Source organism: Martes martes (assembly GCF_963455335.1).
Source record: "Martes martes genome assembly, chromosome: 7".
NCBI classification, from domain to species: Eukaryota; Metazoa; Chordata; class Mammalia; order Carnivora; family Mustelidae; genus Martes; species Martes martes.
In genome coordinates this window covers 31,210,667-31,275,403 of record NC_137894.1, presented here as the reverse complement: position 1 = coordinate 31,275,403, position 64,737 = coordinate 31,210,667, and the positions used below count along the sequence as shown (strand labels likewise).

Here is a 64,737-nt window from a genome sequence, read left to right as displayed (position 1 = left end):
AGTGTTTTTCGAGTTATACATCCAGACTGAGATTGTCTACTCAGTCGTTCTTTGAAGTACTGAGAGACAAGTGAATGCGTCTATGTCTCCTTTCAGTTCTATCAGTTGTAATTATCCCTGGGGGGCCTGTTCTCCCCCAGGAGGTTGGTTTTCCTCTTGATGAACTTGACTCTGTCCCCAAGTCTCCTTCGTGTTATGTTAGTCTAGGCACTTGATCTTTCTTTGGATTGGTGTTTGCGTGGCGTGTCTCTTTTTCATTCTTTTAGTTTTAACCTACCGAGGTCTTTATACTTAAAGTGGGTTTCTTGGGGTGCCTGGGTGGCTCTGTGGGTTGAAGCTTCTGCCTTCGGCTGGGGTCATGATCTCAGGGTCCAGGGATCGAGGCCCGCATCAGGCTCTCTGCTCAGCAGGGAGCCTGTTTCCCTTCCCCTCTCTCTGCCTCTCTGCCTACTTGTGATCTCTGTCAAATAAATAAAATATTTTTTTTTAAAAAAGTGGGTTTCTTGTAGGCGGCCTGGGGTTCAGGGCAGGGGGTGGGACTGGGAGGGAGGTCCCGCTGTTGCTGTTCCAGCCTCAGCCTTCAGAGGTCCCTGTCTGCCTCCGGGACCGAGTCGTCCCTCTGTGTGCTCTTGCTCTCCCCCTAGTGGTTTGCTGCTGTTACTGTTTCTCCGTTCCCCGGGGCCCAGCCTCGCAGAACTTGTGCACCTGCGACTCAGAGGGTGGGCCCTGGCAGTGCTCCTGACCTTTGCCTTGTGTCTTTTAGTGGGTTTTTGACAAAACCCTACCTTGGTGGTAGATCTGCACCTCCCACAAGGGCAAGCGGCGGCGTTTGACGTTTATTCTTCCCCCAAAGCAGAGCATCTTAGTTTCTGCCCCTTCTCCAGCAGTCGTGGGACCAGAGCTGGCTGCGCCCCACCCTCCCCCGCCCCACCGGAAGGGGTTGAGAGAACATCCTTGAGAAACAGGTGAGGCCGCGGGGACTGCCCTCCAGCAGCAGCTAATGACCTCCTGCTCATGTATATGTGTGTGGGGAGGGGTCTCCCCTCTCCTGCTCCTCCCGCTCTGCCTCCAGTCTTCCTCCTGGGAAAAGGGGACAACTCCCTCTGGCCCCCCCGACGTGAGCTCCCAAAGCAAACTGCCCTGTCTTTCCTAAGAGGCACTTGGCACTCTCGGGAATTCAGTTCTCTTGGTTGCTCACAACAACCTCAGCCTGGTGAGTTTTAAAACTTGCAGTTTGTAGATTATCTGGCTTTTTCTTTTTAGAATGGGAGTGACATTCTCTTGCGCCTTTCTGCATCGCGAGAGAAAGCGGAATTCCCCTCTTTCACTTTTTTTTTTTTAAAGATTTTATTTATTTGCCAAAGAGAGAGAGAGAGAGAACACACAAGCAGGCAGAGAGGCAGGCAGAGAGGCAGGCAGAGGCAGTGAGAGAAGCAGGCTCCCTGCCGAGCAAGGAGCCCGATGTGGGACTGGAGCCCGATGCGGGACTCGATCCCAGGATGCTGGCATCACGACCTGAGCCGGAAGGCAGCGGCTTAACCAACTTAGCCACCCAGGCGTCCCCCTCTTTCACTTTTGATACAAGCAGATAATCAAAGGGCTTTCCACCTACCAGCTGCCCTCTGACGGACTCCCTGGTGCCCATGGCATGCGGTGTCTCATGAGTTTTCTCATTTCCCCAGACGTCATGCTGTTGTTTGCTGTCAATTGCGTAGCTGCTGTCTAGCCCACGTGAGCCAACACTATGTCCCAGCACTGCTCTAAGTGTATCTGTTCCTTCTAAACCTTCCCCAACTCCTGTCTTTTCTCTCACACCCACATCTAATCTATTGGGTGGCCTTGTGGTTCTGTCTTCAAAATAAAACCACTTCCTTTCCAAATTAAAAATGAACTTACCAAGGGCCCAGCAACTGCATTTAGCCCAGAGGAATAAAGACTTATTTTCATGGAGGGACTTGTCTGCAAGGAACTTGTTCCTAAGTAGCTTTGTTTGTAATAACCCCAGCCTGGAACCCACCCAGATGTCCCTCAAAAGGTGAGTGGCTCAACGTAGGACAGCACATCTGTACTGTGGAACGCGACTCAGCAACAAAGGGGAATGAGCCAGTGATGCAGGCGATGACTTGGATGAATCTTCAGGCAATGATGCGGCGTGGAAGAGCCAGTCTCAGAACCCATATGGCACGGTCCCATGTATGTAACCGTTGTGGGGACCTTAATCACAGAGCTACAGATTGGTGGCTGCTGGAGGTTAGGAACAGGAGGGGAGGGATGTGGCCAAAAAGGGGTGACACAAGGGGTCTCGTGGCCATGGTACAGTCAAGCATCTTGATTGTTGTGGTGGTGACTCCAGGCTCACATGTGACAAAAATTGAGTAGAGCTACACACATCCATATAACCAGTGACATCTGAGTAAACTAGAGGATGCCAACGCCAATTCCTTGGTGTTGCTGCTGGGTTAGGGTTTTGGGAGATGAGGAGGGGAGCTGGGGGAGAGATGCACGGGACTTCTTCGTGCGTTCCTTTGCACCATCCTGTGAATCTAGAATTATTTCAAAATAAAAAAATTTTAAATGCATATACCCAGAATCCAATTCCCCCTTCCAGTCACCTGCCCTGTTATGACGTAGGTCCAAACCGACGTAGGTCATCTCTTACATGGATTATCGCAACAGTCTATTCTCAAAAAAAGAGCAGCTTCTAAAATGGAAGGAGAAATAAATGAAGACCAGCCAGGTGAGAAAAGCAAAAGTTAATTATTGGATGCTTATTTTGGAAGAGAGTCAGCCCCCGTCACTTGTGTTTTGGAAGAGACTCAGAGGCAGGCAGAGGTGTGGGAAGGCTTTATGGGCCAAAATGGGGAGGCATCAGGTGTGCCCCCGAGGGAAGCTGTTGGCACAGGGGTGCCACTAGAGGTGGGATGACTAGAAGTGAGACATCCCATGTGATGGGTTGGCTTTTTCCTGGTTGATTCTAAGTTGGGACGAGGGACCAAAAGTGGGGAACCTGTCGGTTATTGACCCTTTGAGGGGCCAGTTGTTACAGAGACTGTCATTTGGCTTCCTGGATCATCACTAGAGATAGGGGTGTGGCTTCCCACAAACCAGACGCACAGCGGGCTGGCTTCCTGCGCTGATGATTGTAGAAAAGGGGGTGGTTTCCTGTGCAGGTCACTGCAGGTGCGTGTCAGAGTTCTATTTTTATATGCAGTCCGGCCATTGTTGGCTCATATATTCAGTCTCCCATATTCCCCTTCTAGAATTCTCCAGCGGGTCCCCATTGCACGGAGTCCTCACAATGGTCTCTAAGGCCCTACTTGACCTGGCCCCATTTTCCCCTTCTAGCCTCCTTCTCTCCTGTACTCTCCACCCCAGCCCCACATTCCAGAACGTGCCAGGCCCTCTCCCAAGGCACTTATGGTCTTCTCACATCTGTATGACATTCTTATTTTTCATGCTCGTTGTTTATATCCCAGCTAGAGTGGAAATTTCATGAGGATGAAAGTTTGGGTTGGTATCTTAACTTCTATCCCAGCACCTAGAACATTGCCTTGCCCAGCCCAGAGCAAGTGCCCAGTATAATTTAAAACAAAAACAAAAACAAAAACGAGTGAACTCATACGTGAGTATATGTGTGCAGATATATTTAATAATATCTACTACTTTTTACCAGGTGCTTGGAGTTTACTGAGCACTGTGCAAAGTGCATTAATATATTGTCCCACTTTTATTCTTTATAGCTTTCCTATGGAGGTGATGTCATCAGAGTCACTTCCTGTCCAAGTAAGGTAGTCCTGGGAAAGCAATACTGAGTCCCCGAGCTCCTCAGAGACCTACATGAAAGTTTAAAGCCCAAGAAGAGGTCTGGTTCCAAAATGCAAAAACTATACAATAACCCAAATTAATAAATGTTTAATGAAATGTCTACAAAATGTCATCAGTTGTTAATTTATGTCATTAATTCTGCGTCAACTTCTTTAATTATTAAATGTTTGTTCATAAGAATTTCATTACATTTGGAAATAATTTGTGGATTAATTTTTTAAAAGATTTTATGTATTTATTTGACAGACAGAGATTACAAGTAGGCAGAGAGTCAGGCAGAGAGAGAGGAGGGGAAGCAGGCTCCCCGCTGAGCAGAGAGCCTGATGCGGGGCTCGATCCCAGGACCCTGGGACCATGACCTGAGCTGAAGGCAGAGGCTTTAACCCACTGAGCCACCCAGGCACCCCGTGGATTAGATTTTTTTAAAAACTCTGTGAGCACTTCAAGAATGCGAACGAATACCAGAAAGCACTGAGAACCCGCAGATAATTATACTGTGAACAAATTACTCTTAGCCACATAATTTCCAAGGCAGACTTACAAAAATCACTTCATATTATTTTACAGTGATGTGTTATATTTAATGCAGCAATTCTGGGATTTTAATAATTGATTTGGGGAGGAACTTCCAAAAGTAACAGTACTTCATCCTAGGGACGTCTTAAAATGGCCTTTGATACAATTAGCCCCATTTTACGGATTTAACTCTGTGCTCTGCAGTTTCCTAGTCAGGCTAGTCAACCTCCCCAGTTTCTCCTGGCCAAGTCCTCCTGCCTTCCTATTTCCACCCCCCCCCTTTCCCCACTATCACCAACAAGCCCACCCTGGGTCTGAGCACACACAGGGGTGTGTGTGTGTGTGTGTGTGTGTGCGCGCGCGCAGTCAAGCAAGGTACACAGTGCCCAGGCTCTTGTCCCCTCTTGGCTTGCTCACCACTCAGGTTGTTCCATTGTCTCCTAAGGATCCCTGGATGGCTTCTGGAATGGGGGAAGCTGCAATCCCCCACTTCGCCACCAGGTGGTGCCACAAGCTCAAGCCTGAGGTTCTGTGGGCGGCCTTCAAGGAGCCAGAGCTAGGAGGCCCCCCCGGGGCCACTCCCCAGGCTGCTTCTTCTCCGGGGTGATTCTGGCCCCTCCGGGGTGAGCCACATGACCTGTTTTCACCACTGTGGTTTGACTCCTGCTCCCTCTCTGTCCCAGTCTTCCAGCTGTGTTTGTCTCTTGGGGTTCCTGTCTCCCTCTCTCTCTGCCCCTCCCCCACCTTGTGTTTTTTTTTCTCTCTCTCTCTCTCCTTTTCTCAAATAAATAAAATTAAACAAACAAACAAACAACCAGCTGCTGGTGACCATTACATGGCAGACACTTTGCCAGGCTCTAGGAGAATCAGTGAAAGGTCAGTGAAGGCAAGTCAGAGTCCCAGTGTAGGGGCAGAAGCTCCCAGCAGAGAAGGGCTGTGGTAGGTGAGCCCTTTTATCCACTGCCTCCTCCTCCTCCCCTCCCTGCCCCCCTTCCCTCCCTTCCCCTCTCTTCTTTCCAAAAACCACTCACCAGAAAGAGCCAGAAGTGTTCTCCTCTCAGTTCCCATCCCTTCCATATACAAATCTCCCAGAGGCCACCTCCTCATTACTCTCATTTCAAGGTTTTGGGGGCCCCACCAGGGGCTAAGCCAGGGCCTTGAGTGAATGACCCAATGATTCAGCTCTTCCCATCAACCACTTGCTACCCATGTGTTGGGGCCCTGGGTGCGTTGGACTATAGTATGGTTTTTCACCTTCGCCCAGATATTTACTCCATCCTTACTTTCTCTTTCTCTTTCTTTCTCTGGGCTAAGGGATCACTCCATTTGTCCACAGTTAATCCCTCCATCAGGCTCAGGTCCCATTACCTTCTCTCCCCCCCCACCCCTACCTCTTTCTCTCTTCCTACTGGATCTTAACTCTCATGTCCCTCAAGTGCCCACCTCCATGCCAGCCAATGCAATTTGATAAGAGAAAGCATCTTAAAACCTTGATAGGGGGAGATGAAGTTTCACATTTGCAGACAACTGTGTACTGAAGGTGAAATTCTCTGAAGAAAAATACAGTAAGTTAGTGAGGGGCAAAATTCTCACAGAGCTATAAATTGCATCCTCATCGATATTATAATGGAAGGAAAGACCTTATTTATAGTAGTGTCAGAAAAGATAAAGTACTCGGAATAAATAAGAAATGTTCAAAACCAATGGAAAACATTATAAAACTTCTGAAGAACACAAAAGACTTAAAAACAGGCCACGGTCATGGATCCATAGACTCAATATCACGATTGTGATTTTCCATGCATTTCTTCACACACTAATGGGATGCCAATAAAGATACTGACAAAAGACACGTGCCCAGTCAGCATATAAAGAGGCTCGGACACCATCAATCATACCCATTACAATGGCTGACATGAAAAAGACTGACTGGGGCTCAGTGGGTTAAGCCTCTGCCTTCGGCTCAGGTCATGATCTCAGGGTCCTGGGATCAAGCCTTGCATGGGGTTCTCTGCTCAGAGGGAGGCCTGCTTCTCCTTCTCCCACTCCCCCTGCTTGTGTTCCCTCTCTTGCTGTCTCTCTCTCTCTCTGTCAAATAAGTAAATAAAATCTTTTAAAAAAAATAATACTAATCCACAGCAATGGAAGAGCTGATTGTTGGTGGCCTGGGGCTCGGGGAGGGGGCAGGGGCTGGGGAAGGAACTGGAGGGAACTTTTTTAGTATATGTGCTGCCGAAGCGAGCACAAGAACTGGAGGGAACTTTGTGAGTTGATGGGAATGTTCTACATCTTGGTTGTATTGGCTGATGTTTACATGGTGTTCACATTTGTCAAAACATATCAAGCACTACATTTAGAACGGGTGCATCTCATTGTAGTATACCTAAAAAAAAAGTAAACGCTGGAGGAAGATAGCAAAAACCCTGTGCTTTTGAAAATCCAAGTTAAAGAGTGATGAACAACTGGACAATAATAATAAAAACCCTCCACTGAGATGCAGTTTTTCACTTGTGAGATTGTCAAAAAATCAAAAAGTTTAATAACACCCTGTGCCGGCATGGCTGTGAGGAAAAGCACACTGAATCACTAATCACAGGAGTGTAAATTGGAATAAGCCCTTAAAGAGGGCATTTGGACAATACTTGTTTAATTACAGATGCTTGAACCTAGCTATTTCCCTTCTGGAATTTTATCCTACATTAAAGGTCATTACTGCAGTGTTGTTTAAAATAGCAAAATCCCCAAAATAACCTAAATGTCCATCAATGCAGACAGGTTAAATTATGATGCATCCAAACAATGGAATCCTATGTAACCACAAAATGCAGTGGGGAAAGTCTGTGTGTGCTATTATGGAAAGATCCTCAAGGTTGTAATGTTAAGTGAATAAAGCAACATTATATTTGCCATGTATTTGTATTTTTTAAAAATCCAGAGGACATATATTTGGATTTCCTTGTATAGATACGCGTGAAAAAAAAAAAAAAAAAAACCTTCTGGAAGAATAACCAACAACCTAACATCAGCAGATACCTGTTTGGAGGAAGGTGTGGGAAATATGTGGATGGAGTCAGGAGTATGAGGGACGATTTTCACAGTATGCCTTTTTAATTAAAAAAAATTTGAATGACGTGACTGTACCAGCTATTCAAAATTTACTTATTTTTTAAAATAATATCAAAATAATACATTATACATATGTCAATGTGAGCATTTTACTTATCGTTATCCACAAGGTTACCTTGTGGTAACCACACTAAGCAAGTCTAGTTCAGTGCAGGTATACATATGGTAGAGTGTTACTGTTTCTATCCCCTGCTCCCCAAATCCACGCGCAGCCGTCTCCCACCCCCCCCACCCCCCCCATACTTCAGATTCCAGTTCCTGAAATCAGAGGCGCTCAGCTGCCTCTTCCGGGTGTGTCCCCGCAGGGGCTGTCCCCTCTGTGGCATGCTTTGTCCCATCTCTTTGCTTCTCTCCTCACCCTGCCCTGTGGCTGCAAGGGCATCACCTCCTCTGAGAAGCCTCCTCTGACTGATTCCCTCTCCCTCCCTCCTCACACACTACCTGCCTGAAGTGTCCCTTGCCTTCCCCAGCAGACTGCAAGGCCTGCTCAGTCCTCAAAGCCCAGGGTTCCTTGAACCTGTGGGCTCCCTTTCCTGGAGTGCTGGCCCCACCAAGGAATGAGTGCCCCTCAACACAGGGAAGGAGCGGCAGGCCTTACACCCCTCCTATGTAGACATCTGGGAGATTCGGTTTCCTGTAAATGTTAAGTTGATCCTCCCACACCCACAAAGACAATCTGAGTTTCGGTTTCTCCTAAGCTTTCATGAGGAAGACGTGGGGCTTTCCCATAAACTCCCAGTACACTGGGTGCCGCTGCCGTGGGGGAAGGAATTAATGAGCAGCTCATGCATGAAGCTCACAGTCCAGCAGGGAGGGCAGGCACCGATGCAAGGAATGGTGATACACATAGTGGGGAATGGACGTGACAGCCCCAACATGGAGGGGGGCCCCATTGAGGGCGGAGGACCATGCCCCACTAGGCCTGGAGGGTGGTGTGAGGGTGGCTGGTGGGGGCGGGAAGGACTGCAGGGAAGGCGGTCTCCAGCTGAGGGCAGAGCAGGGGCAGCTGGCTGGCCTCTGGCCCTCCACGGTGAGAGCCTGGGAGCTGAAACCTGAACCCCAAAGCCACCTAGTCCACGCTAAGAGGATTTCCCAGAGGAGGGAAAACGCAGGCACGGGCAGAAACAAAGGGGAAAACTAGACGGTGCCAGGGGAGCTAGAGAGGCCCCGAGGGGAAGAGCCTGGTGCCAGAGGACAAGCCCGGGGCTGTTTCACAAAGGGGAAGTGAGATTCATTTCTTAGGGCTGAAGACGTAAAAGGCCCCTTCCCTGGGGTCCCTGGGGTTTGGGCTGGAGCACAGCAGCAGAGCGCTGGGCCAGACTCCCAGGGCTAAAGACCTGGCCTGGCCTCTAGGCCCACTTCCTTCTGTTTCCTTCCCTTCTGCTGGTGGAGAAACAGGGACCATGGGGGGTTGAGGGGGTTGGGAGAGGCCAGGGAGTTGACAGCAACTCTGACTCCTCTCCTGAACGCGATCAGACGCCCCGCCCCCCCTGCCCCTTGGGAGGGTGTTTGCAGGACCAACCCTGACACACCCATATCCTCTCTTTCCTAGCCAACTTCTACCCCAAAGAGGAACAGAAGAGCCCATACCTGCCCCAGGGGCTCTGAAACCCTTGGCAGGAGGGGAACTGTGGGTGATTCACATGCATATATTAAGGGTGTGTCAGCCTCCCAGCCCTGGTCCTTGCCCAGGTGGCAGTAGGGGCATGGCCTCGGGGACTCCCCAACCCACCCCGTGCCCCCATCTCTCTTCAATACATTGTAAACAGCACATTTATTGGTGGTTTGCCAACCTCTGGTAAAAAGCACAGAACAGCAGGGCTCTCCTACATGCTGCCCTGGGCTCCAGCCCGTCAGGCATGCAAGACGGAGCTGGGGGACGAGTCAAGACATCTTCAGGAGCAGGGCCAGATGCGGAGAAGGCCCCACGCTTTTCCATCCCCACTGCCCACTGGCCTGGGCCTAGAGAGCAACCGGGAAGGCAGGCCCAGCTCGATCCCCAAATCCCCGCCCTGAAGTGACTCTTCTTGGTGGCTGCCCTCCTTCTCCACCACTCAACCTCTCTGATCCCCACCCCGGAGCTGGGACCCGAGCCACCACATGCTTGGCTCCCTCACACCAGCCCGAATCCATGCAGCCAGGCTATGTCTGTGGGCCCCGCCCCTCCAGTCAGGTCGCCAGCACAGCGGGCGGGCTTGGCTCTCGTTATCACACTGTGTACCCGGCTCGGGGCTGGGCATTCAGCCGGGCACCAGGATGGGCAAAGGCTTGTCCAGAGAAGCACTCTAAGTAAGGAGGGCAAGGCGGCCTGACACAGTCTCTCCCAGCTCTGGTGTCGGCCCAGCCTCCATTCCTTGGCTCCTGGCTGAGGAGGGCCTCAATAATCCAAGGTATGGCACCAGTGCCGTCTTCTCCTCTAAGATGACTCCCTGGCTTGATGCCAGACTCGGAGCTGGGCTACAGACAGTCAGCCAAAGCTGCTACTTCAGGGCCCTGAGGACAGCCTCCAGCTTCATGGCCACGGCCAGGTCACCCTTCACCTTTAGCCGCCCACTCATGTAGGCCCCCAGGGGCCGCAGCTCCCTGCACAGAAGGGCCTGCAGGTCCGCCTCGGTCATCTCCACCACCACATCAGGGATGCCGTCAGGCACTCCATGTCCTACCCTCCCGTGCCCTGTGGAGGGAAAGAAAAATTGAGCATTGGTAGGGGGGACAGCTATGCAGCAGGGGGAGGGTCTGGTTAGCATGGCCCACTGGGAGGAGTAGAAAGTAATAGCCAGGTGTTCAGGTTCTAATTCCCTGAGTTCAAGTCTTATTGGCTGTAGGAGCACTCAGGGCCTCAGTTTCCAAATTGGTGAAACGGGGAGGACGATCATCCCCGAACAGAGGCTCGAGGTGAGTAGTAGGGAGATCATGCATTGCACGTGCTCAGCATAGAGGCTGGCACGCAGTCGGCCTGTACTGTGTGCGGGTCTCGGGCTGCAACCATCAAAGTTGTCCTTCTCACAGAGACGGGCAGGGAGACAAACCCCCAGATCTTGCTGTCTGAGCCCCGGACTGCTATGGGGTCCCTCTAAACTATGGCGGGAACAGAAGGATTTTAAATTTAAATTTAAAAAAGGACCATGGGGAAAGGGCAGCTACAAGCAACCTGGCTGGGAAGGCGAGTGAGGGCAGGGAAGGCAGTGGCACCTGTAGTGAGGTCAAGGAAGTAGATGTTCTGGGAACCACTGGGCAGGACGACATTGAACTGGTAGCAGGCACCGACTTGGCTGACCAGCGCCTCCGACAGGAAGGGCTGCAGGGCAGTCAGCAGTCCCTCCGCCACAGGCTGCTTTGGGCCAGGCCCAGCACCAACGGGAGGGGCAGGCTGCTCGACTTCACTCACCATCTCCAAGGTGTCTGCTAGGGGTGGCCAACAGGGTTGGGGAAGGAAGCAGAGAGAAGAAAGTCAGTGTGTTCCCAAGGTCAGGCTCACTGTGGCCTCTGCACTTCTCATAGCAGCTCCCTCTCATAGGCCCTTCAAGCCCGAGTTTGACTTCCTCCTCGGCTGAGAAGCAACTAATCAGCTTTCACCCCTGGGTGCTGTCCCCTCCTCCCACAGAGGCTCACGAAGGCCTCCACCCACTAAGACAGCTCTGTTCGCCACCTTAGCTCCCATCGGCTCAAGCAGTAGGGACAGCCTGAGCAGCTGGGCAGGTGTGCACTGCACGAACGTGCTCAGCTCAGCTAAGGGAATGGGCCCTGAGCCTGTGCAGGACACTGAACTGAGTGCCCCAGAAGCACCTCCCCTTCTTTCTGGAGCTCCTCACCTGGCCCTGGGGCTGACAAGCCTCCCGCCACGGAGGACAGGCCTCCTCCCAGGAAGTGGAGGGCTAGCTGCTGGAGAGTGCTGTCCAAGTTGGGCCCCGCTGGGCTGTCCTGGGGTGGCTGGAGCACAGCCTCCACTGCCAGCTCTACCCGGTCCACCTCCAGCCCCCAGGCCCTGGTCACATCATTGATTTCCAGCTGGAAAAGAGTGTAGGCGGAGAAATGGAATTAAGCCGACAAGCCATTCTGGGAGCACCTTCTTCAGGCTGGAGGCACCACGCCTCCTGTCCCGGGCCAGGCTCCCTCCTGAGGAACACAGGCAGAGGGCAAGTACATACAACCCAGGAGCTGGCAACTGGTGTGAGTAACTAGGACCAGGCCTGACCCCCTGGAGGCCCAGGGAATGGGCAGTGATGCCGGGTGGAGCGGGGTCACCCCAGCCAAGGAGTACAGCAGGAAGGAAGATTGTGATGTGACCTAAAAGAAATATGTGTTTCCATTTGACCATTCAACTGATTAAAATACACTTCTATGTATTTGTCTTTGTTCCTGACTCAGCTCCTACGACCCTTGGAATTGCCTGTGAGAAGAGTGATAAAGGGGTCTTCTATGAAGGTAAGAAAGGTGACTTTTGGACGCACTCAAGGGCAGGGGCTGGCTGCCAGGAGGACCAACTATGTGATTGGAGAGTTGGAACCTTCAGTCCCACCCTGAGCGATGACCAACGACTTGGTCCTCAGTATGGAAAGAAGCCTTTACAGAATTCCCAGAAAGACTGGGTTCCAGAGCTTCCAGGCTGGTGAACGCCAGAGAGTGGGGTGCCTGGGGAGGGCAGGAATGCTCCATACCCCTTCCCCAGACCTCATCCTGTGTCTCTCTTTGTTTGGTTGTTGATTCATAGCTTTTATCACATTCTTTTTTTTTTAAAGATTTTATTTATTTATTTGACAGACAGAAATCACACATAGGCAGAGAGGCAGGCAGAGAGAGAGGAAGGGAAGCAGGCTCCCTGCTGAGCAGAGAGGCCGATGTGGGGCTCGATCCCAGGACCCTGGGATCATGACCCGAGCTGAAGGCAGTGGCTTTAACTCACTGAGCCACCCAGGCGCCCCAGCTTTTATCACATTCTTTAATAAACTGGTAAACGTGCTTCCTGGAGTTCTGAGAGCCGCTCTAGCAAAAGGACCCAGGGAGGTGGCTGGAACCCCCAACTGGAGCCAGTCAGTGAAAAGCACAGGTAACAGCCTGGGGCTTGTGACTGACATCTTTAGTAAGGGATGGGGGGGCAGTCTTGTGGGACTGAGCCTTTAACCCACAGGATCTGATGCGTGAGTTGAATTCTAGGGATACCCTACCAGTGTCTGAAAATTGCTTGATGCTGTGTGTGTGGAAACCCCCTTCCCCACACTGGAATTGGGTCCGGGAACCCCACAAGAAGGACTCCTTCAGGCAATGGGAACAACATGTATAAAAGCCCAGACAGAAGAACCTGGAACATCTGGGGAAGTGTGAGTAACCACCGTTCCATTTAGCTAGACCCTCAAGTGTGGCTTGGGAGACTGGAGCAAGTGGAGGGCTCTGAGGTGGGCGGCCCCGCTCGCTTGGCTTTATTCTGACACACGAGGAGCCTCGAGAAGAGTTCGGCAGGGGGGTGACCACAGACCTGCTCGTTGGAAGCTCCTCCTGGCTGCTCCGTGGACACTGGATTGAAGGGGGCTGAGGGTGGGGACGTGGAGACCATGTGGGCCACTGTTTCAAAGTGCAGGCAGAAATGAGGCAGTTCTGGTGTTAGACAGAGAGGTGGCCGTGAAGCCGAGACACGCAGAGGACAGAGCACAACTCTGTCAACTAGATGCAGCTACAGCAAGACACCTGGGAAACAAGCAGGAAGCATGGTGGCCACCTGCCTGTGAGTGCCGGAGGGCAGAGAGGGGCCGGCTCTCTGGCGTGGGCTCCTGCACGATCGTGAGCATGGTGCTCACCTGGAGCAAGCACACAGGCAGACACATGCTCAGCGATGGCTAGGGGAGGGAGGAGGACTATTTTTTTTTTTTTTTAACATATTCAGCTTGAAGTGTCTATGCAACAGCAACTGTCCACCAGGCGGTTGGATAAACGGGGTCCAGGGCACAGGAGGGGAGCTGGAGCAGAGGGTTGTACATAATCAGTGTCCAGAAGCAGCACGAAGCCCGGCTGGATGAACCCTCCCAGGAGGTCCTAGGCAAGAAGAAGAGGCCATTGGCAGAACCTTGGAAATTGAAGGGCAGGAGAGCAAGTAGTAAGCAGGAGTGAGCTGGAAGGAGGAAAAGCAGAAGTGGAATAATGGAAGCCAAGGGAGCAGAGGATCCGAGAGAGAGAGAGAGAGAGAGAGAGAGAGAGGGAGGAGGGTGCACAGAGTCAGAGGCTCCCCCCACGTGAAGCAAGCGTGGGACTGAGAAGTGCCGGGAGCTAGCAGGAAGGAGGTCACGCTGCTGTCTTAGGAGTCTAGAGGAAGCCTAGACTGAGGATGGGGCGAGCAGGGGAGACAGGTGGGGGAGGTAGAGGAGAGTTGTCAGGGGCTGGGGTGCGGAGAGAGTCCGTGCCCACGCCCACGCAGAAAGGAGCGGAGGGAGGACTAACAGAAGCAGAAGCTGAGCCCTGAGCCCAGAGCACTGCCCACGCAGGGAGAAGCCTCGGAGGAAGAAGCACTGCTTGGCTTGCGGTGAGCAGAGGGACAGCACAGACCCGGAGATTGAAGGGCTGATGCCGGAGGAGCGAAAGGGTTCCTGTCCCGGGGGTCTGCCCCCGCGAGGAGGAAGAGGCCAGGTTGCAGCAGGGGAATGTAGTGTGTGGCCGCAGTGAATGGAAGCAAGCAACCGGCCTGGGGGAGGAGTGAGCAGCTCACCAGGGTCCAGCAAGGGAGACTGGAGAGTGTGAGTCCCTCCAGGGAGGAGGCAGAAAGGGGAGTGAGAATGAGAAATGTCTGCCTGACCCAGGGCTTCCGGGAGGCAAGCTAGTGTTCCTGAGACTTCGTTGTAACCACAGGCACTGACCCCACTCTACCAGGCGCCAACCCGATCTGGGCAACAGGCCCTAAATGACTAACATCCTGGTGCGGGACCGACTTCCCCCAAACTGCCTCTCTCGGCTTTGTTGCACAACACGCCTGGTGTTCTGGTTTCGTTCCCCACCCGCCCCTGACAGCAATAAGGCCGAGATCAGCTTTCTCCTCTGAAAAATACGCTAAAATGGAATGTGGCTTCATAAATAAAAGCTGTTATCAATTTGTTATCAACTGTAGAAGATGGAGCACTGGATTGAGGATGGGGGGCGGGACAGCCAGTGATCTAGCTCTGGGCCAGCTCTGCCCTTGACCATGGTTCTTGGGGGGCAACCAATAACTTCTGAGCCCTGTTTCCTCCTGCCAAAATCAAACCATAATATCAGCCCTCTGGTGGCAGAATGTGAAGTGGATACACGCGGGCAGCGAAAGGACTCATAGACCCTAAGACAATGTCCACGTGAGAGCCGGCGTCCCCAGCACAGCAGCATCTCCTTGGGAGCTTCCCTCACGGGGCTGGTTCACTTCCGGAAGGGACTGGGATCTCCAGGACTGGCATTACTGCCCCCCGACTCCAGTCCTCAAACCCCAGGCCCCCAGGGGAAAACACAGCCAAGGGGACTAAGGGGAAACCTCACTCAGGGTCCACTAGGACACAGGAGAAAGCCCAAGGTGAGCCTGGGGAGCAGGGGACATGCTACCATGTGTGACACATGTCACATTTCTACCCCGTCCTGTCACAGAAGGGATGAGAGGGGAACTCTGGTGTAGATAATGACTCACACGTGGAGAGACAAGAAAAAGGTCCAAAGGCCCTTGTGTCTCTTTGTTCTGTTCTGAACAAGGAACACAAAGCCCCCAAGCGCACATGCTGCCCTGTGGGGCCCGGAATTCCCCAGGTGACTGTGCTGGGAGGGCCCCCACTCCTTTCAACCCCACTGCCCGCCTCCGAGGCCCAGTGTTGTCATGGCAACACCTGCAGAGTGGTGAAGGGTAGAACCCCAGCAGTTAGGGAAGGCCCCAGAATCTGGATTAGGCCATGCCCCTCTCAGGGCCCCGGAGCCTCTCCAAGACAAGCTTGCCCAAGACCACTATGCTCTGCACCTGTCTTCTGTTCCTCAGTTCCACCCAGACCGCTGGCTCTTCCAAGGTTGGAATATATGGTAAACTGAGGCCCAGAGCAATTTGGTGCTTTGCTCAAAGTGCCCTGGCAGGTAAAGCCAGGCCCAGGAGCTCACCACTGACCTCTACCGTGTAAGCAGCTGCCTACCAGGAGCTGGTCGCTGATCTTGAGCTTCTCCATCTGGATCTCCCGCAGAGGCCTCTTGAGCAGGGCCTTGGTCATAGCGTTCTGGGCCGTCATGCGCGTGGCCATGTTCAGGTCCTTCACAGTCATCACAGACAGTACCGGATCCCAGATGCGGAACTGGACATCAGCCCCCACAGAGAGCACAGCCCCATCCTTAGAGGCCAGCTGTTGGGGGAGTTCATGAAAGAGGAGATACTTAAGGGGCTGGTGCTGCAGGGAGGTCTGGCCTACCAAGACCACCCAGCTTGACCTCCCCTCCTGGTACCTAGCTCCTCAAAGGGAAAATCACATCCCCAAGTGCAGGTCAGTAGGTACATTGAGCAAGGATGTCCTCCCAGCCTCCATCCTCAACTTTTCTGGTTTCTTCCACCACCTTGCCCCTGACGGCTACTCATACACCATGGAACTGGCTCCCACAATCATGCTGTACAAGCCCCCACTCCCTCTTTTGGGGGAGCCGAGAAGATCCTCACCTTGCAGGGAGGGACATTGAAAGCACGTGTCCTCAAATCCACCCGCTGGAAGGAGTCAATGAAGGGCAAGAGCAGAACCATGCCGGGCCCCTGAGGGGTGCGGATCCGGCCCAGTCGAAACACGATCACCCGCTCATAGGTGGGCACAATCTGTTCACGAGGGTGAGAGAGAGGGGTGAAAGTCCTGGGCCTAGGCTCACAACGGCGTCTGCCCAGGTACCCCCCTCCCCTCTCTCTCCTTTGCCTTGGTCGGTGTCAGATATCCTTAGATCTTTTTGGAAGAGAAAACCAAGCTCTGAGAGGTTAAATGATTTGCTCAAAAATCACAGAGCCCCCGAGTGAAACAGGCAAGATTTGAATGCAGTTCTGAATGACTCCAACCCCAAACAAAGGGCTTTGTCAACTTTAGAAGTAAATAGGTCCAAATTGAGAAATGAAGGCCCAGAGGGGCAACGTGACTTGCCCAGGGTCACACAGTGTTTGTTTCAGTGGCAACTTTAGGACTAGGATTTAGCACCTTCTAAAGACTTCCTTCCAGACCACACCAAACCTGAAGGCTTTCTAGAAAAGTTGACTGTTTCCTAGGGCCACACAAAGGGCACAGCCTGCCTGGGCTTCCACCTTCACTGCAGCTCTCAGATATGATCTTTAAGTACAGCTCCAGCTTTCCCCTCTGCACCAGCCCTTGTTAAAAACCAGGCCTGAGGGACGCCTGGGTGGCTCAGTTGGTTAAGCGGCTGCCTTCGGCTCAGGTCATGATCCCAGCGTCCTGGGATCGAGTCCCACATCGGGCTCCTTGCTCGGCAGGGAGCCTGCTTCTCCCTCTGCCTCTGCCTACCACTCTGTCTGCCTGTGCTCGCTCTCTCTCTCTCTCTAACAAATAAATAAATTTAAAAAAAAAAGAAAACATTTCTTTAAAAAAAAAAAAAAAAAAAACCAGGCCTGAATTCCTATTACTCATTACCTACTGGGCCAAGTGGAGTAGTTTTCAGTTCAAATTTCAGCCTAACCCAAAGAAAGGAAGATGTGGCAAAGACATCTGTGTGCACCTTAAAGCCAGCGTCCAGACCCCAGAACTTGGGTGTTTGGGAAGGCTTGTTTGCCACTCACTGGCTCCCCAGTATGACTTTGGGCAAGCCTGAGCCTATTTCCTCATCTGAAAGATACAAATGAACAATCCCGGACCAGCCCATTTCACTGGGATGTGATAACGTAATATTCAGGGGAAGGGGACAGAGGACGGAGAGTGGGGCTCAATCCCCCAGAGTCTGACCCAGCCAGCCTTACCTTCAAGGCGAACCAGCCGGAAATGGGGAAAGTGATCAGCAGCAGCAAGAACCCCAGGAAACTGATGAGGCCGTGGCAGAGGTAGGAGGGCCAGCTCTGGGGCGCGTCTGGGGATAAGAGAGCAGAGGCAGTCAGGGAACACCAACCAGTGCTGGCATGACAGCAGCAGGCTGAGTGAAGTTGGTCAAGTGCACCTTTTGCCCACCTCCCCCTTCAGCAGCTAGTCCCTTCTCAGAGCTCTCAGTTGCCTCCTTGCCTCATTTCTGTCTCTAGCCAAATGCTAATGAAGAACATTCCCTCCTCCCACACATCAAAACTAATCTGCCTCGAGTCCCACCTCCACAAGGCCGAGTCTCTGCTAGGCAACAGCCTTTAGATTTGAGAAGCCAATCCATGTGATGCTCTCCTCACCAGCGATCCAGATCAATTCTCTTGTCTGATAGATAGTGCCTCCCATACCTGGCACAGAGCCAGGAGCACCCAGGCATCTATAAACACTGTGCTGGGCTGAACTGAATGCTGGTGGTAGAACACGTTCCTCTTCCACCTTCAGCCCCAGAAGTGTGCTTTCATCCTCTTGGAGATAATGCCTTAGGCTATCCTAATGCTTAGGATAAAGCATTAATGGCTCACAGCTCACACTCTCCTTTAATGCCCTAAGGACTATCAAATACTTGAAGTGGCTTCGGGTAGGAGGTGGGAACTAGGAAGATGAGGCTCATCTGAGATCAGAGGTCCTGGCCCCTTGGAGAACCAAGAGCCCACAATGAAAATGGAGCTGAGAGCCCCAGAAACTAGCATGGTTATCCTCTGGTATCTTTCTTCTCCCAAGCCTGGGCAGGAAGCAGGCAAGAGCTTTTGCTCAGTCCTTCCAGGAACGGTATGCCCTCTGGGCTCTCCAAACCCCAGGATGCTTTCCTGTCTGGCTCTGACCCCTGTGGCCCCTGCAGGAAAGGAAGGCTTGGAGAGGGTCAGCTGTCATTATAGGAGGGTCAGGAGAGACCAAATCCTCCAGGGTTTGCCTGTCAGACTGATTCATGTGGGATCGGGCCCTGGGGCCAAGGGAATCCCTCAAGGCTCTGGAGCAAGAGATGACCAAAGCTGACACAACAGGCAGCTGAGGGCCTGCCCACATGCACCAGGAAACAGGCAGATGCTTAAACTCCAGGCATCTAGAAGTACCCCCTGGAATCAAGATTTTGCCATTTCTCTGCGGCCAAGCACCCTTCGAGCACTGGTGACCTCCCATGCCTAGACTCTGGGGTCTTTCTGGTCAAAATGGGAATTTGAGTGGTCTCCTGCATGGCCCAGTCGGTGAATCTGCCGACTGTAGGTTTCTGCTGAGGTCATGATCTCAGTTCCTGAGATCTGCTCCCATCTGCTTGAGATTCTCTCCCTCTCCCTGTCCCTCTGCCCACCCTCCCGCCCTCTCTTTCTCAAATAAATAAATACATCTTCAAAATGAGAATTTGAAATCCCTTCCCAGGCTTAAAGGGCTGATAAGAGCCGAGAGGATAAACGAAGGGATGAGGCCTGTTAGAAGATGAGAGAGCTCCGGGCCAGCAGCCCAGTAGCCCTAGGGAGGGCGGGTGAGCGCTAGCATCCCAATGCCTGGTCCAGCCCCTTCTCCACGCCGTAGCCACTCTCGGTGCCTCCTCTTAGGGCGCGAGGGCGCCAGACCTGCTGACTCCTGAGGGTACCAGCCGGTCCCCGCCCCGGGTCCGCTGTGCTGGGCGGCCACTCACCGGCCCCCGGCCCCACGCCGCCCCGCTCCGGGGACAAGCAGCCCTTCTGCGAGCCCAGGAAGCCGAAGCTCGACTGCTGGAAACGGTCAAAGTCCCCCAGGGGCAGCGCCCGGTACCCGGACCTGCCGAGCATGGCTCTTGACAGGGGCACGCCCCGCGCCCCCGCGCGGTGCCTGGCCAGAGAAGCCGGCCGCTACCCGGCCCGCCCCTGCCGGCCGCCCTTCCGGTCTCACTGGCCACGGGCGCAGGAGGCGGCGGCTAGCCGGGCCGGCTCCCGCTATCCCACAGCGCCCCCTGCTCCGGGAGGACCGAGCCCGCAGGAGTCGTGCTGCCGCCTGGCCTTGGAAAAGGAGCTGGAAGGCAAGGTGAGCTTTGCGAGTGGGATTTCAGAGCCGAAATTTCCTCCAGAATCAAGGAAATGCTACCAGCCTTCTCAGCATTCCCGCTCCAAAGTAACATACTGGGGTGGGAGTGTGTGGGATGTCTTATCTAGAATCAGGGTTTCTCCTGGGCACAGCCTGCAAATTATTCCTCCTTGCGTCCCCACAGCCCGGCAAGCCTGGCACAGAATGGATCTCAACACTTATTTGTTGAATGAGCCCGTAGCCAGCCTCACTGTGGTCAAGGTGGGGCGGGAGGGCCTGAACTTTGGCACAAAAAGAGAAATTTCATGTGTAGACCTCAGGGAGCACAGCAGAGTGAGGAAGGAGGGGACAGCACAGAGCATCCCAGAGCAGGCCCTCCAGAGTATCACAAAAGTCCAGAAACAGCACACCCCTTGATCCAGAGGTAACCTGACCTAGAGGTAACTTGCCTCTCCATGGCTTGAGAAAATCTAAATGTAAATGGTAAATTTACTCTGAGAAGCAATGATTTTCGACATGGAGTTTAAAATGTTGCTCTCTTTGAAAGTGATTAATAAGAGATTAATAAAGCTTTCCTTGTCTCAGCCACATGTCAGCCCTGCCTCCTCAGACCCAACAGGGACCCAACAGGGACCCTTCCCGGTCCCTTCTGCAGCTGCTGCTCACCATCTTTGGCTTTTCCTAGTTTGATGGCCCGATTCTAAAGCCCTGAGGCTGGAGGGTAGGGTAAGGCCTCTGAGGCCTCACAGGGTCCTGGGAAATTGGCTCTCCCAATTGGCAGGGTTCCATCGCCATTCCTAGTCGGCTGCAAGCTGGAACTGAGCACAGAATTGTATCAGAAGTTAGCACAGTGGTTGGGATGGTTTGATGTTTGAAGCCAGAGCCTTTGGCCCAGTGAAGCTGCCTGAAGGTGTTTTCTCCCCTCACCAGCTGGGAGCTGGCATGCTTCTCCTTTGATCAAGAGCTAACTTGCTCCCTCCTCACTGTCTTCATATCTGCTCACCAGCTCTCCCCCTTCCCTCCCTGCTCCTCTGCCTCAGACTCACCAACCTCTCTAGCTGTCACCCAAGGCACCGTCCGGTTCCCCTCAGCCCCACTCAGTGTCCTCCCAGCGTCTCTGACTCAGATCCCTCCTCTGCATCCCACAACCATTGTCCTAGACCAGGCCACGGTCCTAGGTTGTCAGAGTTACCATTCCAACATGCATGTTGGGTCATGTTTCTGGATTCTAAACTCACTGTCACCCACAGACCTGGTCCAATTTCTTAGCCCTGATCCCCCTCATGGGTCCCCTCTTAAATCTGAAAATAACGAAAACTAGTTTTTAAACAGACTCTCCTGTTTCAAACCTCCAGGCCTTTGCACGTGCTGTTCCAAGCTCTCCCTGCCCCATCCCAAGTTCCTTCAAGTCCCAGCTGAGGATCTCCTTTCCAGCCAGTCCCTCTATTGTGTGAAAACCTTAGGTAACTGTTGCTCTTCCACTAGACCTGGAGTTCCTCCAAAGCAGAGCCACCTGCGGCTCATCTCCGTTACGGGGCCCAAAGCCTAGAGCGGCCGCCGCCTCCATTCTGCTCTGCTCTGCCACGGTCCCCTCTCCCCCAGGTCAGCTGAGCGTCTCCTCTCTTCCCAATCCTCCCTCCGGCTCTGGGCGTGTCCTCCAAGCCCACCGCCGGCCTCTCCGCCCCTAGAACCGCCCCTCGCTCTGTCTCACTTCCTCTCGGGAGGCGGGCCCTGAGCGGGCACCGCCCCTTTCGGACAGGCTAAGGGGACTACCGCGTCTGGCGCCCGCCTCTCGTTCCGCTTCCCCTCCCGCCCCTCAAGCTCAAAACCGAGAATCGAAACTGTGCAGTGATCCATGCAGCAGGAGCCTGCACCCGCCGGATCTCCGGGTCCCCAGCAAGACCCCGCACTGCCCCACACGCCCACCATGCCTCCCCCGGAGTCCGTCCCCGAAGGCCACCAGCCCAGCCCCAGCCCCGCGGAGGTACTACTGGGTTTGGGGAGATGGGGTTTAGGCTTTGTTGATTCGCTACGATGCGGGTAGAGGTGGGAAGGGAGAGGGCAACTTGACCAAGTACCTTAAAGAGTGACACAGAGAGAAAACCAGGTATTGGGTCCTGACCCTCTTGGCCGGGGTAAGGTACGTGAGAGTAGAAAAGGGCAGCAGGATGAGTTAGGGGAGCCTCTCTCGGCTGCGATTCTCCACGAACAGGGGGCAAGACGCTGAGGGTCCCTGACACTTGGGACTGGACTTGTCTGCTCACTCTGGCGACCCGCCCCCTAAGCCTCTGCCTCGGGAGAAGGTGCACGGATTAGGGAGAATGGCGGGAGGAGCCCTACTGCGCAGGCCTGGAGCCGGGGACATGTCCCAGGTGTGGAAAACCAAAACCCAAGTTCCCAGGTCAGAAAGTGGAAAACTGGCCCAGATGAGAGACGTGCCCTGGGTAAGGCCTCGGAGCTCCTGTGGTGGTTTCTCCGCTAGGGTATCTCCAGGATCCTTGTCTTGGAGCACCCTGCATGCCCAGTCCACCCCCGCAAGGGGCTTACAAGGTCCTCCCGGAAACTTGCCTCAGCCTTCTCTCCGACAAACTCCCCAGCTGCCTTCCTCCCCCAGAGGAGCTACTTACATCCCTTGCTCTATGTTCTCCCAGGCCCTTTAGGCTCCCCTTCGTGAAAGCACCAGGTTGCGGTGATTTTTATAATTTGCATTATTAGAACTAGGAGTAGTATTACTTAATTATGAACACACCTCATGGACCAGGTACTGTATCGTAAGCACTTTTTATTTTTGCTATAAAATATCCATAATGTAGAACTTACCATGTTTTTAAAGATTTTATTTTTTGTAAGGAATCTCCACTCCCCATGTGGGGCTCGAACTTGCAACCCTGAGATCAAGTGTTGCCTGCTCTACTGACTGAGCCCACCAGGCACCCCAAGAACTTAACTGTTTTTAAGCGTACATCTCAGTGGCATTACATGTATCTCACAGTGTTGGGTAACCCACCACCATCTGTTTCCAGAAGTTTTTTCATCACCCTCAGCAGAAACTGTACTCCTTAGGTGGTAGCTCATTATTACCCCCTTGTCCCAACTCCTGATAACCTCCAGACTACTTTCTGTTGCTGTGGATTTGCTTAGTCTAGATATTTCATATAAGTGGACTGTGCAATATTTGTCCTTTTGTGTTTGGCTTATTTTGCTTAGCATAATGTCTTCAAGGTTTTCATAGCATGTATGAGAAGTCCCTTCCTTTTTATTTTATTTATTTATCGGTAAAGATTTTATTTTTAAGTAACCTCTACACACCCAAGATGGGGCTTGAACTCACAAGACAGAGATCAGGAGTCACATGCTCACCAGCTGAGCCAGCCAGCACCCCCCACCTTCCCTTTTTAAAGCTGAATGATAGTCCATTGCACGTGTAGACCCCTTGTGTTTATCCAGTCATCCCTTGATGAACACTTGGGTTGTTTCTACCTTTTGGCTCTTGTGCCTAACGGTGCTATGAACATGGATGTGCAAGTATCTGTTTGGGTACTTGTTTTCAGCTATTTGGGGAAATATATCTAGGAATGAAATTGCTGGGTTATATGGTAGTCCTGTGTTTAACTCTCTAAGGAGCCACCAAACCACGGCACGCACTTTATATGATGCTATATGAGATACACTTAATGGATCTCCTTTCTACATGGAGTCCCAGGAAGGCAGGGATTTATCCCTCCGTGGATCTCAGGACCAGTACTGTGTCTTATGGGAAGTAGATGCTCAGTCCATTGGGGAGTGAGAGCAGAAAGAACTGAGTAAGTGGGGGAGTGTGGTCCTGGGAAGCCTGGGTTTTGTATCATCGAATGACTGCCCGGAATGGAATATGGAGTCCCACTCCCAGCCTCCAGCCTCAGGAGCTGGTCTGGTGGGTGGGGACTCCTGGATTTCAGGCTCACCCCAACCTCTCTGGTCCCCCAGCAAGCCTTGGAAGAGGAATTCCAATTCCTGCGCTGCCAGGCATGCCATGTAGAAGCCAAGTGCCCCAAGCTGCTGCCTTGTCTGCACACGCTGTGCTCAGGATGCCTGGAGGCGCCAGGCTTGCAGTGCCCGATCTGCCAGCTGCCGGGGCCCTTAGGCACTGACTCGCTGGTGCTGGATAATGTCTTCTTCGAGAGTCTACAGCGGCGCCTGTCGGTGTACAGGCAGATCGTGGATGTGCAGGCCGTTTGCAACCGCTGCAAAGAATCCGCGGACTTCTGGTGTTTCGAGTGTGAGAAGCTCCTCTGTGCCAAGTGCTTCGAGGCGCACGAGTGGTTCGTCAAGCACGAGGTCCGGCCCCTGGCGGAGCTCCGCAGCCAGTCAGTGCGGGAGTTCCTGGATGGCATGCGCAAGTCCAACAACATCTTCTGCTCCAACCCCATCCACTGCCCCCCTATGTTGACGAGGTGAGCCCGCTGGCCCAGGGTGGGGTGGCACCTCCCAGAGCAGGGTAGATGGTGCGGGGAGCAGAGATCTTAAGGGTCACACGGCTGGAAATGTGAGATAAGGAACTCCCAGGGTTTTGCAACTCAAGAGTGTGGTCCGCAGACCGACAGCATCTGGGGCCATGCCCACGGTTTATGTTATCCCATGCAAATGGATAGTAACCGTTAACCGTTTCCCCTGTAATAAGTAATGCCGCAGAATCATCTTTACTAACACTTATCCCGTCATTTCTGCAGGGTAAATTTTGGAAATGCTATTGCAGTGCAGGGGTATGAAAATTTTACACTTTGATACATGTTACCAAACTGCCCTTTAGAAAGTCTTACAGTGGAATTTTCCATGTCACCGCCAGGGAGTGTGGGTATATGGTTAGATTCTCAATGAGATGCAGGTAGTTTAGTTTCTGTCTGAAAAGTCAAAACCATAACACCCTGCCATCTTGGAATGTCTATATGGAAAAAAACAAACAAACTATTGATTCCACTTAAAATTATTTTTATTGAACAGTACAAGATTTTTAATTCAGCATTTTTGAGACTATATTTGTATGGTTTAAAAAATTACACAGTTTATAAAGAGAGGGGCCAGTCTCCATGTCACTCTGTCCTCCCACTTCTCCTCTACCCACAGTTCATCATTGTTACCAGTTTTGAACGTTTCCAGAGTTTCTTTATGAATATATGCACAGGTAGGGGTATATTGTCTTATAAATTCTAATTTCCCCTTTTTAGCCAGAAAGGTAGCATACCTACATGAACTCTTCCTGCTGTAAGGAGATTGCTCCTGTAAGATTCTTAGCAGTGTTCCTTAGGAGATCTGCATAGCTAACGCATTCTTTGCCCACTGGGTACACACTCAGAACTGAATTCCTCCTAAAACTGATAGTGGCTTGCTTCTGGCTCTGCTTGGACTTGTACCACTGGCTCTCCCAGAATGCCTCTCGCGCAGATTCCTCGACAGACACTAGAATTTAGATTTTTCTTGTTTGTTGTTAAGATTTAGTGGCTTTTGGTATGTTTCTTGGCCATTGTTTTTTTCCTTCATTTGTGAATTGCCTATTTAGGTCCTTTGCCTATTTGGTTTTTTCCTTCAAGAAATTAGTCTCTAATTTCAGAGCCACTAACAGTCCAAATGTTTTCCCCTGTTGACCTTGGTCATTTCATTTCCTATGAGGGATTGTGTTTAAATTTTTCATTTTATAGCATCCAATTCCTCCCTGTCTTCCTGCATGGTGTCCTGCTTTTTTTTTTTTTTTTTTAAGATTTTATTTATTTATTTGACAGAGAGAGATCACAAGTAGGCAGAGAGGCAGGCAGAGAGAGAGCGGGGAGGAAGCAGGCTCCCCGCCGAGCAGAGAGCCCGATGTAGGACTCCATCCCAGGACCCTGAGATCATGACCTGAGCCGAAGACAGAGGCTTAACCCACTGAGCCGCCTGGTCACTCCATGGTGTCCTGCTTTGATCGTGCTAGGAAAGATTTTTTTTTTCCCCAGGCCAATGTTAAAAATATTTTCTTATATTCTATTTTAACAATCTCATGGTTTTATGTTTATAATTGAACCTTTAATTCGAATGGAATTTCTTTTTCTTGGTGGTATAAAGTAGGAGTCCTCACTTTGCTTTTCTCTCCAAATGGAAAGCTGGTTCCTCTCAACTTTTATTGGATAATCCACTCTTGCCTTCCTCTCAAGTGCCCATTCCATCCTGTACTAAATGCCCAAGTAATCACTATGTTTGTAAATACCTGTTTTGTGCTGATGATCCAACTATTGCTATGCTAATCATTACTGCCATAGGGAATTGCTTGGGCCAAATTCCCATCTTCTTCAGGAGTGCTTTTGCTTTTCTTATGTTCTTAGAGTTGATGCAGTTTCAGAACTTACATATTCGGGGCACCTGGGTGTCTCAGTGGGTTAAGCCTCTGCCTTTGGCTCAGGTCATGATCCCAGAGTCCTGGGATTGAGCCCCACCTTGGGCTTTCTGTTTAGCAGGGAGCCTGCTTCCCCCTCTCTCTCTGCCTGCCTCTCTGCCTACTTGTGATCTCTCTCTCTCTCTCTGTCAAATAAATAAAGTCTTTAAAAAAAAAAAAAAGAAAACTTACATATTCATTGGGATTTTGACTGAAACTGTATGAAATCTGGGGAGAGTTGTCGTCATCTCTGGTTATATCTTTGGAGTTTTATAGTTTTATGGATATACCTCTTGGACTTTTAAATTATAGTTAAATTTATAATATTTAATGACCCCGTGAATAAAATCTTTTCTATTACTATTTCTTGCTGGTTATCATTAACATCCTCTAAGCCTCCTAATTTTTTATATCAGCCATCTGATTGAGCTCTTTTATTCTTGTAAGTTTCTCCAATTGATTCTTTTGGATTTCCTAGGTAAACAAATCATGTCTTTGGCAAATAATAAAACTTTTTTCTCTCCAGGATTTACACATATTACCTCCTTGTAGCTTTGTTAGCTAGAACCCTCAGAATAACATTGAAGAGCGAGAGGAAGTGGTTAGAAAAGGCAACTTAAAAAAAAAAAAGAAAAGAAAATACTACTTTATCTTATTCCTATCTTTCATGAGAGTTTTTCTTGTATAGTGTGCTCTTTATTGCTGGCTTCCTTAGGTAACTTTACAAAATCACATTCAGAAAGTTGCCTCCCACTTCTAGCTTAACAGTTTTTTTGTGGCTGCTATTTTGTTTTATTTTTAACTCAGGAATGGGTGTTCTTTGGGATTCTATGAAAGTGTCCCTTGACCTTTCAGTGTGATGAATTATATAACAATATTTGTGTTGAGCCATTTTTTTTTAATTCCCTGGAGGAAAAAGCCTATTTGGTCCTGATATACTATTATTTTAATTCATAGCTCAACTCCATTCAATACTGTTTTATTTAGGCTATTGTCTGTATTTATAAGTGTGATCAATTTTTATGAATACATATGCTTTCTTTCAAGGTTTTTGACTTATTTTCTACTAATCTCTTTTAGTGAATTTGTAAGCTTTTTTGAACATGGTATACGCGCGCGCGCACACACACACACACACACACATTGCTTAGCACAGTGCCTGGCACATATTAAGTACTAAGTCAACATTAAGTTCCTATAATTTCTCTGCTCTGTTCTAGAACAACTGAAGAACATATGTAGTTTGGGTTTGTAGAAGTTTCTTAAAAAACTATCTGAAACTCGTGCTTTTTTTGAAGAGTAGATTTTCTCCCTGGTATTGGTCTATTATGGGTCTTGGGTTAGATTTTCTGGAAAATTTTCCAGTTCATCTTGCATTCTTAAAAATCTCCTTTACAACTGTAATGATGTCCCCTTTCTTTTCTTTTCCTTTTTTCCCCCCCTTTCTTATTTCTTATTTCTTAGTGGCTTAGGAGTGGTCCGATGTAGGGGGTAGAGTGGGTTTTTCTCTAGGTACAACGGGCAAGGCTGGTCCAGCCAAGAGGGCAGGATTCCGGTCCCCTGAGCAATGTGGATGGCTTCAAAAACCTGACCATAATGCCTAAAAATCATATACAGAGGGGCTTCTGAGTGGCTCACTTGTTGAACGTCTGACTCTTGGTTTTTGTTCAGGTCATGATCTTGGGGTTGTGGGCTCAAGCCCCACACAGGGCTCTGCACTCAAGGGGGAGTCTGCCTGGCATTCTCTCTCTCCTTTTCCCTCTGCCTGTGCCCCACCCCCTCCCCTGTACACCCTCTCTCTCTTGCTCACTAAGTAAAAAAAATATGTATTTTTTTGAACATCATACAGAGACACTCACAATTCACATTGTTTCACAATTAGCCAGTGGTTACTGGAAACCCTCAACTTCTGTTTTCTGCCTGAAACTTCAGTGCCATAAATAACCCACAGCTTTCTTCAGGTCACAGTGCAGTAATAAGCACTCCATCCCTTGATGCCGAGCTGATTTAGGACTCGGGCTGGGGAGCAGCTCCAGAGGTGACTTTAGACTTAGAACTCAGCCTGAGAGTGTTTGCCCTGGGGCACTAGCATTGATCAGTACATTTTTTCGGCCTACTTCCTCCATGTGTCAGGCCATCCGCTAGGCACTGGGGTATAACTGTGAACAGATAGAGGCCTGGCACTCTGTGAGGTCACAGTCTGGTAGAAGAACCAGATCAGCAACTAACCATCAAGGCTGTCAAGTGCCAACAGGAAAATTTCTCACTCTGGGCTTGCATAATTTCACACTGTCCCATAACTCTGTCCCTGCTCGGCACAGGGCTGACCTTGGTGTCTATGCTCTGTCCGTTGTTGAGGGCAGAAGGGAGGAGGAGCACAGGCACAAAAGCGAGTCATCTTAGAAAAGGCATTGGCTGGGGAAGGCAGCTTCCTTCCAAGAGGCTGTCACATTTAGCCTGATACGTATAAAAGGACAAATGGCATCAGGGGCATGGTGGGGTGGGCCAGGCAGCAGGTACAAAGGCAGAGAGGCACGAGGGAGTCTGCTGCATTTCAGGAATTGTAAGTAAAGGGTATGCCTGAAGGCAGGGGCTGGAAGGGGGAGCTGGAGTCAGACATGGGGGGCTTGGAGTTAGGACTCTGTCCTGTCATTTCTGGGACGTAGAATGTTCTCAGCTCACTCCTTTTTCATCCAGTCCTTGTTTTACCAGTGAATGGCCTCTAGAACATACTTTGAAGGGGACTCTTGGCCGGGGGGGGGGGGGGCTCTGTTGGAAGCCACTGATGGATGTTAAGGCAGAGGGTGGGAGGATCAGATTCTCTGTCTGTACCACGGTTCTGTAAAGTGGGTAAATTTGGGAGACCTGGAGGGCCATATTTGTTTGTTTGGCTACATGTTTTTTTATATATCACCCCATTCCACAAAGAATTTGAGGAGATTGACCAGCAGAGACTGAAGCAAATCTGCACCAGAGAAAAGGGAGCCTCACTAGGAGATGGAGACCATGGTCCAGGTGGGGGTGAGGCCTGCAAGAATGGAGAGATGGAAGGCTGGGGGAAGGGTCCAAATCTCACACTCCCAGGGCCTGCCTGACCTGGAGGTCAAGGTGACTGCCAGCCTTTCCATCTTGTGTATTTGGGAGTGCTAGCGAGTGCCTTCAACCCAAGAGTATGATGGGTCTAGGCCAGCAGAGGGAACTGAGACCCATATCTGGGTTTCAGATCCCAAAGCTTGGCTGGATGGGGTAGGGGAAGGAGTCCAGGGCCATCAAAACTTGTAGCCAGAAAGCATTTGAATTAGTTGAGTGAAAAAAAACAAAAAACCTATTAATCCAGTTTGAAAGGTGTGATGAGATCATAAACTGGGGATAGAGTTCCCAAGACCAGAAGTTGGCGTGATTCACAACAGGTTGGAGAAGCAGGCTGGACAGGCCAAGGGGAAGTTCAGGGCCAAGGCAGACAGCGTGCAGCAGCAGAGCTGATGGCGAGGAAGGGCTGCTAACTGAGAAGGGAATGGAAAAGACATCCTGATGGGCCCACTGAGGGTCAGGGCTCAGGGAGGAAGGCCAGGTGCCGCAGGCATCAACTCTAAGGAGCCCCCTTGACCTCGTGAACCAAGCAAGTGCCTCCTGAAAGTCTGCACTGCAGGTGTCTGGCTGGCCTCCTAGGCCCGGCCTTGCCTGGGGCCTTCCTGGTACCCTCTGTAGAAGTTATCAGTAAATTGCATCTTCTTGGGGAATGATGATCTTACTGGGATCAAGGGCTGGCCCAGGAGCACCACGTGGACAGGAAGAAGGCTGCTGCCAGGAGTTAGGGCACGGTCAAGTACTCCATTTCCAAGTTTTCCTATGAACTCACCCAGGGGATTTGTTTCCATCGCTGAGAGCAACTGCTTTTCATTTCATGGAGGCAGGTAGGATGGGGGGTGGAGCTTGAAAGTAGATTTGGTAGAATGTGTGGCTATAGGGACATGTGAGCTGTACCTCGAGGAGGGTCTTCTGTATGAGTTATAGCTGAAACATATGTAAATCGGTAACAAAGTTTTATCTGGTGGCTTAAGCTGAAATGAATGAATGGCTTCTGTAAGAGGTGAATAAGGTTGTGGCTGCCTTCTGACCTGGCTCGATTAGGTATTCAAATTGTGTCACCAGGACCTATTTTCTCTGTGTTTCTTGGGACGTGGCTTTCCTCCCAGTCAGCTCCATTCACAGAAGGCTTTCTCCCTACTGCTTGCCAGAAGTTCCAGAAGCCCTTGTATGTGCCCTCATCCTTAAATCCACTGGGAAAGAGCAAAAATCTCTTCCCGAATTCTAAGCCTAGTCTGAGTGTGTTTCTGATTGGATCAGCTAGCTGTCTGTGCAGCTGGACAGGTTTGAAGCCAGCCTCAAGGGAAGCTCCCGAACCCCTTGGCACTTGGGCAGTCCCCTTCCAACAGAAAACTTTCCCTTTTCCTCTGTGGGCAGAGAATGGGCTCTTCTGGTTGGAGTTAATACATAAATTGTTAATATAACCGTACTTTCCTGTCTTTTGAGCTGGTTTTCCTGGTTTTCCTTGTCGTCTTCATTCTCATACCTTCTTGAAAGATTACTGAGGAACAGAGAACTGTTCCCATTGTATAAATGAGGCAAGAGGCTGGTGCACTAATGGGAGCTCACCCGAATAGGAGATCTTGTCTGAGCTAAGGCGCAAATAGGTGCAGGGCTTCCTGACTGCAGACTGTGTGTGCCTTTCCTGGCACTGCTGGCCTCTGCATTCAGGCAGTCTGCAACTCATAACCAGGCTGAGGTACAAAAAGGGATTCTGCAAGTTGCTTTTTTTTTTTTTTAAGATTTTACTTACTTATTTGGCAGACAGAGATCACAAGTAGGCAGAGAGGCAGGCAGGGGGAGGGGGAGGAAGCAGGCTCCCTGCTGAGCAGAGAGCCTAATGCGGGGCTCCATCCCAGGACCCTGAGATCATGACCTGAGCTGAAGGCAGAGGCTTAACCCACTGAGCCACCCAGGTGCCCCGGCAAGTTGCTTTTTAAACTCAGAGTGTTTTTTTCCCTCGGAAGTGGATTATTAAAAGGAAGCATGCTGTTTAAGCAATAATAAATTTAAATTCCCTTGACTTTAACACAAGCAAAAGATATTGAAGTAAAATTGGACTTACTAAACTTCAAAGAACTACTTCTTCATCCTAAAATGTTTCCTAAAATATCTAACAGTAAACAAAAACTATATATATGTTGCTAATACATTAAGAGGTTGGAGTCATTGTAGCTTGTTTTTATAATGGAGTCCCTGCTGAGAAAGATCAGGATGGACCACTGCCATCTACCTGTCTTGATTCTGTGTTAAGATGGCTCTCAGGCACGGCCCTGGCCGTTTTACTCTGGCATTCCTTCTTGCAAATTCTTAAAGCATACTTTTTTTTTCTTTTTTTTTTTTTTATTTCTTTTCAGCGTAACAGTATTCATTGTTTTTTTTTTAATTTTTTTATTTTAATAAACATATAATGTATTTTTATCCCCAGGGGTACAGGTCTGTGAATCGTTAGGTTTACACATTTCACAGCACTCATCATAGCCCATACCCTCCCCAATGTCCATTTCCCCACCACCCTCTCCCGTCCCCCCCCCCCAACCCTCAGTCTGTTTCTTGAGATTGAGTCTTTTATGGTTTGTCTCCCTCCCAATCCCATCTTTTCATTTTTTCTTTTCCTACCTCCCCCCCTTCTTGCAAATTCTTTACTTTGATTAAGCTCTTAGTTGGATGGATGTTGTCAGTAAGCAGTCCAAATTCCTAGAAAATGTCTATCAGTTGCTGTTCTGCTTGAGTTATACCTTCGCTGGGTATAATGTAATCTACACGCCGTTGCCTGTAGAATTTTGTAGACTGCTGCATTGTCTTCCAGCATTCCATGTTCATGAGGAGAGGACTGAGGCCAAATTTATTTTCTTTTTCTGTCTTGATACCTAAAGATATGTTTTCTTGAAGTTTATTAATTTAACCAAACTGCCCTAGTGTTGAGCACTTTGTATCAGATTATTCTGGAACCTGGCAGGCTCCTTCAATCTAAAAATTCTATTTATTTCAGAAGGCCTAGGTGGCTCAGTCAGTTAAGCATCTGACTCTTCATTGCAATTCAAGTCATGATATTGGGGTGGAGAGATCACGCCCCACGTCAGGCTCCAAATCAGCATGGAGTCTGCCTGGGGTTCTTTCCCTCTGCTTGTGCATCTTGCTCTCACTCCCTCTTTCTCTCTCTCTCAAATAAATAAATAAACAAAATATTAGAGACTAAAATAATAATAATAATAATTAAAGTCTCTTTATATCAGTGAAATTTTCTTACTCTTTTTTCCTCTTCCTTTTCCTCCTCATTTACCTCTATCACCATTATGGTATTACAATCATTAATTTATTATTTCCAGGTTTTCCCAATTCATAATCTTAACAGTATTACTACAGTTTGGGGGGAACTGATTTATTTCATGATCATTGAATGAGTGATGACGATCAGAACCACAGTATACATTCAGAGTTACATAAAATCATTTTGTACACATTGTGATAAAAGTACTTGAGACTATCAAAATTGTTTCCTACATGTAAGGAGTTACTGTCTGTTTTCTATTTTACCAGATTCTATTAACATTTAATGATTAACTTTGGTCTTTGAATTTTGTAACAAATTCCTGCTTTGGCATCTTTTGCTATTTGGATTTGTTCTGCCAAAGCTGTTAGAGTTGGAGAAGTATTTCAAGATCAGTATGGCTTGGGGCGCCTGGGTGGCTCAGTGGGTTAAAGCCTCTGCTTTCGGCTCAGGTCATGATCCCGGGGTCCTGGGATCGAGCCCCGCATCGGGCTCTCTGCTCCGCAGGGAGCCTGCTTCCTCCTCTCTCTGCCTGCCTCTCTGCCTACTTGTGATCTCTGTCTGTCGAATAAATAAATAAAATCTTTAAAAAAAAAAAAAAAAAAAAGATCGGTATGGCTCTGTAGAAGAGCTGCCTTTTTATACCATATGCCACCTAACTAATAACAGGTGTTAAGTTAGCCTTAACTTAATCATCAAATAATGTTTTTCTCATTCATGGCTTTAATTAATCAATTGTTTTAGCTGTTTCCATCTCTTTTGCCATCTCCTTTACTGAAACTAGATCAGATATAAAGATGTATTTATTTATTTGTGAGAGAGAGAGAGCACTCATGAGAGAGTGTGTGCGTGTGGGGGGAGGGGCAGAGGACGAGTGGGAGAAGCAGACTCCCCGCTGAGCACAGAGCCCAATGGCAGGGATAGACCACACTATCCTGAGACCTTGATCTGAGTGGAAACCAAACATCGGGTGCTCAACTGACTGAGCCACCTAGGCACCCCAAATTAAATCAGATTTAAATAGTTTGATGACCACTGTACTCATCTGTGTGATAAACCTTGTCTTGCTGTCTTGCAACATTTCTGGGCACGTAAATTCCTCTTTCATCAAAGTTCACTAGTATTCAATACTGTATAATTGTAGTGTGTTGTTATAAAACTCAGTGAATTCCCCCAAGTTATCTCACAGTGTTCCAAAAATTGAATCTCCTTTATTAACACATAACTCATAAGATGCTTTAAAAATGCCTTGTGCTTGATACCGTCTTGACTGTACTTCTGAGTGTGTGATGGTCCTCACATTGTAGAAATACCGTGTTGGCGGCACTGGGAAAGGTTGATTGGAGAGACCAGAGGCAGAGAGGCCTTAGGGGACAGCGCCGAAGTAGATAAGTTGCGACTGAGGCAAGAACAAAGGTGGTAGCAATGGAAACTGATGGGACAAATTTAGGAACCAGGATTCTACCTTTATATCCTAGCACCATGCCTGCATACAGTTGGTGCTTAATAATCTTTTTTTTTTTTTTAAGTAAATGAAAGGAATCAATAAGAATTAATGATGAGCTGTTAAAAAGGGGAGGGGGCGGGGACAGTCCCCTTGGTCTTTGGCTTGAGTGGCCTTTCAGTGGCAGTGCCGTTCTCTGGATAAGTAGGGCAGCGATGTGGCCTCTCAGAACGCTGTCCACCATGGACATGCCAGCCCTCTGACTTGGGAGCAGGGATGGCCTAGAAACCAGTGGGGAAGGAAAAGCACAAACTTCCTCTTCGTCATTCTTGGGTGCGGGGTCGGCGTAAGACCATAGTGGAAAACAGACAAGGCTTTCTCCTCTCTCCTTTCCTTGCTCCTTCTTTTCTAGCATCTTCCTCTCTGGGCCCTCAGGTCCTCCCGTCTCTGTCACTACCTTCTCAACCAGTGAAGGGTTGGAGAAGGGGAGGTGACCAGGAATAATGCTTTCACTCTCAGTATCCCAGGTTCCGCAATTACCCAGCTCCTCTCCCGGCTTCAGAAATCTTTCCTCAACTCTGTTCCCCAGCAGAGTGCAGGAAACCCATCTGATTAAATGAGTTCCTAATCCTGTGTAAATAACTGATGGGTCCCTTTACTTGCCCTCCAGCTGGTCATTTGAGTCTGCAAAGGAGTCTACTCCTTTTGCTAACACCACCCACGGGAAAGCTCCCCACCACTCTTGTGGAGGGAGGGTGGTAGAGAGAGTTTTTTGGTTGCCATTCTGCAAAGCCGGGCCCCGCCCTGGAATCCTGCTCTGGGGCCAGCTCTCCTCTACAGCTCCCATTTTCATAGGATTTTTGCCTCCTGCATTTCCGAGCTACCCTGTTTCCTAGAACAGCAGAAGTGGCATGCCACTCTGGTCTCTGGCTGGAGGTGTGGATACACTGGGGTGGCCTGACCACAGTGGGAAGGGGACAGCCCAGAGACCACACTCAGTGCGATGTTTCCTTACTTTTCGGGGTTAAGAGGTTCACACACCCATAGAAGGGCTATGCCTGTCATGTGTACGGGGGTGGTTCATGCCTCCCCTTCTTTCATGGTTCCAGAATATCCAATGTGGGCCTGGCCACTATTCAGGTGACTTCACATACACAAGCCCATCTTTGTCCTTGCAACAGTCCATGAGAGGTGTCCTTATCTATCCCCATTTTATAGATGGGGAAGTTCAGACTCTAGAGAGAGAAAGTCATTTACTCAAGGCCTTGTCACTAGGAATGGAACGGCTCACATTCAGGCCCACGGCTGTCCACTTCCAGAACCCATACCCTTCCTGCTGTCACATGGCCTTTGGCACAGCAGTTTATGGGGAGACTGAGAACCCAGGAAACATGTTGAGGCTTTTAGTGAAATACCAACAACATAGTCAATTCACCAAATGGTCATAAACAGATAAGCGAAACAATCCGTCTCAGGGAGGAAGAGGAAGAACTTTGTAATTCCTAGATGGAATGTGTTTTTGAGGTCTCCATTGCCTCCCATTTAAAGTCGGAACTCCTTCACTTCAAAGTGATTATGGAAATTTTGGGGAGATCTAAATGGATGAAAAGGTGGGGAGGGAGAAAGAGAAAGAAGTAACTAACTCCCACCGATATACACTCTTTCCTCTCCTTCTTGTGATCTCTATAATCATCTAAAACGAAACAAACGGCACGTAGCATTCCGTAACTTGCTTTTCTCATGATAGGAAGCTGTGAATGTCTTTCCAGAAAATATGTAGTTTTGAATTTTCGGTAGTTGCATCTGTTGATTGTGGGATTTCTCCCATTTCTTCAGTGGTTATAAGGTCTTCACCATCATAAGTAAATAGTCAACTATCATATCCCTGGTGTCACGGTTCACACTTAACTCCATGACCCATCAGAAATGTGTTGTAGTGTGATGTGTGAAGCAAGCTCTAACTTGCCTTTTGCCCCCTGGTAGCCAGTTTTCTCCATGCTGGTTGTTGAATGAAATTGTTTAATGTCCATTAGTGTGGATGCTTTCTTTATTCCATAAACTGTCATAGTCTTATCAATGCCAGGTTTTATGTGGTCTGTTCTGCTGATCTTTATCTTTTCTGAGGCTAGCATCACACATACTCTTTTTTTTTTTTTTAAGTTTTAGTATTTATTTGAGAGAGAGAGAGAGAGAGCACGTGCTTTGGGGGGAGGAGCAGAGGGAGAGAGAGAATCTTAAGCAGGCTCCATGCCCAGTACAGAGCCTGCCGTGGGGCTCGATCTCAAGACCCTGAGATCATGACCTGAGCCAAAACCAAGAGTTGGATGTTTAACCGACTGAGCCCCCCAGGTGCTCCACACATTCTCTTTTAAAAACAGTCATTCTGTCCTGTGTGATCTGGCAGAGAAAATTCCCCTTCTTGACGCTGATTTCCCCAAATTTTCATAACTATCCCATCCTATTTTTCGCATCTTGTGAAATTTAGAATCAGTTGGTGAAGTTTCAAATTCTCATCTGTACTTTGATTCAAATTGCCATAAACCTTTATATTAACTTGAGAAGAATTGTTAATCTTAATATTCAGCCTCTCCAACTGGGACCTTGGGTACATCTCTCTGTTTCTGTTGTTGTTGTTGTTTTTAAAGATTTTATTTATTTATTTGACAGAGAGATCACAAGTAGGTGAGGGGGTGAGGGGAAGCAGACTCCCCGCTGAGCAGAGACCCCCCCACCCAGTGCAGAGCTCGAACCCAGGACTCTGAGATCATGACCTGAGCGGAAGGCAGAGGCTTAACCCACTGAGCCACCCAGGCGCCCCACATCTTTCTGTTTTTTAGACTTTTCTCTCTCAGTGGAGTTTTTGTCTTTTTTCCCATATGTATATTTTTTGTTAGATTAGGTCTACATTTTTTTTAAGCATTTGAAAATTGCTGTTTGTGAATGAGAGCATGGAAATTTCTTCCATATTTCTCTTTGTTCGTACTGCTGGGATAGAATTAAGCAATTCTCTACTCTTCATTCTGGTGTATTTCAGCCACCTTCTGGAACAACTTCATGTTAATTCTATGCTATTTTTAGTTCATTCTTTTGAGAGCAAGTAACTGTCATTTTGCTTTAGAGCTGGTCTTCTCTATGTCTGTGGTAAGTTTGGGCTTTTGTCATGGAGTTCCTCTTGGGCACGTGCCAACCTCCCCTTGCCTCCCACATCCAGGCACACTGTTGGTGCTCCGTGAGTGTTCCTTGAGGGAGAGCGAAGGAACCCTAGGCCAAGGAACTTGGTCCTGGTCCCAGGTGGGAGCCCCTTGATGGCTCACTTCTCTTTATGGTCCGCACCTCAGTCTTCTCAGAAGGCTGGGGGCTTTCAGACCCAGGGGCCCTGCTGTAGGCCAACCACCTCACAGGGATGCTTCCAGCCAGTGGGGGAGCCGTGGCCACTTTCCCTAGGGACATCCCATTCAGGGCAGATGGGCTCAGGAATAGGGCCCAGCGGAGACTGTGGTCAACCCGGAAGGTCTCGCTCTCCCGCCAGCCAGGCTACCCTAGGTGTACCCCTCCCAGGCTTGGAACACTCTTTCTAAGGAAGGGAGGCTACCTTCAGACTCACCCCTCCCATGGGTCCAAAGCCAGGAAAGTGACTGCAGATTTTACTTAGTTCTTCTTATATTTCTACACGCTATATAGTTGCCCACGTTGATTAGTATTCTGTTGTTTCATTTAAAAAATAGGTGACACATTCACAAGGTTCTAAAATGAAAGCGATCACAGGATTTCATTAAAACAAAAACATATTTTAGTGTAATCTCTACCCCGCTGTAGGGCTCAAAACTCACAACCCTGAGACCAAGAGTCCCACACTCAACGGACCGAGTCAGCCAGGCGCCCCAAACATGATACCAATTTAAAAAGCTTGCAGTGAAGTGTCTCACTCCACCTCTCCCCTGTCCCATCCATATCACTTTTATTAACTTGCGTGTCCCTCTAAGATGTTTTTATTCAGATACAACCAAATGTGAATGTATTTTTACTTTTCTTCATTCTTACCAGTAGGTGGCATCCTATTTATTTTATTTATTTCTTTTTAAAAGATTACTTATTTATTTATTTCTTAGAAAGAGAGAGAGAGAGAACATGAACAGGGGGAGGGGCAGAGAGAGAGGGAGCTACAGACTCCCCTCTCCCCAATTCAGGGCTCAGTCCTGGGACCCTGAGATTGTAACCTGACCCAAAGGCAGACTTAACAGACTGAGCCACCCAGGCACCCCAATTTTATTTAAAATATACATTATAATAATAATAATAAATATTGAGCACTCATTATATGCTAGTCACTAGTCTAATCTTATATATATATATATATATATATATATATATATATATACTCATTTAATCTTTCTATTGCTCCTGTTATTATCTGCATTTTGCCATGGAGATTTTTCCATATAAAGAGCTTCCTCGATTTCTTACAGCAGCACAGCATTCCACTGTATGGAATACAATCCTAATTTATGAAACTCATTGCCTACCCTTGTTTCTGTTCTTTGCTCTTACATACTGTGTTGCATTGTACAGATGTTACTTTGTAAATTAGAGATAGAGCTACAGAATAGACACGTAGGAGAGGGATTGCTGGGTCAGAGGATAAATATGTTCGTGATTTTGATGGCTGTTGCCAAGCTGCCCTCTGCAATTATTTCTTTTCATAATCGCTCAGTATTTCTTGTTAATAGCATCTTGGTGAGTATTAATAGTTCAGTCAATTACAGTCATCACAGCCTTTGTTGAGAACATTTATGTAGCACCTCTCTCATTTGATCCTCTGTGGCACTCCCCCGTATGAGCTGGGGATTATCCCTGTTTTACAGATAAGAAAACTGAGGTGCAGAGAGGTCAAGTGACTTGCCAAGGGCACAGAGCCCAGGTCAGATCCACGTTTGCCTCGCTCTTTTTCTCTGCTTCAGCTGCCACTTAACCTCAGTCCCTGGCCCTGCCTCGTGGTGATGGGTATCTGTCACTTACATTAGATTTCCCCAGGCTGGCGGATCTGAATGCCCTTGACCTAGATGCAGCCCGCATGCTTCCCTCACACTCGGGGCTCTCCAAGAAACCTCTGCTGGCCTGGAATAAGTGTCTTGTGTTTGATCAAGAGGTTTAGGCTCGAGGCCCTGCCTTCTTCTGATCTGGGGAGGCTGGGAGCTGGCAAAGCTGAGGACTGGTGACTGGTGGCAGTTTTTGGAGTCTGGCTGGCCAACAGGACAAGCTGATCTCAGTAACTAAGGCCAGAGTGGCTCCAGCTAAAATCCTTTCTCCTGGATTCAAGTGGGCTGACTCTCACTGCTAATGAGAATAAATCACAGCATACTTTCTGAGGAAGTGATCAACAATATTTTCCTGGGAGCGTTTGAAGAGGGGGTGTTGTGGTGTGTCAGACCAGGGACTTGAGCCAGACTGCCTGGGGTCTTATGTTAGTTTCCTATTGCTGCTGTAACAAATTAGCACACATATAGGAGCTTAACACATTACAGGTTTGTTACTACATACCTCTGGAGGTCAGAAGTCTGAATGGGTCTCACAGAGATAAAATCGAGGTGACAGTAGGGCTGCATTCCTTCTGGAGGCTCTTGGGGCCAATCTGTTTTCTTGCCTTTTCCAGCTTCTAGGTGCTGCCTGCTTTCCTTGGCTCATGGCCCCCTTGCATATTCAAAGCCAGCAGGTAGCATCAGGAGACCTCTGCTTCCGTGATCACATCTTCCTCCTCATACCTGCCTGCTTCCCCCTCTTTCCTTATAAGGACCCTTGTGATTACATTGGGTCCACCCAGATAATCCAGGATAATCTTCCTATCCTGGATCCTTAACTTAATCACATGGACTAAGTCCTTATCGTTATATAAGGTAACATACTCAGGTTTTGAGAATTAGTACATTATTCTGCCTACCACACTTTGCCTCGGGACACTATCACTGATGAATTGTGTGACCTTGGACAAGTTATTGTACCTCTTGTTCAGTGTCCTCATCCTTAAAATGAGTATATAATAATTCCTACTCTGTAGGAGCATTAGGAGGATTAAAAGGATTGATATTTCTCAAATGCTTATAATAGTGTCTGACACATAGTAAATGCTATGGAAGTGTCTGTTAGCTAAACTCTATTAAATAAATAAAAATATGCACAGTCTTTGATTTAGCATTCCTATTATTTGTAACCTATTTCATAGAAACAGAAGCATCCATGAGTTAGGCCACATAAAACATTGTCCGTATTGGCAAAAAGAAACAAAAAATGTGCAAATAGGAGATCATTGGGGTGCCTGGGTGGTGCAGTCAGTTAAGTGTCTGCCTTGGCCTCAGGTCACGAGCCCAGAGTTGGAGAATTGAGCCTGCATTGGCCTCCCTGCTCAGTGGAGACTCTGCTTCTCCCTCTGCCCCTCACCCCGCTCATGCTCACTCTTTCTCAAATAAATAAATAAAATCTTCAAAAATAAAAAATAAAATAAAAAACAAGTAGGAAATCCCTGGAATATCCATTAACAGGAGAATGACTGATCAGTTGTGATACATACGGAATTTAAAGGTGCTACTAAAGAGAATACATAGGGGTGCCTGGGTGGCTCAGTTGGTTAAGCATCTGCCTTCGGCTCAGGTGGTGATCCCAGGGTCCTGGGATTGAGCCCCACATCGGGCTCTTCCCTCAGGAAGGGGCTTGCTCCCCCCTCCCCGCACCTCTGCTAGCCTCTCTGCCTACTTGTGATCTCTCTCTCTCTCTCTCTGTGTCAAGTAAATACATAAAATCTATTTAAAAAGAGAATATATGTAAGAATACAGTAAGATCTATATGTATTACACCTCCAGGAATGTCCTGAAAAAAGTTAAATTGGAGGAGGAAATTGCAAAGTCATTACTCGTGATCTCATTCACAGCATGATCTGGTTTTTGTTTTGAAGAACAAGCATCAACCCACCAAAATTGTTGTAGATACTTGAGCCAATTTTTTAACCTCTGAATGTCTAGATTTCTTCATCTGTGAAATGAGGATAAGGATAATTTTCCCCTGGAAACTCTACCGAGCCTTACATGGGATGAAATGTATCGAGTCCTTAAAGTCCTGCAAGCAGCTGCATTGTCTGGCTATTTGCATAAAGTGGTTTGTGAAGAGTTGTGGAAGGATGCACCCAGATGCTCATCTGGTTGCCTCAGAAGAAGGGAAAAGAAATTCAGAAGTGGTGTGAGAAAATGATTAACTTTTTGTGTATCTGTGCCTTGTTTCACAGATGAAAGCTAGCTGTTGTTGCTTTAATAACTTTTTTATGTTCTAATGTTTTATTGGTAATTTGGAGGCTAGCACCATAACCACAAACTGAGGGGCGCCTAGGTGGTTCAGTCAGTTAAGGCTGCTTTCAGCTCAGGTCATAGTCCCAGAGTCCTGAGATGAAACCCCCATGGGGCTCCCCGCCCAGCGAGGAGCCTTGCTTCTCCCTCTCCCTCCCTGCTTGTGCTCTCTCTCGCTCTCAAATCAATAAATAAAATCTTAAAAACCACACCCACACACACACACCCACACACATACACACTGAATTGGGAAGACCACGAACCTAGAAACATACTGTGATTCAAAGTTTTCTAATTTTTGAAGAGGTGTTTAATTACGGAAGTTTGGGGGGGGGCGTGGAGGGAGAACAGGAGAGCCCAAAACTAAGCCGGCCTTGTGTATCCGCAGCATCTACTGCCGGGGCTGCTCCAAGCCACTGTGCTGCTCGTGCGCGCTCCTGGATAACATCCACAGCGAGCTCAAGTGCGACATCAGCACCGAGATCCAGCAGCGGCAGAAGGAGCTGGACGCCATGGCGCAGGCGCTGCAGGAGCAGGACCGCGCTTTCGGGGCGGCGCAGGCGCGCATGCGCTTGGCTGTCAGCCAGCTGGACCGCGCGCGCGCAGACACCGAGGAGCTGATCCACACACGCGTGCGCCAACTGGTGACCCAGGTGCTGGCCCAGGAGCAAGCGCTGTTGGAGGGGGTGAGCGCGCAGTACCAGCGCAGCTACGAGGAGATCGCGGGCCAGCTGGGCCGCCTGGAAGCTGTGCTGCAGCGCATCCATTTGGGAGGTTCGCTGGTGCAGAGGATGAAACGTTACGCCTCCGACCAGGAGGTGCTGGACCTTCATGGCTTCCTGCGGGAAGCGCTCGGCCGCCTGCGCCAGGAGGAGCCCCAGAACCTGCAGACCTCTGTGCGCACCGACAGCTTCGATGAATTCAAAGTGCGCCTGCAGGAACTCGTCTCCTGCATCACTCAGGGGACAGGTAAGCACCCGAGCCACCGTGTGACCAGCCCCTTTACCACTTAAGAGCTTCTGCTTTGCTCTTCCTCCCTGGGGGAGAGAGGCAGGAAAAGTTCATTTACATGTGACAGGAAAGGAAACTGGTTTTTTTGGTTGTTGCTTTATTAAGTCTAGGGTTTGCTCACATCGTAGATTCTAGAGTGCAGGATAAGGAGGAAAGTAGGCCCTGACGTGGAGTCTGCAGCCTCCCAGAGGGGGCGTATTTTACTAATTTGCGAGACCGTTTGGATTTGCTGTGATCTTGTGACCCTGGGAGAAGTTAAGAAAATACAAAGCAGAGAACCAGACCCGCTAGCATTTTAGCCCCAGAGGGTAACCACTCTAGGAATTTTGCTTAAGCCCTCTGTCTGGCAACAGAGAAGTCAACTGGAACGTGAGGTTAGAGCAGAAGGGGGCTGAGGAAACCCCCTGGGGTGGTCGGATGTTTACCTAAAACCATGCTTTGGCTCAGTGGAGGAGATACTTTGCCTCCAGCATGGCCAGTCATCTGGACCAGCTGCCCACCTTTGTGGGCCCTGCCTGGTATTGGGCACTTGGGAAGTAGACAGCAGACCAGTTCCTGGCCTCGAGAGCTGTCCAGCCCAACCAGGGCACAGATGGGAGAACATCACACAGCTGGAGAACAAGGTGGTGCTCGGCTCTGTGGTCCAAATGCTAGAGTTGTAGCAGCTCTGAGCTGGTAACGTCAGGGGGGGCTTTCAAGAGACACTAGGGAGAGGGGTGCCCAAAAGGGCCTCCAGGGTGAAGAAGCTTTAAAAGCTCTTTGACAGAACCCTTCAACTGAACTCTGAGCTCTAGATAGACAGACTGGTGTGAGGATGCCCTTTCCGGGAAAGGGGTGGGTAGCAACAGAATCTGAAGGCGTCTGGGCAAGGGCCAGTGATCAGGGATCCCTCACTCACTGCTACCCTCAGAGCTGAGGGAATTGGTCTTGTAAAAGTATAATCCTAGAATGCACATGGACTTGTGCCTTCTCCACCTATGCAGTGACTGTTACTCTGGACACAGGAAATGACACCAACAGATTTAAACAGCTTGTCTTCCGTATTGTAACTAGGCAGTGGAGGGGCAAGGAGCTCTTTTCTGAAGTGTGAAAAATTTAGATTAGATGTAATAGAAATCAGGCTGTAGATCACAAGAGTATCGTGAAGCCCTCACTGTATCCAGGGAAGTCAGTGAGCAATGATAACCTTAGGATTGTTCACACTTTGCCTTGGTGGTGGTCAGGAGATGGACAGAGGATGCCCCTGGGGTTTGTACTCTACTGCCCCCCTCTCTCCCCTCTGGCTGGGTTCATGCTCCTTGCAGTCAGGGAACTGTCCTTCCAAATGACAGCCCCTCCGTGGAGCTCCCCCAGTGCTATGAGAGGCCCTGAAGCATGAGTTTCTAGGAAAACAAGAAGGGATGTTTCCTCGGTCACTGTCCCATCCAAGATGCCTCTCACCAGGGATGTCCCTGACCTGCCTGTAACCTTTTCTGTGTTCTCCAGATGGAAGTCTACCCCGGCGAGCCAGCCCAGAGGCTTCCAACACTCCCAGGGACTCTCTTGACGTTGACCTGGTGAGATGGGTTGAGGTGTGAAGGGGAGGCGGTAGGGTCTAGCAGGGCAGTCAGGTTCCCCTCTGGCAGGAGGGAAACTGAGTCTTGTTGTCCCTATGTCTGCAGGCAGTAGAAGAGGGAGAGTGCCCAAGAGGAATAGTGAGTGGCTGGTCTGGAGCTTTTGGTGGGAGGGAATATAGGAAGGGACGACGAACTGACTGGTTCTGGGCTCCTAAACGCACTTGATGGGTTTGGGAAGGGGTGGACAGGAGGTGAAAAAGGTGGTCACTGGTGGGTGGCTCTGACAGATGTGGTAAATGACCTCTCCCTTACTCTGTACCCCGTCCCAGACATGTGAGCCTTTTCCTGGAATCACCATAGGGGCCTTCCCCTCCTCTTCCCCCACACGTGGTTCTTGGAGAGGAGAACAGGGCCAGGAGTCAGACCTCAGTTCCAGCACCTGGGGTTTCACTGGTGTGATTTCAGGACCAGCATAGATGCAAGACCATAATTTCTCAGATTGGGTGGTGTCCATGCCCCCTCTAATGATGGCATTCCCTCTGCAGCACCCTTGACCTGTGGCTGTCCACACACACACCTCCACGAACAGGAAGCTCACTAGTTCTTTTTTTTTTTTTAAAGATTTTATTTATTTATTTGACAGACAGAGATCACAAGTAGGCAGAGAGGCAGGCAGAGAGAGAAGGGGAAGCAGGCTCCCTGCTGAGCAGAGAGCCTGACGCGGGGCTAGATCCCAGGACCCTGGGACCACGACCCAAGCCGAAGGCAGAGGCTTTAACCCACTGAGACACCCAGGTGCCCCGAGCTCACTAGTTCTTGAGGCAGCCACTCCCATCTCTGGACTGCTCTTAGATTGCTTGCCAGGGTGAAAATGCAGTGGCACTCCTCTGGCTTGCCCTCTTGGGTGCTTGTCTTCTTCGGGCTAAGCTTCCAGAGTTCCTCATTAGACCAAGCAGTGTGGTCGTCCAGGTTTGTATGTGCCTGCCTGTCAAGGATGTGGGCCCTGGACTGATCAGCCCTCCATGGAAAGCAGATCTTCTGATGGTAGCAGTCAGGCGGTGAGCCTTCCTGGCTTGGCCATACATGGCCTTTAGGGGAGAGGACTGCAGGAGACAGAGGCAATCTGGACAGGTTTCCTGGAAGAGGCAGGATTTAGGCTCTGAGAGTTCTAGAGCTAGGAGGGAGCTCTTTTGTACAGGTTGAAGTTAAGGCCCAAAGAGAGGGTGCCTTAACTCAGAGCCACGTGACACGGCAAGCTAGGGGTAGGACTAGAAGCCCACTCCTAACTGCTTTGGGTACTGCATCCCCATATATATAGCTTGACAAGTAAAGAAGGACATTGTATTTTGTTTTTTGGATAAGTCATACAATCACATGGTCAGAAGGAAAAACAGAAAGTGATAAGGAAGTCAACTGTACTCCAGTTTTTAAAATGTCATTGATGTGTACGCTTACAGTTTCTGCATTTCACTGTACATAAATTGGACCTAAAATATTTTTTTGATCCCCAGGCGACAATAATTTGTGGCTCAGTTGAGAACCACTGTTTTGAGGTGGGCAGGATACTCACCTGCCATCTCTCCTTACCCCATCCCTCATTTGAGCTCTCCCTTTAGTCAGCATTGCAACAATTTAGGCAATGGGAATAAGACTGTAATTGTGCATAACCTGTATTTCCACATATTACACTACATGTGGCTCCTTGCTGCCTCGAACCTGCACATACATGATCTGGGTTTAGAAAAAGAAAGAAAGAGATACATGAAGTCTCACTCCCACCTCATCCCTATTTTCCCACTTCTTATGCCCACATACCTATCTTTATTTCTTACATATCCTTCCAGAATTTCTTTATGTCATTACAAGCAAATATGATTACAGGTCATCGGTTTTTTCCATTCTTTTTTGGGACAAAGGTAGCATAATACCCTATATTCAGAGTGTTGTGCCCAGGCTTTTTCACCCAAGGAAGTATTCTGGAATCTTCTGGAATTCTTACACTATGGTTAGGTAGGGAGATTCCTGCTTCCTTTTTGCACGTGCACCGTGGCCTGTTGAATGGATGTAGCATCTTCACTTAGCCAGTTTCCTGCCGACGCATATTTAGGTTGTTCGGTATTACAATGCTGGGATGAATGTCCCCGTGAAAATCCTCTGAATAATTGTGTGAAGCGTACCGGGTCCACGGAGCTCGGCTGTCTTTCCAGGTGCCAGTCGCTGGTTATTTAACAGCTTTTTGCCAGGTCTTTGTCTTTACGTTACCTTTCATCATCCTATCCACTACTACGCAGTTTGAACTTGGAGCATCAGAAGAATGCTCTTTTTTTGCAAAGCATCTTGCTTTCGCTTTAGTAGCCGGCTGGAGGAGGGGACACTCGGGCCAGTGGAGCTGGGGGAGAGGAATAGGTTTTACACTGTGAGCCCAAGGGACTAGTGGAGCAGCTCCAGCAAGGCTAGGAGGCAGGCGTGGTTAGGCAGTCTCAGGAGAAAGGTCCATCAGCTGTGCCCGGAGAAAGGCCACTCTTGGGCCAAAGCCCCTGCCTTACAAGGCAGGAGCTGGGCTTTCGGCATCAGCACTTGATCCCTCTTGAAATGGTTTACTTTCATTGGGGTCATGCGCCCACACAGAGGCGATGAGAACAGCAGCAGTAGGCTGCTAGTCCTAGTCGGACTAGTAGCCTAGTCGGACTGGCTCTTTCTATAATGATGTTAAAATACTTTCATGAAAAAAAAATAAAACATTTTAAAGCTGTAAAACAACTGGAAGTCAGTCATTATGATTTTTTGTCTTTAGTGAGCCCTCCTGTGTGTCCCCTGCTTCATGAACCTGGGACTGGGGGTGTCGTGGGTGGGACAGAGGCAGAGAGAGGAACCCAGGCCCACCTGTGGGGAGTCCATAGCCCACGTGGAGAGAGAGTCTTTGACCTACCAGGGACTTGTAATGTAAATCCAGACACAAAAGGACCTTTTCAACTTAAAAAAAAAATTTCTTCATGGTGATAAAATACATATAACATAAAATTTATCTAGCAGTCGAATTGCCGGATCATATGGTAATTCTATTTTTAATGTTTTGAGGAGTCACTATGCAATTTCCCACAGTTGGCTACGCCATGCTGTGGTCCCACTGACAGTGGTCTCCATTTTCTCTACATCTCACCCCCAGTTTTCAATAATAGCCGTCCAAATTGGGTGTGAGGTGGTTTCGATTTTTGACCGCTACCCATTGTAAAGAAATATATTTTGAATCTAGTCTACAGGATATGCACATGCATAACTGTAGCTGAAATGGAAGTTTTGCAGGATAAATTACACCTGTTACATGAGTCGTGCTTGAATTGCTTTCATGATCCGCTAATGGGTCACAGGTTGTAGTTTTGAAAACCACTGGCGTGGAGCACTCGGCAGAGATTGTATACTTTCCTAGAGGCCCAGGAGCTCCACTGTTCTCCCCCCTCCCTCCCAGCTCCACTCCGCTCAGAGCCAGAGAGACAACCCTCCTTCCTTTCTGCACAGATGTGGAGGAAAAGAAACCCAGGAGGGAAGGAGGGGAAAAGGAAGTCAGTCTGTTATAACAAATGATGTGGAAGCCCAAATCCCACATCAAAGTGCTCAATACCGAGAGGAGCCCCTCCTAGGGGGTTCCCGTCCCAGTACAGGGGGGCTCCATTGTGCTGGCCTTCCCCTGCCTGCCCCAGCACAGGTTCCCCTGTGCGGGTGGGCCTGACCCCTCTTCTACCACGCCGGAGGGACAGAGCTTGTCCCTGTGAGGAAAGATACCCCTGGCCTCCTCATCCCACAGCCTGCTTTCTCCAGTGCACCTGGGCTCGGGGAAGCACCCCCCCCCCCAGCTGTTTTCAGAAACAGGAGATTCCAGCCTTGGTCCAAGACCTTGGGAAACAAGTCACTTCACCTCTCGTGCCTCTGATGCTTCTCTGTAGATTGGCAATAATCAAGGATGGTCCCTGTTTCTTTCTTTTAACTATAATTTCTTTTTTTTTTGCTGTTAAATTTGTAGAGGAAAATGCCCCATTTGAGCCACCTTAGGGGGTACAGTTTAGGAACAGTTAGTATGCTTACAATCTTATACAACCACCCCACCCACCTAGTTCCCAAATATTCCCATTATCTGGAAAGGGGACCTCGTCCCCATGCTGTGGCCGCTCCCCATCTCCCCCACCTCCACCCCGGCATCCCACCTGCTCTCTGTCCCTATGCGGTCAGCCCTTGCGGATAGTCATATGAATGGACCCCTACAACGCGTCCTCTTTTGTGGCTGGCTTCTTTTCATTTCATGTGGCATACAAGGTTCATCCAGGTTGCAAATACAGAGCTTCATTCCTTTTTATGGCCGAGTAATGCTCCACTGAGTGGCTGTCCCACTCAGCGGTTGATAGATACCTTTTGACTGCTGTGAATACTCGTGTGCCAGGTTTCCATTGGAACATCTGTTTCCAGCCCTTCGGGCCTCTGCCTAGGAGTTGCATTGTTGGGTCATATTGAAATTCTGTGTTTAAGGACCTGCCCCTTCCCTCCTTCCTTTCGGGTTGGGTGTAGGAGGCGCTTCACACGGCTCCCGGCATAGCATAGCTCTAAAAGCAGTCTTTACCATCAGTGGCATTGGTGACACTAAGTGTCAGCTGCTCCTCCAAGCACAGCAGAGTTCATCCACATGTTCCCGTGAGACAGATGTTACCGGTGACAGATGTTACTGGTATTCCCATTCTGTAGAGGGGGACCAAGCCCTGAGTTTTCAGTGATGGGTCCAAGGTGTGTAGTTGCTCTTCTGACCCAGGTGGCATTAAGGCTCAGGGGCAGAGTGCAGGTCTCAGGGAAGTGCCCTGGAAGGGTCTCCTCACCATTCTAACTTTGCACATGTAGAGGAGTGGTTTCCATCAGGAGCGAGCACTGTGTGGGGAGCTGTTGTTGAGTAAGCCTTAAGGCATTGTTGGTCCGTACAGTCTCGGGAGGGGACTTGGGATGCCAGGAATTGAAGTGACCCTGAATGCCAGCACCTCAAGGTCAGGAAGAGGGGAAGTCATGGAGGGCGTGAGGCAGACTCCTGGTCCCCAGGGGGTCCTGGGGATTGGGTCACCCCAGGCATAGGTTCTTGGCCTGGGCTTGCCATCTGCTCATTAATGTCTCTCTTGTTTCTGGACCTCACAGCCAGAGGCGGTGCAGAGGGCTCTGGCACAGGACTTGGAGCTGGCTGAGACTCAGACTATGACTTTGGTCCAGCCGGTGCCCGGGGTGCACCCAGTGCCGGTTCACGCCTACTCCATCAAAGACTCCTGCAGAGAGGTAAGGGTCTCTCCACCGCGCCCTCCGTCCCTGGAGGTCCGGATCCCACCAGGCAGGCAGGGTGGTGGCAGGGGTGGTGGTGGGGCGGTGTTGAGAATCCAGGCCTTAATCAACACCTGCTCTGTTACTCTGTTCTCTCCCTCGCCCAAGCCACGCTGCCAGGAAGCTCCCCTGTAAGCACGAGCCACTCCAGGGCAGGCAGAGTCCTTGGTCAGCAGCCAGCCAGTGTGCCTGGTGGCCCAGGGGGCGTCCTATGTGGAGAGAGATGTGATCTGCATGGCAGGAGAGCAAAGGGGGAGGGCCACAGGCCCCTGCCTCCCAGGTCCACGTCTCCGCCCACCCCCCAGCACCCCTCAAAACTGCTAACCTGGCCCTGTGACTCCCCACTGCATAGGAGGTCTGCAGCACAGTCCCGCCCCAGAAGAGGAAGTCCTGCCAGACTGAGTGCCCCAGAAAGGCCATCAAGATGGAGTCTGAGGAGGAGAGGGAGACACGGTTGGCCCGGAGCTCCCCGGAGCAGCCCAGGCCCAGCACCTCCAAGGCGGTCTCGCCGCCCCACCTGGATGGGCCCTCCAGCCCCAAAGGCCCCACCGTCGGAAGCGAGGGCTTTCTGCCCAACAACAACCATGCAGCCGGCGACGCCGGTGAGGCAGGTAGGGAGATAGCTGGACAGCAGGGGCTGCAGCCTGCGAGCTGTCCACCAGGGGTGGGATGGGAACCTTCTACATCCTCACCCCTCCCAGGGAGCCCAGTGCCGGTGCCCGGGGTGCACGGAGCCCATGGAGACCGCTGTACCGCATTCCTCGCCAGCCCACCCCCTGCATCCCCTGTGTGTCGGGCTCTCAGCTGCCACCAGGTGGGGCAGGGAAAGCGCGCGGTTTGCCTGGGGGGGTGAGAATGATACAGTTCACCAGGTGACTTGCTGGGATTCCAGTGCGAGGAACATGAGGGGCTCTGTAGCTCCCTCCCCCAACACACCCTTACAGTGCCCAGCACTGCGCCCCCACCCAAGGCAGGTCTCTGCCTTGTATTGGACCCTAGCACGGGCCCAGAGAGACCTGGGGGGAAAGTCCACACCTACCACTTCCCAAATTTGTCTGCAAAGGTCACCTGCATCAAGGACCTCATTTGTCCTGGATGTCTCTTATGGACACTGCCAGACAGGGAGTCCTCGGGCATGAGCTCAGGTTAACTAATGGAATTCTGGAATGGTCAAGACCGTTCTTCCGAGATCTGCTTCACCCAGAGGCCCCCTTTGTTTTCATTCTAGGTCCCAGACTGAGCCCTGATCCTGCTCGCACACTGAGCCCTGACCGACATTCCTTGCTCACAATGCTATTGGTAATCAAAAGATTTTGATTAACCAAATAAAGTATCTTTTAATTTGAACACCTCAGCTCAGGAGGCTGAGGCTTGGAACAAACCAATGTGTTTCTTTAGGATGGCAGGAGGTTCTAAACCAGGGGCTGTTTGCCAAGCAGCCTGTACAGGGAGCAGATTCCGAATTCAGGGCCGACAGCTGAATTAAGTACTCACAGGGCACAGTGGGCAGTGACGGAAAGCCCTTTTGAATAAATAGATCCATATCGGCATGGTCGGTGGATGTTCCCATCCACCCCCTTGCAGGGCACACATGGCCCACCTCATCCACTGGCCCATAGGGAGCCCCATGGAGCGCACCCAGGCCCCACCCACTGGGCCTCCTGGCAGGACCTTAACACTGTCCCCTCTGCCCGGTTTCAGAGGAACGAGTCGTGGTGATCAGCAGCTCGGAAGACTCAGATGCTGAAAACTCGGTGAGTGGTCCAGAAGTTCGGCCCTGGACTCCTGCCTCCCCCCATTCCATGTCCCAGGGGACACAGCCACAGCAGGTGACTCTCAGACTTGCCCTGCGCCTGGGGAGTCCTCCAGCAAGGCAGTGAGTCCTGAGCTGTCCTGAGGACAGACTCCAGATGCCAGCTGCGGTCCTGGACCACCCCAGCCCTCCTTCCCTCCCTATGGGGGCAGGAGCCCTCACTGACCATCTGTCCTCCTCTGAGATGCTGCTAGTGTGCTTCCTTCCAGAACCCTCTCTCGCTTCTGGACTAGCTAATGCCTTTGTCTGGAGCTTCCTTCCGTGTTCTCTAACCTCTAAGTCCTCAACGAGGAGGGTGGCCAAGAGCCCATACCCCAGTTAACCCGCAACCAGTGAGGGTCAGTGCAGAGCCATGAGGGCGTGGGGAGCACCGTGTGGGACCCAAATAGGCAAGTTTGCACTCCATAAGCAAGAACGTTAAAGCCGTCCCCCATTGGAACATGTACCTTTGTGGGTTGCGACCGTTCCATCCCTGGAGGTTGGTTAATGGAGGCTGGGGCAGAGGGGATGTGAACAGAGTGAAAGGTTGGACTGGGTGGCCCCTGAGGTCCCTTCCAGCCCTCAGTCTGAGGTTCTGTATTGGAAAGTGCACGGAGCCCACGGAGACCGCTGCACCGCATTCCTCGCCAGCCCACCCCCTGCCAAGGGCACAAGGAGCTTACCGCCTCTACCGGGCCTCCCGTCTGCCACCGGGCGCATGCCGCCCCCCAGCTTGGTCTTCTCACCGTCCCGCCGAGCAAGCTGCAGTCTCTGAGGCCGAGTTTCCCCACCAGCTTGCTAGTCACCAGGAGGACGCCGCCGTCTGCCACCGCCGTGGGACCAGCTTCCTGCCACGTAGAGCACAAAGAACCACCCGTCTTCATCGTATCTTCCGCTTGCCCCTCAAAGTGTACTGTAAACCCGGGTGGACTTATCCTCCCCCTGAGGTCCAGGCCACCACTCCTGCCACTGCGGGGCCTCCCAGCCATCCTGCCAGTGCCCAGGAGGGTCCCTGCCATCTCCAGAGGGCCATGGGCCAGCGCAACCGCCGCCGGGCTCGAGGAGCAGTGCGCTCCCTCGGCTGCTCCCTCCGGGGCTCCCCTGTTGCCCAGTGGCTCAACAACTTTTTTGCCCTTCCTCTCTCCTCCGTGGCTGCCCAGCTTGACACCTCTGTCAGCGGGGAGAATGGAGGGAGGCAGAGTTCCCCAGACTCTTAGGGCAGGAATCTCCCCCAGGGATTCTGACACAGCCCCCTGGAGAACCCTGTAGCCCGGGTTCCACTGGAGGTCTCTGCCATTGCATTCCCACTCCTTTGTCCTCCGGAGAGTCTCCCCCACCAGCCTGGCCCCCGTCAGACAGGCCTCTGAGAGCCCCGAGCACCTCCGTCCTCTACAGCTGCTGGCCACCATGCAGCCACTCCTGGCACCGTGCAGCCACTCAGCAGCCCCTGCTCCACCCTGCGGCCCAGCCTGGCCCACGCACCCAAGGCCCTGTGCACTGCAGGCATCCTGTGTATTGTAGTCAGGGAGCAGACCCAGGAAGGAAAGGCTGCATGGACTCAGCAGGGAGACATCAGCCCTCTTCCCCAGAAAGGGCACAACTGAGATTTGGGTCACCGCTCCTCCCATTCCCGTGCCTCTTTTCCCAAAACTAGGAAGCATCTGTCGCACTTCGCACCTCCCACTGTCCATCCCATCACCCCAAGGCTTTCCATGGGGCCTCTGCCGGGACCTGAGCCCATGAGGGCAGGGACTGCGTCGATCCCAGGACCCGGCAGATACAGCTGCTCAATAAATACGTGTTGAAAGATTGCCCTTGCAAACCCTTCTTCCATGACCATCACATTCCCCGGGGGACTTAGCTCTTCTCTTGCCGATGGCTTTATGTCTTCCTGGCACGGCAACTGATTCTTTGGTGGGGTGACCCCACCAAAGAAGGGGGTCCCCCCTTCTCCCACCTACTGTGAGCTTCAGCGAGATAGGTCAGCACCTTCTGTGCCCCCTGGGCTGTGTCGGTCCCACCATCTGGAAAGGTCCCCTGTGCCTTGGGGCTCCAGGTCTTGAGGGGGGATGCCCCTTGCCCCAGATCATTTTACGCCTCCTGCCTCCTCCAACACAGGGAAGCCTCCAGCCCTTGCCTCCCAGGGGTCCTCTCTTGAGCCAGGGTCAGCCTTCTTTCTGGGTGACTTCAACAGCCAGCACCCCGGCCTCTCTGGGGTGGGGTGGGGTCACCCACTGCAGCCCTCAGCCCCATATCCACCCCCTGCACCTCACCGTACCGAGAACTGGCCCACAGGGACTCCAACCACGGCATCCTCACTCTCGAGCTCTCGGGTACTTCGGGAACCCCTGCCCTCCCTACCCCGGTTCCCACAGCTCTGGCGGCTGCTCCTTGTCCTCCTTCCTCTCAGGCCTCTGTTCTTTTCCATGTTGTTCTTCCAGTGACAGCCCCTCTTCTCTTCCTAGTGCGTCCTTTCCTGTGGTCTCAGCCATGCCCGTGGCTGCTGATCCCGGGCACCCTCGCTGCCAGACTAGGACAGATAGCCCGTGGCCCTGCACTGTCTGCGCTTGGTTGCCCCATAGAGCCGTCAGACTCATCCGTGTGCTCCTCTCAGCCCACTACACTGTCAGCCCGGCTACAAGAGCAGAGGCCCCTCTTGATCATTCCTCGGCGCACGTCAGATTTTCAGTCTTAACCTTTCCATAGTCTACGGTCCTCTGAACCCTGGGCACTTCTTTCTATCCCGGAAACCCCCCAAAACAGAACAGACCCGGGGCAGAGATAGAAGCCTGGGAAGGAAACTCTGAGAAAGGATGGCAATGCCAGTGCCAGACTTCTCGAGAGTTGGGTGCAGACATCGAAACCAGCAGTCTTGGGCGGGCATCAGTCCAGCCTCAGCTGTCCGCAGGGAGGCGCTAGCTGATGTCTGCAGGTATTCAAGAAAGGAGGGGGAGGCTCATTTTAGGTTGTGAAGAGTTAAAATAATTAGAAGCAGCTTTTGGAGACCAGCTGTGGAGTCAGGGAGAGCCCGAGGACCACTGCTTCTGTGTTGGTATTCTTCGGACGGCATGTTTTTTTGTTCTTTTTTAAGATTTTATTTGTTAGAGAGAAAGCACAAGCAGGGGGAGCAGCAGATAGAGGGAGAGAGAGAAGCAGACTCCCCGCTGAACAAGGAACCTGATTTGGGACTCGATCCCAGGACCCTGGGATCATGACCTAAGCCGAAGGCAAACACTTAACCGACTAAGCCACCCAGGTGTCCCTAGACAGCATGTTTTCTAAATTGACCATCACAAATCCCAAACTTTATAAAACATATATTTAAAAAGAAAACCAATGAGGCCCCCTTCGTGCACGGCTCACCTACCTCCTGTGCCCCCTTCTAGTCCCTGACGCCCCTAGCCGCAGCAAGTTGGTTGGGGAACAGGGCATCCTTCGCCAGGTGCTCCAGGCTCCCGAATGCCCCCGAACTCCCACTCTGTGGCCTTCATCCCACCTGTTACATGGGAAAGTTGGCCTACAAGGACAGCACGTTTCCAAGCGTACGAGGTGCCTAAGGACGCCCACCCCAGGCTGCCGCTGTGTCAGTTGCTGGAATCTAGCGGGACACGCCTGGGGACTTCGGTACAGGCCCAGCTGGGCGGGCAAGGCTCAGGGAGACACTGCTTGTGTGAGAAGAGCCATCTGGGAGCTGGAAGAGGCGGTGGAGAGGCCAGGCCAGGCCTGATGGCAGACGACTGAACACAAGGGGGTCCACAGTGCCTCTGCCGTGGTCCCCAGGTTAGGGTCCGAGGCAGGAAAAAATAGAATGCTCCCACCCACTCTTGTGACAGGTGACTGGCCCCAGTGTCCCGCAGGAGCGGGACCAAGTGGAAAGGGGAGGGGGTGGTCCGTGACCGACATGGCAGTGGTGCCCAGCAGTAGAAGGGAGACCTCTGGGGGACAGTCGATCCATGGGGGTGGAGTGGGAGGGCAGCAGGGGCCACAGGCTAGTGGACAGGATGACCCAGCTCACAGCTATGTGGGAGATCTTTTGGGTCTTCCACACTTTGCAAGAGCTGGGGCTTTGTGTCTGCATGAGAGAGCAATACGCATGTCTTGCCAAACTGATCCCACCTGTTGCTGAAGCTTGTGTGCTAAGAAAGTTCCTCAGGAGCTTGGAGACTCTTGATAAGAATGAATGGCAGGTACAGTCTAGACAACCTCCGGTGGCCGGATGCTAAGAGTCTGGCTCCTGTCGGAGTGGCTGCTGACCAGGCGTGGAATGAATTAGGAGGACAGTAGTTCTGAGCCCTGGGTGCACACTGGAGTCTTTGGGCCGGGAATGGGGGGCGGGGGGGGCGGCGGCTGTTACCAGTGACAGATTCCTGGGTCCCACCCCCATGGACTGTAATTGAACTGGTCTGGGGTGCAACCCGGGCACCTGGAGTTGTTGAGATCACTAATGCACAGCCAGAAAAGGGAGAACCCCAGAATTGGGGATTCAGTTGCACATCTGTGATTCTCGTATGTGTTAGCCTTGAACTGAGGTGACCCGTATATCCTGGGATACGATGCGGCAGGGGAGAGGGGGACGAGGGGTCTTCCCTAGAGAAACCTCCTACACTGGTGGAAAGTGATGAAAATGTCAAGCTGGCATTTCCTGTGGGTATGCTTGGTGTGGCCGGGAGGCCCGCTGTGTGGATTTGGAACACAGTTGTCACGCTGAGTTGATCTGTGTTGGAGAGCAGTGAACTGTAGCTCACGAGCCGGACTGCGTGTGTCTCCTAGTTCCAGGTGTATCCTGAAAACCTCGTGGGCTCCCCGTGGCTCTGTCTGAGCGCCGTTCTGCAGTCAAAGAAACACAGTCCATTAACCGAGTATAATGAAGAAATAAAACCTAGTCTGTCCTTGCACTACAAGCAGTATCAAAGGGGCTTTGACTCCCAGCACAGCAGCGCATCTTCAAGCCCTCTTCCTCTTTTCTTCGGCTCCCCTCTAGCCCATTCCCTTGTTCCGTGGAGCTTCCTCCTCCTCGCTTTCCAGGCTGTGCACGTGAGCTCTCATCTTCCCCGCTCCATTTCCCATTCCACCATTCCTTTTCCCTTCCCAACAGATCTCAAGCCTTTTCCAACAAAAAGCCTCTTCTTGGCGTGGGTCCAGCTCTCTGCTACTATCCCTCTCTGCTCCCCACCCGCACAACTCAGTTACCTGGACTGTGGACGGAAGCCCAGCAGTGGTGCTCCCCTTGTGAGCAGGAGGGGGGCAGGAGGACGTCTACACCAGAGCCTCTCATGCTGATTCCCCTTTTGTTAAACCTGGGTCTGTAGAAACACCTTTTGCAAGCGCACCGGTACTTCCTGGCCATGTTGCTGGGATTTAAGGCAGGGAGAAGGCTTGAGTGGATGGGCCGGCTGGAGTTTAGTAGAAGGCATTCTGGCGAGATCATTCCTGTGTCCCAGCTGCACTTGGAAGCTGCACTTCCTCACCCAAGGGTGAGGAAGAACTTGAAGAAGAGGCTGGGCTGGAAGTTCCAGGCTTCCCAGGCTTCCCGGCTCAGCAGAAGGGGAGTGTCCTTTCTTTAAGGGAGCCAGACGAAAGATACTGCACCACTGTAAGAGAGAAAATGACCTCAGGACAATGGAAGGCCTTAAGAATGAGATTCTGATGGCCATCATAAATAACTCTGGTGTGAAGTTGGATTTAGCCCAAAGACAGCTCTGCTGCTCTCCAGGGGAGCTCAAATCTTGGAAGAGGATTATCCGAAAAGGTGACTGTGGCTCTAAGGCCTGAGAAGTATTCCAGAAGGAAGGAGACAGGTGGAGGCACTCAGGGCCACTGCGCAGGTTTTTGCAATTATTTTGGGAGCAAAAAGAGGAAGGAAGAAGAGAAAGCTCGGTGTGCCATGTCGGTGGGTGGCAGAGACAACTCAGGAAAAGAGACAGCTCTTCAGCTCTTCAGCTCTGGGGAGGACACAGCAGGACGAGTCCAGCCCTTTCCACCAGCCCAAGCACAAGAGCAAGGTCTGGGAGGCTGAAAATAAAAAAAACAACACCTGTTTTTTTTCCCTCGGGGAAGGAAGGCAGCGTCTCTGGCTCACCAGCCAGCAACTTGGAGGAGGACACCTAGAGAGGGCTCCTTAATGGGGAGGAAAGGGAGCTGGGACCAGGAGACAGAAGACTCAGAGGCGAGGCAAGGCATGCAGAGGAAACCTTTACTGCATGGTGGAATCAGGGATATGGATGTGCCAGGCGTTTGACGAAGACTTTAATCAGGACTTTATGTGTAGAATCCCCTCACTGCCAGGCTTCTGTAAGCAAGCCCAGCTCTAGATGGATGCATAGTAAATGTCTCTTTCAATCAGTGACCGGGAGGAAGTTGGTGAGCCTGGGGTTAGGGCTACGAAAAGCAAAAAGAGTAAGAATCAGGCACTCCTAGGAAAATCCCACACATCATACCTGTGCTTAGTAATGACTTTGCTCTTGGCTGAAGTTTTGTTAAAATGTTTCACCTGGAGAGGAAGAGGGCCTAAACCCATGCTTATTCTCTCCCAAGCCAGGGGCATTAGCCAGAAGCCAGAGTTTGTTCTTGGAGGCTTCAGATAGCCCCAGAGGAAGCCAACATCATCACCCTGCCAGAGGTGGTCCAGAAGTAGGAAGGACCTGAGGTCTGCTCTAGACTCTGTCCCAGTAGTACCCCAGCCCTGTGACACGTGGCCTTGTGGCATCGGCCATGTCCTTTCCTCCTGAGCTCTGGCTAACATCCCCAGGTGGCATTCCCAGGAAGTTCTGAGCAGGCCACCAAAGACATCTTCTGGGTGAGGCAGCGGGCAGATGATGAGCTGTCCACTTTAGGGAGAGGCTCTCCCACCCTCCAGCCGCAGCCCCTTGGGAGCCCCATAGACTTGGAGCCCTTCTCCCACCCGAGGCCTTTCGAAGCTTGTTGGCCTGGGTGCTGGAGAGAACAGGGCCTTGGGTGCTCAGGCTAGAGGAGCCCTGGGCCTGAGGCTTCCCGGAGCAGCTGGCTCCTGGATACTAAATGACAAAGGCCCTCCAGGCCCTGAGACCTCTCTCCATGGCTCTCGCTTCCCGGCTCTGCGTGTCCACCTAGACGTGGCATTCCTGAGGCTGAGCAGCCCTCCTCTCCCCCTTTGTGCAGGACACTAGGGCCCAGGCTGGCCATGGGGACAAGAGCCAGGCTCCTGGCTCCTTCCAGAGAAACTTCTGAGGTTTGAGATGAGCCTCCTTCCTCCTGTCCCAAGTTCATGATGTTTCTTCTGAGTGTTCAGAGAGAAGGGAGCAGCAGACCCCTCCAGCCCCAACCACCACAGCAGCGGCCCCTTCCCTGAGCTTCAATGCCCAGCACCGTGCACATGGGCACGCTCACTCACATATGCTCACGTTCCCACACACTTGTCAACGCTGGTTCACAAATTCACACGTGATACACACATTTGACATTTGCATTTCTTCCCATACTCATGCTTTCACACACACACACTCGCCTGTGTGATCTCAACCTCTCACTCCTACTCACTACTGCATGGTTCACCCGTGGCCCTCACATGCACACACACACACACGCATCCGTTCATGCGCTCACGTCCCCCTGCACACACACTCAGACACACGCCTTCCCCTTCCCGATATCCTGCTGTTCCCATGTGCGTGCAGATGCCCCCAGCCATACCAGCTAGCTCATGTCCCCACACTCACACTGCACACACACACACACACGCATGCGCACACACACACTTGCTCACAGGCACGTGCTCATGCTGCCAACATGCGCCCTCGCCCTCCGGCCCCCTAACCTGTTGGTTTTTCTGTGTTGCAGTCCTCCCGAGAGCTGGATGACAGCAGCAGCAGGTCCAGTGACCTCCAGCTGGAGGGCCCTAGCTCCCTCAGGGTCCTGGACAAGAGCCTCGCCGACCCCCAAGCAGAAGACAGGCCCCTGGTTTTCTTTGACCTCAAGATTGACAGTGAAAGTGGGTTCTCCATTGGCCCCTTGCACCCCTTTCTAGCTTAGTCTCCAAGTCCCCCAGATAAGTGCAGGCAGAGCTATGTCCTGGGCCTGGGAGAGCCCAGAGCTCTGGCCAGTGACCGCAGCCCGAGAGCAGGCAGGGTGCTGCATCTCCCCGGGACTCTGGCTGTCCCACTTGGCTGATGGAATAAAGACCTCTGTCTCGACCAGCGCCTGAAAGCCTGAGGCAGGTGCCTCCATGAAATTGCTGACCAGCGCTTCTCTTAGAGAACCCTGGCAACGCCCCTCTAAACAGAAACAACACGATGTGGGAAGTACCATGATGAGGCCAGCAATCCAAGCAAGGCCTTAGGCCATGGCTGCAGAATTCTGAGTACAGAGCCCGGTCCACAGGTGGGCCGAACCGGGAGGCTGACAGCCAAGATCACGGAGAAAGATGACCCCTTCTCCCGGAAGCCCATCAGCTCCCCACGGTGCTTCCCTGCAGTGCCCTTCGCTGACACCATAGGGCCCAGCCCGCCCTGTGGCACAGCCCCAGCATAGGGCCAGCCTAGCCAGGCAGAAGTAGTGCTATTGCCCTAGGACAGGGAAGTCATTGGCAGACCTCACAGGGCAGTTCTGAATGGAGTAGATTGGGCCAGTGGGCCATGTGTCCCGGGGCTCTGACCGGCCAGGAGTCTTGGCTCAGTGACCGATGGGATTGGAGGCTGGGGCAGGGAGCGAAGGATACAGTGGAGACAAAGAGGGCCCCTGATGTTGGTGGGTGAGGGTAACCGAAGGCAGGCAGGAGGGACCTGGATCTAAACTGTTTGGCAATGTCTGGGGCAGGTGGCAGGGGCAGGCGACCGCTGGACTCCCAGCAGGTGCGTGGGGGGTGTTTGGAGAGCAGCCAGCCCTCCCCTTCTGACCCTTGTCCCCATGAAAGCCAGGGCAGAGCTGTTCAGAGGCTGATGTCTGGTTCCCACCAGCAGGTCCCACGGTGGGGTCTCTGTGCAGCGGGACAGCAGCCCCAGAGGTCCCCCTGCTCCCGCCCTGTGTCCCCCATGCCTCTGGGGCCTCACCCTGCCCTTCTCTCCTGCCCAGCCCAGAAGATTAGCCAGCTGGCAGCGGTGAACCAGGAGAGTGAGTTCCGCGTGCTCATCCGGCCCGAGGCCTTCTTCGGCACCAACTCCAAGGCCGTCTCCCTGGAGGTGGGGCTGCAGCACTTCCTTGGTTTTCTGGGCTCCCTGCACCGCCCCATCCTGGCCTGCTACAAGCTGTGGGGACCCGGCCTCCCCAACCTCTTCCGGGTCCTGGAGGACATGAACAGGCTATGGGAGTTTGAGAAGGTCATCTCGGGTTTCCTGGCCGCACGGCCCCTTATCCAGGAGCTGGTGCCCGGGGCCAGCAGCTTCAAGCTCAAGAGCCTGGCCGAGACCTACCTGGCAAGAAGCATGAGCGAGCGCAGTGCCCTGGCCGCCGTGCTGGCCCTGCGGGACCTGTTCCGGCTCCTCGATATCTTCCCGAGCCCCCAGCTAGCCCAGCACGTCTACTGCTTCAGCAGCCTGCAGTGCTTCGCGTCCCTGCAGCCGCTGGTGCAGGCAGCCATCCTGTCCCGTGCCCAGGCCCGCCTCCTGGCCCTGCACAACGTGAGTTTCACGGAGCTGCTGGCCGCGCACCGCCGTGACCCCCAGCAGGGCCTGCGCCGGTACAGCTGCTACCTGAGCCCATCTGCTGCCTCGTCGCCCCCCACCCAGGGCACCGGCCCCCTGCAGGCCCTAGGCACCTACTTCAGAAGCCTGTCCAAGGAGCCCGGCCTGGCCCGGGCAGAAGGCCTCACCGCCCCTGTCGCTGGCTGCAGCCTGGCAGGGGGGATGTGCCAGCAGAGCTGAGAGGAGGCCCAGACTGGCTCGGGATCTCTGGGGTTAGGGGGGCATGAAGTCCCTGAGCCAGCTCCCTTCCCCCCGCCCCACTGCCCATCAGTGCATTTGTGGGTCCTGTTCCCCAGCACCCAGCTGTCCTTTGCTCCAGAATCTGTTCTCTGGGACCAAATTACCCTTCTCTAAAAACCCCACCGAGAAGGTTCCGAATCCAAGCAAGTCCCAAGTCCTAACCCCCTGGGGCGCACCAGATCCCCTTTCAGGCCTTGGGAGCACCTTGGTTGGTTCCCTCGAGACCTGGCCCCTCTTCTCCAGGAGCCAAAACCAGGGAGTAAAGAAGGCCCAGCCTCTGGGCTGAATAGCCCCCAGCCACCCAATCTGCTACTTCCGTGAGTGTCCCTGCAGCCCCTCCCTGAGCCCCGGTCACTGCCCTGGGGGGCCCGCTGACAGGCCCCATAGATACTGCCCGAAACACCCCACGGGTACCCAAGTGCCTTTCAGATCAAGCCGCTGTTATGAGTTTGGGTTCTCCCACCCTTTGCCCATCTAAAGGCCAGCTCTCTGGTCACTTCTATGGGGACACAAATGCATTTTCATGCTTCATGTCTGCAGAGACAGAAGCTTCTGCCCCATTCCTGTCCCTCTTCCAAGCTTGCCGCGTTCCTTCTAGCCACGCAGACCTACCTCCTCACAGACAGGTTTCACTCTTCCGTCCTCCAGCCACCAGCCCCGCTCAGCATGGCTTTCGCTCTCTGCACTGCCCACCTCAGCCCCACCAATGCCTGTCCTCTAACCCAGCGCTGCCTGCTACATAGGGGCGCACAGCGTTGGCGTCCCCTGAGAGCCTCTAGCCCAGACCTCTGGAATCAGCTTCTCTGAGGTGGGCCCTGCGGGCTGTCTTAGCATGTCTTCCAGATGATTCTGAAGCCTGCTAATACTTAGAACCAGTGCTCTGATAGACTACTCCCCGAACACGCAGCAGGCTGGAATGGCAGAACCAGTCCTGGTCCTGACTGGGCAAATGGAGGGTGACCTAGGAAAAGACCCCATTCTGCGCTCCAGCATCTCCCCACCTGCTAAATGGGCTCCCATCCAGCTCTGCCATTCTGGGATTTTAGACAAGGACCACAGCCACCAAGACAGTGGGCAGGACAGTTCTCAACTTAAACCCTAGCTCTCAGTCCTAAGCCAAGGCACCCAGCCTATGGTCACATCAGAGGTCAGGAGCAGAACAGAGGCAGGTCAGGGCCTTCCCTCTGACCAGCAGAACCACTGCCTCCGCACTGCTCCCCTCTCTTCCCTCTTCCTTGGCTCCTGCCACTGGGACACAGACCAGGCCTCCAACATCCACTGCCTGAGCTTTCACAGGGATGAGGTCTGCGTGCCCACAGCTCAGCCCCCATCAGTGGGTGTCCTGGAGATGCCCCGAGGGATTGCATGGGAACTGGCTACCACAGTGGGAGTGCCAGTCGACCAGTAAACACTGATGCATTTACACTAGGATTCGCGTTCCAAGCAAGTGCTGGCCCAGAAGCTCCTGTGGGAGCAGGCTGGTGGGGCCACAGCCTGGCTGTGGTGACCATCTCGGCAACTGCAAGGCAGCACCTGGGCCACTGCTCAGATCCTCAGCCCTCAACCTTGCCCTGACCTGGGCAGCACCCACTGGCTTTCAGCCCTTACCGTGCTTGCTACCTGCAGAGTTCTTGACCACAAGTTTTATAACAAAGGGCTGTTCTGCCCTCTCTCCATTTACACAGCCTCTAATAAAGATGTGAATGTTCAAAGTCTGATGCGCCAATCCAGTGCTGCTCAGCCCACCCCAGGAGCCACGGAGCAGCCTCTTGCCTGGGAAGAGGGTACACTCCCAGACATAGGAGAGCTGCCCTTTGTCGCATCCTTTCAGGGCTTGGCAGAGCTGAGAGCTCCTAGTTGTTCAGTGCCGAGAGCCTCACAGATGTGAATTCCCCCATTCCAAAGGGGGAGACCCAGGGTGGGCCTGTCAAGGATCATCTCCCCAAAGGAGAGCCACATGGAGGGAAAGAAGCACTAGTTTCACGAATCACCCCCTAGAGGGCGTCTGGAGCCAGAGATGGATGTCCCCAAGAACCTCACCTCTGCCCCATGCTGGATAATCTTGCATCCCTGTGTGTGTCCCCAGAGTCAGAGACGAGAGACGGTAAAACCCCCAGCAAGGGGGAGGGGAGCCCAGGACATTAGCAATGTGTAATTAACTGCAATTAATGTGCCGCTGTCCAGGGTGTCACCAATGGAATCCATGTTAGTATGCCTGGGGATTCCCACGGCACAGGCAGTGTGGGGGAAGTGGCCTTCGCTTGGCCTGAGTGAGCAGTCCGGTGATGTCTTTGGATGGGAGCCACCACTCCAACTCCACCTACATGCCACAGATACCCAAATTCTTCGGGGAGTTTTCATCTCTGAGAGCCAAATCCAAATGTGTCTGGGCTCGAAGTCAGGGCACTGAGTTTCAGTCTTCACGCTACAGCCTCTGACTGGTCTGGTGTGTTAAGTTCACTGATGCACGGGCTCTGACTCTGTCAAATGGGATCGTGTCGATCATTTTTCCCTCACAGGCTCTTGCATGAACCAATGAAATAATGTGGAAATAGGTTTTTAATATGTGAAGACCCACACAAATATAGGATCTTATTTCACAAACAACCAAGATGACAATTTTATTTCTTCATAAGTCACAAGAAATTAATAGATCTTAGCTTTTGGCAAGAAATATACATGGGCTTGGCTTCGGGGATTAAAAAGCAAGATCTGTAGCAGAGCAGACAATTGTGGGAGTCCAAGGGAGTCAGGGAAGAGAGCAGGGGAGTCGACCTTGGGGTGGCTGAGAAGTGGGTGGTTCTGTGTCCCCAACACACCCAAATGGGGGACTTCAGCCACGCATACCTGAAGCAGAGAGCCTTCTAGTGACAGCTCAGCTCAGCCCTGGCCAGCCCTGCTTGCTCTGGTGCCTCCTTCTGAGGCCCAAGGGCTCACATCCCCAGGGACGTTGCTCAGAAACCTGCTTTAACTCCAACCTTGCTCTTCCTTCTACCTTACAACACCCAGCTGCTACCTGGTACCTCCTCCCCCATCCTTCCTCCTCCTCCAGTCCCCACGCACCCCATTTCATCCTTATTCCTACCCAGACTCGCCCTGACCGCAAGTCCCAACCCAGACAATTCTTTCAGGGTTTGCCCTGCACCCTACAGCTCCCAGAAGGCCCAGCCCCTGATCCTGGATCCTCTGACTTCAGGTTTATGTTCACCCCACACCGCACGTGTCCCCAGCCCCTGTGTCTATCCACCCTGTGCCTATCCACCCGGGAGGGAAGGGAGCCAAGCTGGCGCTGCTCTCGGACTCGGCCAGCAGGGGGCGCTGCAGCCCCGTGTGGCCGGGCCTTAAGGCGGAGGTGTGGAGGTGCGTGAGGCTTAGGCTCCCACAGCGCTGCATCTTTTCCCAAGAACCCCGTACGCTGCGGGTGTTATGGGAGGTAGCCTCAGGTAGATGGTGCGTGGAGAACTAGTTCAAAAACATTAACCAGCTTATCAAAACGGTGATCTCTGGAATATAGTTGCTCAGAATGACGCTAAAGTGAAATTATTTAAATTATTTAAAGGTCTAATTTAAGGATAAATATTAGGGGGGCGCCTGGGTGTCTCAGTGGGTTAAAGCCTCTGCCTTCGGCTCAGGTCATGATCCCAGGGGTCCTGGGATCAGCCCCGCATCGGGCGCTCTGCTCGGTGGTGATGCTTCTTTCTCCCTGCCCCCCACCCACCCCCCACCCGCCCTCTCTCTGTCTGCCTCTCTGCCCGCTTGTGATCTCTGTCTGTCAAATAAATAAATAAAATCTAAAAAAAAAAAAAAAAATTAGGTAACCACAAGCTGAGGAGGGTCACGGGTATAGCAAAACTTGTGGCTTCATGTGGGGAAATCCTGGGTTACCTACAAGAGGAATTAGGATGAGGTTTGGAGCTAAGGTCAGGGCCCAGGTTAGAACTAGGGTAAGGATGGGGTAGGGTTAGAGGTTGGGGTAAAGGGTTCCTGGGTGGCTCAATTGGTTAAGGGACTGCCTTTGGCTCAGGTCGTGATCCTGGAGTCCTGGAATGGAGCCCCGCATCGGGCTCCCTGCTTGGTGGAGAGTCTGCTTCTCCCTCTGACCCTACTCCCCTCATGCTTGCTCCCTCTCTCAAA

The 64,737-nt window shown here is 51.5% G+C and overlaps 2 protein-coding genes across 13 annotated transcripts; one reads left to right on the top strand and one right to left on the bottom strand.

The window, feature by feature from the left end:
• Positions 1 to 9,223: 9,223 nt before the first annotated feature.
• On the bottom strand, positions 9,224 to 19,362 carry STOML1 (stomatin like 1). Of its 2 annotated transcripts, none has more exons than XM_080809033.1 (7): positions 19,132 to 19,362; positions 17,387 to 17,493; positions 16,100 to 16,249; positions 15,588 to 15,791; positions 11,280 to 11,475; positions 10,660 to 10,872; positions 9,224 to 10,141 (listed from the first exon to the last, which is right to left on the bottom strand). In XM_080809033.1, exons 1-7 carry the CDS (start codon positions 19,262 to 19,264, stop codon positions 9,948 to 9,950), a joined length of 1,197 nt encoding a protein of 398 aa, XP_080665159.1. In that variant the 5' UTR covers positions 19,265 to 19,362; the 3' UTR covers positions 9,224 to 9,947. The 2 variants fall into 2 exon arrangements, with proteins under 2 accessions (XP_080665159.1, XP_080665160.1); XM_080809034.1 differs by having other exon boundaries at positions 10,660 to 10,869.
• Positions 19,363 to 21,222: 1,860 nt separating this feature from the next.
• On the top strand, positions 21,223 to 62,319 carry PML (PML nuclear body scaffold). Of its 11 annotated transcripts, none has more exons than XR_013967152.1 (10): positions 21,301 to 21,480; positions 23,463 to 23,929; positions 41,397 to 41,977; positions 43,505 to 43,575; positions 48,742 to 48,876; positions 49,271 to 49,529; positions 49,620 to 49,732; positions 50,147 to 50,217; positions 50,620 to 50,672; positions 58,526 to 58,551. XR_013967152.1 is itself a non-coding variant. In XM_080808923.1 (9 exons), exons 1-8 carry the CDS (start codon positions 21,352 to 21,354, stop codon positions 50,635 to 50,637), a joined length of 1,731 nt encoding a protein of 576 aa, XP_080665049.1. In that variant the 5' UTR covers positions 21,223 to 21,351; the 3' UTR covers positions 50,638 to 50,672; positions 59,756 to 59,833. The 11 variants fall into 11 exon arrangements, 9 of the variants coding, with proteins under 9 accessions (XP_080665049.1, XP_080665055.1, XP_080665054.1 ...); XR_013967153.1 differs by lacking the exon at positions 58,526 to 58,551 and adding an exon at positions 51,319 to 52,514; XM_080808923.1 differs by lacking the exons at positions 49,620 to 49,732; positions 58,526 to 58,551 and adding an exon at positions 59,756 to 59,833 and having other exon boundaries at positions 21,223 to 21,480.
• The last annotated feature ends 2,418 nt before the right edge of the window (positions 62,320 to 64,737 follow it).

Coding starts and splice junctions, on each gene's coding strand:
- STOML1 (XM_080809033.1), bottom strand. CDS start 19,264: ATGCTCGGCAGGTCCGGGTACCGGGCGCTGCCCCTGGGGGACTTTGAC. Junction 16,250..17,386: donor CCGGCTGGTTCGCCTTGAAG/GTAAGGCTGGCT, acceptor CCTCGTGAACAG/ATTGTGCCCACCTATGAGCG. Junction 10,142..10,659: donor CTTCCTTGACCTCACTACAG/GTGCCACTGCCT, acceptor TTCCCTCCACAG/GGCACGGGAGGGTAGGACAT.
- PML (XM_080808922.1), top strand. CDS start 21,352: ATGCAGCAGGAGCCTGCACCCGCCGGATCTCCGGGTCCCCAGCAAGAC. Junction 21,481..23,462: donor CCAGCCCCAGCCCCGCGGAG/GTACTACTGGGT, acceptor CTGGTCCCCCAG/CAAGCCTTGGAAGAGGAATT. Junction 50,673..58,525: donor ACTCAGATGCTGAAAACTCG/GTGAGTGGTCCA, acceptor TCTGTGTTGCAG/TCCTCCCGAGAGCTGGATGA.